This window comes from Petaurus breviceps, unplaced genomic scaffold (assembly GCF_028583685.1).
Source record: "Petaurus breviceps papuanus isolate PSGF00001 unplaced genomic scaffold, PetGlider_PUasm1.0 138, whole genome shotgun sequence".
NCBI classification, from domain to species: Eukaryota; Metazoa; Chordata; class Mammalia; order Diprotodontia; family Petauridae; genus Petaurus; species Petaurus breviceps.
Genome location: NW_027185694.1, coordinates 23,361,468 through 23,433,027, shown reverse-complemented (window position 1 = coordinate 23,433,027; position 71,560 = coordinate 23,361,468). Strand labels below are relative to the sequence as shown.

Below are 71,560 nucleotides of genomic sequence, written 5' to 3'. Positions count from 1 at the left end.
AACAATCTTGGAGGTACCTAGTTATTTACATGTTGTCTTTCACATTCGAATGTAAACTCCTTGAGGATAAAGACTGTTTTTTTTTTCCTTTCTTTATGCACTTAGCACTTAGCACACTGCCTAGCATGGTAGTAGTCACTTAAAAAAAAAAAAAGAAAATGGGAGCGAAGTGGAAAATTGGGAAAGAATTTTTACAACCAGTGTCTTTGATAAAGGCCTCATTTCTAAAATATGCAGAGAATTGAGTCAAATATATAAGAATACAAGTCATTCCTAATTGGTAAATGGTCGAAAGATATGAATAGGCAGTTTTCAGGTGAAAAAACTAAAGATATCTATAATCATATGAAAAAATGCTCTAAATCACTATTGATTAGAGAAATGCAAATCAAAACAAAGGTACCACATCTCACTGGTCACATTGGCTAGCATGACAAAAGGGAAAAGGATACATGCTGGGGAACATGTGGGAAAATTGGAACACTAATGCATTGTTGGTAGAGTTGTGAACTGATCCAACCACTCTGGGAAGCAATTTGGAACTATGCCCAAAGGGCTATAAAAATGTGCATACCCTTCGACCCAGCAATACCACTTCTAGGGCTGTATCCCAAAGAGATCATACAGGTGGGAAAAGGACTCGTATGTACAAAAATATTTATAGCAGCTCTTTTTGTGGTAGCAAAGAATTGGAAATCAAGGAGATGCCCATCAATTGGGGAATGGCTGAACGAGTTGTGGTATATGCATGTAATGGAATACTATTGTGCTATAAGAAATGAGGAGCAGATGGACTTCATAATAACCTGGAAAGACTTATATAAACTGATGCTGAGTGAGGAGAGCAGAACCAGGAGAACATTGTACATAATTACAGACACTTCATATCTGTGATGACTAATCTTGATAGACTGGGCTCCTCTCAGCAATGCAAGGTTATAAGACAACTGCAAAGGATTCATGATAGAAAAGGCTATCCACATAGAAAGATTTCTGGAGTCTGGAGGCAGATTGAAGCAAACTACTTGCTCTCTCTCTTGTTTTATTTCTTTCTTGTTGTTTATTCCATTGGTTATAATCCTTCTTTACAATTTGACTAATGTTTAATGTGAAGATATTTGTAGAACCTATATAGGATTGTATGCTGCCATGGGCGGGTGGAAGGGGGAGGGCGGAGGGGGAGAAAATTAGGAACTCAAAAACTTGTGGAACTGAATGTTGTAAACTAAAAGTACAGTAATTAATTAATTAAATTTTTAAAAATGCTTGTTGAATGACTGCCTGCAGGACTAGGGGTAGCTGGGAAGACTGAGGAGTGGACAAATGATGTTGCTTTTCAAGTTATGGGGGTTAATAAAATACAAAATATAGTAGGAAGAACAATAAGCCTTTCTATCTTTTAGGGGTATGATTGTATAGCCAGTACCAAGTACCAGGGGAATCTGTATCCAGAGTTGATCTAGGGCTGCATTAGTATCTTGGTCCTTCCTCCCAGGTAACATATGGACCTTTTCCATCTGGAGAGAATGTGTTAACCCAAGGAGTAACTGAAATGGCAAGGATTATAGGTATCTTGGCAGGCCAGGAAAGTCTCTGAAATCATACCACATAGCTAACCATTTATTCTGCTTAGGGAAAACCAATCTTGGATAAGAGACAAATACAACTGTCATTTTAATTTTTATTAAATTTTATTTTTTTTATTTATAAACATTTATTTTCTCTTCCTCTCCCCTTTCCCTACCCCCACCACTGGGGGAAAAAGAAAAAAAAAACCCTTGTAACAAATATGCAGTCAGGCAAAACAAATCCCCACGTTGGCTATGTCCACAAATGTGTCTCACTCTGTGTATTTATGTAGTCTATCACCTCTGTGTCAGGAGATGGATAGCATTCTTCCCAAGTGTCATTTCAACTGGTATATTGCTCAGCCCTCTGTCTAGTTTAACCTCCAAGTGATCAGCAGTTCTCTGCCCTGCCCCCATCCCTCCCAGAGCCAAGCCCATCCTTGCCGTCCCCACCTCTAGTTCTAGTGAGAGCACCGTGGGAAGTCCCTTGTTCCAGCACAATCTGATGTGTTCTCTGTCCTCCCCCCTCCACATCCCCGACCTTGGGAATGGGCTCAGTTGGCCTCATTGTGGTCACACGTTACTGGAGAATGAGGTCAGAATGGGCAACGGGTGAGCCAAGGCCCAGGGTGCTGGCAGTTGGCCACCCTGGAATCTGATCCATCTTTCCCACCTCCCCATCCTGGCCCCCAACCCCAAAGATGGGGGAAGTGCTCTCCTTGGCATGGCCCTCCATCCCAAGCATGGTAGAGTTGCAAAAAGAACCACAATTATAGATTTCTCTGAGCCCAGAACCCTTAGGAAAGGGAAGGAGGAGAGCATGTTAGGGGCTCTCAAAGGTCCCCAGGCAGAGTCTTTAAGGGAAAATGTCTAGGAACATTGGGTCAGAGTAGGATCCTGGGGCTTAATCATATATGATCATAGATTTAGAACTAAAGAACACCTTAAAAATTATTTAGTTCTGGGTGGCCAGGTAGCACAGCGAGTAAGAGCACCAGCTCTAGTGTCAGGATGACCTGGGGATCGTGTAACCTTGAGCAAGTTACTTAACCCCAGTTGCTTTAAAAAAAAAAATTATTTAGTTCAACCCTCAGATGGTTCAAATGAGGAAGAATGAGGAATAAAAAGTGAATGTGGGAGATAGCATCTAATAAGATATTCTGTGATGGATTATGACTTAAAGAGAACCTGTACAAATGGCAGACAGAGGAGCAAGAAGGAGGTACCCTTGGGTCCCAAGCATCCTAGGCACTAACTTCTCTTAGAATTGATAGCAGGGTGCAGTGAGTAAGAGCGCCAGCCCAGGCGTTGGGAGACCCAGGATCGGTTCCGGCCTCAGATACTTGGCACCCACACAAAATAACTGGCCATGTAACCTTGAGCAAGTTACTTAACCCCAATTGCTTTTAAAAAAAAAAAAAGAATTGATAGCAGGAGATCTTTATTATCACTAGAAATTTTGGCACCTGGGGCAAATACAGTTTGAGGTGGGTGATGGTCAGATGCAGTCACACTGGGAAAAGGTACAAACCATTCCTCAGAGAGTCCAGCATGAACTCCCAGAGCACAGTCAATGATCTCTAACTGCCAACTAACTCTTGGGATGAAGCAGTATGAAGGAAAAGAAAGGAGGAAGCAGGTCCTAGGAGAGGGGCACTATAGTGATGGAACCCTGAAGCCAGACAAGGGAACAGGGGCAGGCACAGAATAAGACCATAAGATGTCTGTGAGATATGGGAACAGCAGGTTGGAAGATCACCACAGAGGGAAGCATGCCCCCTCTCAGATCCTCAGCACTCTGGGACAAAGTCCTAGTTGCCCTACCCTGGTTACAATTCTGGCCTTGGCCCTTAGACTTGTACCTTTTATTACTGCTTCAATCTGCACTCAACTATTGATTAACTATTAGCCCTTTTTCTGTAGCTATCTATTCTCTTGATTTCTATTCTGAGTACCAATGTTCCCTTCTCCCTTTTGCCTCAGATCTCCACACATTCCAGGCATAGGAAAATGTTTTTCTAGGGTTTAATAACCAGAGAAAATAGAATATGATTATTCAGAAGTAATACAACAGGGTAGGGTAATTACAAATATATGTAAAATAGATCTACCCAGGATCAGACTGAACGGAACTCTATTATTAACTAAAGTTCTCCAGGACCAGCTGAGCCCAGGACCCTCTTCAGACTAGCAGCCTCAGGTCCTTCTGACCCAGAAGATTCCCCAAATCAGTTTCAGGCTTGTCTCTCTGTGGGTTGAATTCATGCATCCTTCTGCAATCCCAAATTTATTATTTAACCACTCAGAAACAAAGGCATCTAGGTGGCCTGGTGGATACAGTGTTGGGCTAGGAGTCAGGAAGACCTGAGTTCATAATCCAATCTCAGACACTTAATAATTGGACGATTAATTTTGCCTTGATTTTCTCAACTGTAAAATGATTATAATATCACCTACTTCTGCAGGGTTGTTGTTAGAATTAAATGAGATGATATTTGTAAAAGTACTCAGTCCAGTGTCTAGAACATAATAGGCACAGTAAAAATGCTCATTCCCTCCCTCCTTCCCTAGGTGACTTGTGATTAGGAAGGTTGGGCTGTGAATAGAGTGCTGGACTTGGAATTGGAAGAGTTGAGTTCAAATCCAGCCTCAGAAACTTCGTAACTGCATGACATTGGGCAAGTCACTTAACCTCCATTTGCCACAGAAGGAAATGGCAAACCACTCCAGTATCTTTGCCAAGAAAACCCCATGGAAGGAGGTCCATGGGGTCACAAAGAATTGGACACAGCTGAAATGACTGAAAAACAACCAAAACATACTTCCCCAGCTCTCCAATAAAGGACAGAATAAGAAACACAAATGAGCAAATCTGGACTTGCCACTTCAGGAATAATGATCATTTAGGCTAATAAGACAGTCACCTCCAAAGGTCACAAAAGTCTACCCCTTTCTTTACAGGGACCTCACTATGCATGGGCAGCTAGGTGGCACAGCATAGAGTTCAGCACCTGGAGTTAGGAAGACTCATGCTCCTGAGTTCAAACCCAGCCTCAGACACTTACTAGCTACGTGGCCCTGGGCATTTCACTTAACTGTGTTTGCCTCAGTTTCCTCATCTATAAACTGGACAAGAAAACGGGAAATCACGCCAGCGTCCTTGCCAAGAAAGCTCCAAATGGGGTCATGATGAGCAGGACAGGATTGAAATGACTGAACACCACCACCAAGAATGCATACCCAGCAGAAAAGGAGCATTGCCTGTTATTCAAAACTGTGGACAAAACTCTACAGACCATTCCTAAGTATTTAGAAAGGAAAGCGACTAGTCTTTTTTTCCTCTTTTTCACAGGGTTTCTATCCTGATCGAGGAAATGTTACAGATATAATATCAGCATTTCAATATAGAGTGTATATATAGTATACCGGCATTTCAGCATAACAATGTGACAGTCTGTCAAGATATACTTATGAACAAGATGGAAAAGAGTGTAGGTTCCTAGAATGATATTAACTAGGAGAGACATTTCTAGTGGAGTACTGGAAAGCGATTTTCTTTTCTATTCTGCTCAATGAAAAACACAGATGACATTCATTTGCAGATGACCCAAATCTAAGAGGGATTTGCTACTTCACCGAATAACAATATGTGAAAAACTCTCAATAGCCTGGAGTGATTGACTGGAAAAGGTAAAACTAGAGGAAACTTACTCTCTGACTGGTAAAAGAATCTGACCTTTGTCACACCTCCAGGAAGTGTAAGAGCCAGAATTTGAATACAGATCTCTTCACTCAGAGCATCCTTTTCATTTTGGCTCTTGGTACAGGAATTATGTTTGAAGCTTCATCCTGGGAACTCTCCCTCCAGCAATACTATGAAATATTCAGAAGTTTGTCCCAACACCTGGCTTTGCTCATGCATACATACATACACACAGTACCTGGCACCTAGTAGGCATTTAGTCAATATTTATTGACTTGTTCACTAGATTTCCCCTGGTAGTTAAAAAAGAATCATTCTATCCCATCCTACCAAGTCACTTCCAATTAAGTCAAGGCGAATTCATTGACCTCTCGGACTGGGTCCTGTGGAGAGCACTAGGAACAGACTTATAGGCTAAAAGAAAGGTAATTCCTGCCCACCAGGAGTTTATAGTCTAATGAGAAAAGACAACACATTATAAAAGGGGGCTGAAAAGTAAGGCAGACTGGGAAGAGATGAAAGGGAGGGAGGGGGCAGTCAAGAATACAGCTTTTGGAGGCATGAGGTTGAGTCTGGCCTGGGCATCCTTCTGAAAATGGCAGTTCTGGATAACTGATCTATGAGAGACTGCAGGGGTGGAGAAAGTGGGCTTCCAGGCAGAAGAGGTTTCAGTGGCCGAGAAAGCCTGGGGTCATGAGTACAGCCTGGAGAGAAATTATTAAAAAAAAATATTCAGTCAAGTACTTGCTATTAGCTCCTTAGTTACTTGGAAAGTGCCTGGTAAGCCAATTTCCACTGGTCTATCAGTGGCTCTTACTTTCATTCAGGTATTTAGATTTTAACATTCAAAAACATAGCCGGGAAATGAGGCCTAGTGCTAGGGTGGAAGGAAGCAGGAGAGGGGAGAAATAAAGTTTAGATCAGAGGCAATCTTTTGCCCTCATAGAGAATGCAGTCTAGTAGAGAGATGGAAAAACATATACAAGTACCTATTAAACAAAATAATACCCAAGTGCCTAAAAGGCACAAATTAGATCAGAGGGAGAAAGGTACTAAGAAGAGAGAAAGGATCATGGCAGAAATGGAATTTGAGTTGGCTTTAAGGGATGAAAGGCAGCCTGTAGTAATGATAGAGAGCTGACCCAGGACTCCAAAAGAGCCAGATTCAAGTTCTCTCTGACACTTATGAGCTCTGTGACCCCAAGAGAAATCACTTAGCCTTTCTGAGCTCTAGGCAATGCTCCCAGATAAGCTGCAGAGATGATATTGGGACTGGGAGTTTTTTCAGGGGTCCCCACACCAACTAAATATCAGGTCCAGATACTCTCCCCAGGGAAAGCAAAGGGGATTAGGATGGGGTTCCAGGTTTAAAGAATATTGTGAACCAAGTCAGAAAGGGACAGCTCTCTAAGTGTTTTGTCACAGTGTTTTAGGAAGTGTAGATAGGAGCAAACTTTTAGTGAAAAAAGTTCACTAAATTCCAGCTTACAATTTTGAAGTTTCCTAGGTAGTTTATAGGGGAAAAGGGTGTGTGTGGTAATGAAGAGTTTTGAATAATCAATCAATAAATAAGCACTAGGGATTCAAAAGAGGCAAAAGACTACTCCGGCCTTCAAGGAGTTTACAATCTAATGGAGATGTGGTTAGAACTCTGAATAATGAACAATTAACATGTGAAAAATGGGATTGGTGGGGAAGACTGGGGGTGGGAAGAGGGAACAATGAAAAGTTTGGAACTTCGAGTACTTGTGCCAGTCAGTGGAGGAATAGTTCCGAATGATAAGGAACTCCTTCGGGCTACTTCTGACCTGCCTAGGTCCCCTCCAAGAATTTGGATGGGTGGTTGGGGTGGAGGGTGATGTGTTGCCAGGATAGTGGGGAAGGGTGAGTCTGAAACAAGGCAGACAGAACTTGTGAACTCCAGGCGCCCTCTAGTGGCCCATGAGAAGAGCACATTGACCCAGGGCTTGGATGGCTGATTCTCACTCCCTCAGAGTAAAACTTGGGCTATGGGACTACCTTTTAAACAGATAACTCTGAACTTGGCTTCCTGCAGAGGTAATGCCGAAGCAGGAAGGTTCTCTTGATATCCACAGGGTCTCAGCCTTGGGATGGAGAATGATGACTGTTGGGAGTATAGTTCTCACTGACATCCCGCCTCCCCCCATCCCAGGACAAAATGAAACTGACCCCAGGGGCCCAAAGTCCAGGTGAGACAAATGCAGAATCACCAGCTTTCAGAAGGACCTCAAGATTCTTCTTGTCCTGGGGCTCTTCCTCTTATTTTGTGTCTCGGATCCCTTTGGCAATCTGGTGAAGCCTATGGATCCCTCCCTTCTCAGAATAATGTTTGTAAATGTATTAGGATAGGCACCTAGCCTGCCTAAGGAAGCCGGTGAGTGGGAACCAAGCAAGATTGGGAAAACAGAGCAGATTAAAGTTTCTGTACCTGATTAGTGTTGAGAATGGGCTGGGAATGCCCATTGTACTTTTGGCCTGGGTTAGATAGGGAGACCCTGTCTCAAAAGAAAAAGTAAAAGAAAGTAGAAAACACTTAGCCTAGAAGGTCTCAGGCTTTTCTGTGTTCTAGACCCTTGGCAGTCAGGAGAAGACTACAACTCATTCTCAGAATAACGTTTTTAAAAGCACAAAATAGAATACATACAATTACAAAAGAAGCGAATCATGGTGAAATAAAGATGTAGGGCTTTTTCTCACCCAAGTTCACGACCCCTTCAAATCCATCTGTGTCTGTGAGTCCCAGGTGCAGAACACCTGACCTAGTCCTCTGCTGCTGACCTTCCAAGAACCATATTATTCTTGGAGATGTGGGTAGATTTCAAGGGCCGATTAAAGAGCGGAAAGGAACTTTAGAGATAACACCCTCTATCTCTTCATTTTAAACACGAGGAAACTAAGTTCTTAAGAGGAGGCTGTCACAGAAGTCATAGGTAGCAGAGGCGTGATTTGAAGATGGGTCTTCTGACTTCAAATCCATGGTTTCTCTCCACTACACAGAAAATCTTGATGTTATCTGGGAACAAGAGAAGGGGAGGGAAGAGGTGTAATGTACAGGTGTGGGTAGGTGTGTCCCTTTAAGGGAGATGAGGGGAGTTTGTCAAAGACCCTTTGTCTTTGGCTGCAACTGGTGGAAGTGAGGGACAGGGATACTAGTGAACTGGGGTGCCTGAGGGCCTAGTCCCCATGGAACTGAGACACCGGTGAATGGAATTATGACTTGCAAGGGAGGCAAAGGTTGGAGCATAAGTCACAGTCACAAAGTCACAGACTTAGAGGTGGAAGGAAACTTCAAGGTCATTTGGTCTAAACCTCTCATTTTAAAAAGTGAGGAAACTGAGGCCCAGAGAAGTAAAGGGACTTAACTGATGTCACAAGTCAAAGATTCAGGGTGGTTAGACCTGGAAGAAGGACCTCACTGAGAGTTAAGTAAGCTAGGGCAAGAGACCAGACACTCTTGATAAAGAAGAGCCTGTACAGTGTTAAAACCTTCTCCCCAACCCCCAAGGTGCCTAAGCCACATTGCTATTCCTAGATCCACAAATCCTTGGGGCCAGAGGGGTATATTCTCTCAAGCTCCAGCAATTCTATCACAAATACTTAATTTCTTTAAGCATGAAAATAGGTTTTACTTCCTCTCTTTTGCTCCAAAGTTTCCTCAACACCCCCTCCTCTGCTTTACCCCAGGAATACTCCCCACCTTTGATCTCCCATTGGCCTTTGTACCATCAACATTTTTAAGGTTATATTAGCTTTAGAAATCATGTATCTATTCCCATCTCTTCTTTGTACAAAGGAGCCCGGGGTTGGGGGCAGAGTTTCAGGAGCCTAGTAACACCGCACACTTAGGTAACACTTTCATACCCATTAGCACATTTGATCCTCACAGAACCTCTTCCAGATAAGCAGGGTCCAGATAGAAAAGCTGCAGTCATAGCAAAGTGGATAGAGCTGGTTGTTGCATTTGTCGTTCATTCTTGAAGAGGACCATGACATCAGGGAAATGATGACATGACTTGCAGTTGACTTGGATTTGAGGGAGGGAGGGATGTGCAAGGTCACCAGCCTCACTTTCTCCTCCAGAGCCATGTGGGTCCAGGGCTCAGATATTCATTAGAACGAATGGGAATGGCCCAGCATGCCCTGGGAGACCCTGGCCCTAGTAGGCTAAGGTCTTTTCAGGTTCTCCCTTTGAGTGAAGTAAAGCCTGTTCAGCGAATAGCCCTCTCTAAGAAGTTAATCAAAGGGGTGGCCCTTTTAATACAGAAAGAAAAAAAAACCAACCTGGGAGGAGAAGACACCCAGGCTTCCTGGCCATAAGAGAAACAATTACAATTTAGTATTTACATTCACTCTGTGCTAGGAGGTCCAGGGATTTATTGGCCAATCCATGATCAAGCCTTAAACCCAATTCACTCTGGATAGCGTTGGATTGGGGTCAGGAACACCTGATTTCAAATCCCACCTCAGATACTTAGGGTGACCCTGGGCAAGTTACTTAATTCTCTGAGCCTCAGTTTCCCCACCTGTATAAAATAAAGTGGTGGGGAGAGGGTAGAGCAGAGAAGGATAGATCCTCAAGGCTCCCTCTGGCTTTTAGTCCTATGATCCTCACTTACTTATACTCTCTGCTTTGCCAAAGTGGACTAATTGCTCTCTGCCATGAACACCCTAAGCCCCTCTGGTTTTACTCATGCTCTCCCTGATGGCTGGAATTTCTTCTTCCTGATTCAGCTTTTCAGTTCCACCCATTCATTACAGTTCACCTCCAATCTAAGATCCTATGATTGCTTTCTCCATTTGGTGATGAGGAAATTGAGGCCTAGCAAGGGGAAACAACTCAGCCTCAAGGTTTCCTAGGCCAGCACTCTTCTCCCCTAACTCCTTCATCAACAGACCCATTATTAGGACACCCTGAAAGACCTTAAAAGCCTCATGTTAGGCCATGTGGGAGGGAGCTGAGCTTGGAGAATCCAGGGGCCAGCCAAGTTCTGTAAAGCCCCATCCCTAACAGCCCTCCTCAGGGCCTGGCCCTAATGGCAGAATTTGAATTTGCAGGTGCTCTCCTCCTCCTCCTCCTCCTCCTCCTCCTCCTCCTCTCCCTTCCCCCCCCTCCTCCTCCTTCGTCAGGCCAGCAAGTGTGGTAGGTTTTTTTCAGAAAGCGCTAATTATTTAGAGCTCAAAATAAACGGAGACGTCAGTGCTGCTGTTACCAAGTTTCCTGCTTCTCCCTCTGGCCCAGAGGGACCACAGGCTCCCCTTGGGTGAGGAGGACCAGGAGGGGCAAGGGCAGGACCAACAGATGGAGCCTGTCCTTGTTTCTCGGCTACTGGATATCCCAGAGAGGTGAGGGGGAGCCCTTTCACTTGATTCGGTTAGGAAAGTCCCTGGGAGGTTCAAGGGGCCCAATGCCTAACCCCCCCCCCTTCCCCACATCCCCTCCCCCAACACACACCTAGACAATCAGGTCTCATTATGGCCAGATATATCCCAGGAGAACCGAGGCGTTGATCCTAGGGTGCAGTGCCAGCATTATGCAAAGTTTTAAGACACATACTGCACTTTCCTCACAACAATACTGTGAGGTTTTATGCAGAGTAACATTATCCACACTTTACAGTTGAGGAAACTGAGGCTGAGAGGGTGACTTGGTCTTGAATATCCAGTATAAGGCAGGATCCAGATCCAAATCCTTGCCTCCTTTCTTTATGTTTTTTTTTGGAGGGGGGAGGGCAGGGCAATTGGGGTTAAGTGACTTGTGTGCCCAAGGTCACATGGTTAGTAAGAGTTAAGTATCTGAGGCTGGATTTGAACTCAGGTCCTCCCAACTCCAGGGCCGGTGCTCTACTCACTGCCACCTAGCGGCCTCTCCTAACTCCCTTCTTAACAACAGAGCAGTATTATTGCTGAGGCTGACCCTCTCCCTTGGTAGCCCGGCTTCCCTTTTTCTCTTACCAGTAGCTGTCATTTCCTTTCCTCCTTTCACCAGTACCCCACCTCTCCAACCCCAGATAATCAGAATCTATGCCGAGTGTCTTCTGTCCACAACAGGGTTAGGCCAAGGACCCTAAAAGTGTCCCAGTCACGAGGCATTGCTGTCTAAGTGGCCCCCCAGGACTGAACTATAGCATGATTGCCTTCAGTCCTATGATATACCTGGAGGTTTATGGGATGCTAGGAGGCCATCGTCCATCTCCCCCTTCCCCCTCCTCTGTCATGTCAGTACCAACCTTCCCCCTTAGACTTCACCATGATTTTGCACATTTATATATTTATAACAAATTATAGTAATCTGTATTTGTGTCTGACCCTCCATAATGAGCTCTATTAAGGCAGAGGGAGACTATGTCTTATCTGAATTTTGCCTGACCCCCCAGCAACTATTCCAGGGCTCTGCACAAAACAGGCCTTTAAGTGTTTATTGAATGAATGGGTATTCCTCCTCCTGTAGGATTCTGAGTCCCTAGGCTTCGGTATAAGGGGGCCAGGGTAGCTATTAGGACATAATAGCCCAAGATGTGTGTTTCTTAGACACTGGAGAGGACTCCTGGGAGAAGCTGGGGGTATCTCCTTCTCCGAGACTCTTCAAAAGCAGACTAAATACACCCTTGTCTGGAAAGCTTAGTCTTGCTGAAAGGCAGGGGGATAGATAAGATGACCTCTTGATGACCTTTTCCCAGCCTGAGCACTTTGATTCTATAAATAAATTACCAGCTTCTGCTCCACACTTGTCATTCTGCCCCAGACACTAACAGAAAGCCCTCCCCCTGGCATAATGTGGGACCAGCAGAGGAGACGTCCCACCCAGCTCACACAACACATAAGAGCGTACAAAACAGGACTAAGGTAGACATGAGGAACAGCTGACTTGGTGGTCAACACAATGAGGGACGGAGTGAAGAACTGAGCACTTTAGAGATCTATAGCTTCATCCAGGTAGGTGCACTGGGGAATACTTTGTATAAATGCACAATTTTAATGGCCCAAATTCCACTTTATTTTTTTTTAAATCATTTTATTTTTTAACATTCATTTTTTTTACATCTTGAGTTCCAAATTCTTCCCTCCCTCCAGCTCTAGTCCCACCCATTGAGAAGGCAAGCAATATGATATTAATTATACCTGTGAAGTCATGCAAAACACATTTCCATATTCATCATGTTGCACAAAAAGCAAGAAATATAAAGAAAATGAAAAAAACATTCTTCAGTCTGTATTCAGAGTTCATTAGTCGTCTCTCTGGAGGTGGAGAATATTTTTCATCATGGGTCCTCCCAAATTCTACTTCCTAAGGTAGGCATGTCTTTATTTTTTGGTATAAAGAACACATGGGAGATGGGGCGGCTAGGTAGTGCAGTGAATAGAGCACCGGCCCTGGAGTCAGGAGGACCCAATTTCAAATACGGCCTCAGACACTTAACACAAAAACTAGCTATGTGACCTTGGGCAAGTCAATTAACCCCAATTGCTCTACAAAAAGCAAACAAACAAACAAAAAATATGCAGAAAGAAATATAAGGCCTGGGCAAATAACATCCCCTCTGGGCCTGTGCCCTCCTTTACAAGATGGAAAGCATGTGACTTACATCAGTGGCATCAAACTCAAATAGAAATGGGGCCACTAACCCATACACAAAGATCCCTGCTGTTGCATAGTGACTTAGAAAACTAAATATTAGCATTATCTATGTTCAATTGCATTTTTATTTATTTTGTTAAATATTTCCCAATTACATTTTAATCTGTTTTGAGTCACACTCAGGAGTGATGGAGGTGCAATGTGGCCACAAGCCTTGTGTTTGATGCCTCTGACTTACATGACCTCTGCAGATCTTTCTAGCACTTACTATCTATGACTCCCAAGTGTTAGAGTGGGCCACTAACACATATGGAGAAAGATTTTCAAACTTCCCGGGGAGGCAGGGAGCAGGGGCCAAGAGTCATTCATATTTTATAATGCTTTCATGTTAACAAAGTCCCTTTTCTCCCAGCAGGATGGTGAGGTGCCGTTAGACCCATTTCATAGAGGGGGCAAAGTGAGACTCCAAGAAAGGAAGTGATTTGCCCATTCTCCCCTGGCCTGCATGTAGCAGAAGGAAGAGCTGAATGTGACCTCATTACACCACAGCCTGTCTTAACTAGCACAAAGCCCATGAGCCATCACTGGCTCTGCCTCTGAGGGACACTGTCTCAGACTGAGCAGAGAATGTACAGAAATCCCAGGCACTTCCTAGGGCTCGGAGGCACCCAGCATGGACTGGTGCTCTCTCCAACCCCTGAGACCTCTCTCCCCTCCACCACCTGGCCCCCTACAGTGGTGAGTGCCAGTCTCCTCCACCTTCCTCCTCCTCCTTTCTATTGCCTGCCTTCCCAGGCAGAGGCAGGATTGGGTGCACATTGAGATGGGACTTTTGATGATTCTTAAACACAATTTAAACATCTGACAATTATTATAAAACATCAAGGGGTTTCCAGATAAACAAATTGCTTTCTTTGCATGAAGCAACAAAACGTGGTACCCTGGGAACCTGCTAGGGGATCCATCCCTCCTCCAGAACCCCATGCCTATTCTTTCAATTCCAAGGGAACTCTGATGTTCTGATCCCAGCATTACCAGCTACTTCCCATATGACTGCTTTCTCTTCTCTGATCTGCCTCTACATTTGTTTCTTGAAAGAAAAGTAAAAATTTGATCTTGTTTTGATTATAGGGAGGAATCACCACAGAAGAACATGGGACATGGAATCATAAGAACTGAAGCATTGGTCCCATCCCTACCATGTACTGCCCTGGGATAATTCATTCCCCCTTTGAGCCTCAGTTTCCTCATTTGCAAAACTAGAATAATTCCAATAATAATAATCCTTACATTCCTTTTTCTACCAAGTTGTAGTGACTAGATCACTTAGAAACTGCAAGGTCTTAGAGAAATGTGATTATTAGAATCTCCTTCTTGGCTAGGAAAGCTGTTTTGCTGATATAGAGCATTGAACTTGGAGTTAGGAGTCCCTGATTCTAGTCTAGATTCTGTTAGATTAACTTGCTGTGTGTCCTTAGGGAAGTTACTTAACCTCTCTGGGCCTCAGTTTTCTATCCTATAAAACTAGGAGGATGGATAGGTCCCTAGTGCTTCTTGTAGTTTTAAACACTCCATGATTCTGTATGCCTCGAATAAAATGCCCCCAGAATATGTTCTCAGCAACTCTGAGGGAGGCCAAGGGAGTGCTGATATGGCCCACACCAGATCCTATAGCCTATACTTTTATAGAGCGTTACTGTTTGCAAAGGGCTTTCCTCACAACAACCTATGGTCTGAATAACACAATTATCGCTCGAGTCTTTATACTGTGTCATTATCCTTACAGATGAGGAGAATGAGATTCAGAGAGGCTGCGACTGACCCTTGAAGTGTCACAAGTCAGGATTCAAACCCGTGTCCTCTAAATCCAAATACTAACTCTCCTACTTCTTGACATCGGGGACAGTGCTCTTTCCATGATGTCAGGCCTCTATCTCTGTCTCTCTCTGTCTCTGTCTCTCTGTCTCTGTCTCTGTCTCTGTCTCTCTCTGTCTCTCTCTCTCTCTCTCTGTCTCTCTCTCAGCCACAGAAAAGTAAAGTTTGTTAAAAGTTTATCATATTGGGTAGACTCTCTTAGAGCTAGCTCCATTAGGGCTTTGTTTAAGACAGATTTTTTTTTGGGGGGGTAGCCTATGAAAAATTAGTATCCCAAAGGATAGAGAAGGCCAGCAAGAAATAACAGCCCAGACGTTGCCATTTAAACAATTGAATACTATCCCTACGTTCTATCCACAGCCTCAATGCCAAATCACACCATGACTCATAGCAGTGAAATGAGGAGAATGAGCAGGTAACAAGATGGGAGAGAAGGAGAAGTCTCCCCTGGCACTATTGTGCCTAGACACAGAACTCCCTAGATTCCAGCCCCTTCCCAAGGGCACTTTCTGACCCCCCCCTTTCTTGTGTGTCTTGTAACCTATTTGCCCACTGAGTTGTCTCAAGGACTCTTATAAATCTGTCCACAGAATGTCTTAGACTGTACAATATCCAAAACATGACCTTGTACAGAAGATGAGCTCGATCATGGTACTCCTTTCAGAGGATGGACCAGATGTGTTTTCACTCACTCTGGATGGCACACAGCTGTGCTAGTAAGATCTGAGATTTCAAGGAACAGAGACAAAACACATCCAGCCGGTCTAGCTATGGGTTTTAGGGAGAGGAAACGAATGGATGTTGTGGATGGACTCGCTCATACAAGAAGGGCACGAGAAGACACAAGCATCTTGCTTGATTCCCATCTGCTGGATCCTTGTCTATATCCGGCTTAGGGGAATAAAACTGCACAGGAACCGCTCCCAGGAAGCTTGGGGAAAGGATGGCCGTGTACAGGAGGAAGAATATTGGATAGGGTGTGCAAGGACTTGGGTATGAATCGCCAGCTCTGCCTGCATGGCCGATGTACCAATTTACCACCTATGAGGCAAATTACTTAATCTCTCTGAGCCTCAGTTTCCTCACTTGAAAAATGAAAGGACTGGGCTAGATGACCTCTAAAGTCACTTTCAGTTGGAAATCCGGGATCCTGGGATCCAGACATCAGCCAGGCTGATAGATGGCTCACAGATGTCAGGCACCGTGGGGTTCATATTGAGGTAGACAAAAGAAGTCAGAGTCTTTCCTGGATGTGCCATCTAGGTGAGCAAAACCCAGGTATTTTTGAATACACTAAACATGAATAGGTAATAATAATGCTAATTAATAGCTAACAATTATACAGCACTTATCATGGGCTTTACAATTATTATCTCATTTGATCCCTACAATAACCTTAGAAGATAGGTGCTATTGTTATTCCTACTTTACAGAGGAGGAAACTGAGGCAACCAGAAGGTAAGTGACCTGCCCAGGGTTACATAACCACTAAATAAGCATCTGAGACTGGATTTGAACTCAGGTTTCCCAGACTCCAGGTCAGGCACGCTCTACCTAGCTGCCCCAGATAGGTTGGATTAAGCTATACTCAGGCGTTGGCAGGATTCCTTTGAGTCAGGGCTGCCTTCAGGGATATCAGTCAGTGACTCTAGCTGTCTCTTACTACATGGTCCCCTTCCTACTCTTCATGACCAGGCATGGCCTCACTAGCATAATATCGCTCATGGGCATTTCATAAATGTTTTTGTGATGATACATGGGGTAACAGAAAGAGTAGAGGCAGGGGTGGCTAGGTGGTGTAGTTAATAGAGCACCAGCCCTGGACTCAAGAGGACCCGAGTTCAAATCTGGTCTCAGACACTTAACACACTTACTAGCTGCGTGACCTTGGACAAGTCACTTAACCCCAATTGTCCTGCCCTCTCCCCTCCAAAAAGCAAAAAAGAAGAAGAAGAAGAGTAGAGGCAGTTAGATGACAAAAAAAGCTGGAGTTGATGTCAGGAAGACCTGAGTTCGATTCCTGTTTCAGACACTTACTAGATGTGGAGCCCTGAGCAAGTCACTTCACCTTGATCTGCCTGAGTTTCTTCATCTGTAAAATGGAGATAAGAAATAGCAAACCTACCACCCAGGTTGTTGTGAGGGTCACATCAGATAACATCTGTACGAAGGAAAGAAGGAAATAAGCATTTATCAAGAGCTTATTATGCGCCAGGCACTGGACCAAAATAAATGTTGCCATGTAAATGTTCTATCACCATTCTATGGAGTCAAGGGACCCAGGTTTCAATTCTGCTTCAGACATTTCCCTTGTGATTTTTTGCAAGCGATGTCACCTCTAGTTCACAGGATTTGTACAAGAAAGAGATCTTACAGGCTACCTAGTTTAGTGCCCTCATTTGTACAGATAAGAAAACTGAGGCATCTTACCCAAAGGGACAAAAAGAATAAATGCCACAGAGATGGGATCAGACCCCAGGTTTTCTGATTCCAAGTACAGTGCATGTCCCACTGTGTTTGGCCCATCTAAGAGCCATTCAAGGTTACTGCAAAGAGTAAGGAAAGACCTGCCAAACCCAAATGGCAGCACTATACTGGGTGAATAGGATAACTGCACTGGAGGGGGCAGTTGAAGGACACCAGGATATGAAGTCAAAAGATCTGGGTTTTAATCCCTACTTTGCTATATACTGCCTGGGTGATACTGGACAAGTTGCCTCATTTTTCTGACCCTCAATTTCCTCTGTAAAATTAAAGGTTTGGACCAGGTGATCTCTAAGGGTCCTTCTAAATCTAAAATGTTGTGATAATGAGGATGCCGATAAAATCACAAAATCTTGAGGGGCCCCACGAACCTTTCACATTCTATTTTAATGCACGTTGGAATTTTCTTTTTTTTAATTCAATTTTCTCTTCTTTTCAGATCTGAATTCTCTCCCTCCCACAACCCCCTCTTTGACCCATTGAGAAGGTAAGAAAAACAAAAACCGATCACAGAGATGTATGCTCAAATGAAACAGATTCCCAAATTAGCCATATCTTTTAAATAAAAAAGCAAAAAATATGCTTCAGTCTGCATTCTGAGTCCATTGGCTTTCTATGTGGAGGAGGGCTAGCATGTTTCGTCATGAGTCCTCTGGAACTGTGGCTGGTTGTATTGGTCATCGTGCCTAAGTTTGACTTTACAATATTGTTGTTATTGTATAAACTGCTCTCTTGTTGCTGCTCCCATCACTGTATGTCAGTTCATACAAGTCTTCCACACAGGAATTTTCAAAGCCCTTCCACATGCTTCGTCTCATTGGATTTTCCTTACAATAGCCCCATGATACAGCTGAGTCTGGACCTGTGATACCATTATTATAAGAAACTCCCAGTGAGACAATTGTCTCTATTGATGTCAATGGGCAACTTTTCCAAAACCTAGAGTCTTAGAAAGTTCCCTGGGACACTTAGAGAATAAGTGACTTTCCTCTAGGGTCCCAGGGCCACTTAGAGAGCAGAAAGTTGGGGAGCCCAGGTGCCTACTCTGAGGTAGAACTCACCGCTCTTGTCCTTGATGGAGTGTTAGGTGGGGTCCTGACATGTGACTTATAATGCCTCTATGCCAATATGGCATAACTAACCAGCTGCTCTGTTCTGGGCTGGGCAGGCCAGTCTCTTGGTAGTTTGTTTGATATTAGAGTGAAATGAGACACTTGGAAATCATTCAACAGTTAGCAAATGGAGATTTGCTTAGCCCCGGCAGGAAAAGGATATTCAGCAAGGACAGACATCATTCAGTTGAGAGAAGCTCCCCTGTTTTTGAGTTGCCTGTTATGGTCTGCCAGCCAAGTGTAGGACAGCGCCAGGAACTTCTCATATCTGTTTTGTCCCCAGGTAACTAAGTGATGTCCATAGCCTAAGTCATTAGTCCCCTTGAGCCAATCAATCTCCAGGATGGTTTCATTATGTTTTGGGGAAAAAAAACAGTCTAACTTGCATGGGGTTGGAGGGTTAACGGACATTGCTCCCATTACACCCTCCATGTTCCAAGTGTCAGAGGAATTTGTACAAAGGTCTCCCTGACCCTGAATCCAATTCTCTTTGTCTTTTTGGGACAAGCCCATTTTGTAAGGAAAGTGAGGTTCAAGGACAACTTGCCCAAGGTTACCTATGGGTCAAAGTATGCAAAGTCAGGATCAGAGGAAAGGACAATGGACTGAAAATCAGAAGACTCAGGTTCTAGTCTGTGTGATCTATAAATAAGTCACTTCACTACTCTGAGACTCAGCTTTCTGATCTGGGAAATGGGAATAATAGTGTTTGTTTGTGAGGAAAGTAATTTGTATGCTGTAAACTACTATAGAAATATATTATCACTATTATTTCTAGACACAGCTCTTTCACAGTTGTGTGACCTTGGGTGAATCACTTTACCTTTTTACTCTGTGGTTTCCTCATTTGTAAAATTAGGGTTCAGATTTTATATTCTCTGAGACCCTTTCCAGCTCTAAAACTGTGACTCTGAACCTTGCCCTCTTGCTTTATACCAAGCAGCCTTATCAACCCATTGCTTTTCATCAGGACCACAATTTAGTTATCTTGACCTGATAGGACTCTCTCTTGATCAGGGCAGTGAGGAGAAAAGGAAAAAAAACTGTTCTGGGAACCTCCAAATTGACCCTATAGCAGGATCAGAGGATGGCAGATGAAGCTGGCCCAGGGCCTTTTCTGGAAGAAGCTCCTAAAGGTCCCTGAAGTAATATTACAGAAAAAGCAGAGCAAAACCACTCCCCTGTGTTTTTGTGTCTTACATCTCCAAAGAATTCCAAGTACTGTACTTCAGACATTACCTCATTTGCTTTCCCCTAACCTTCAGGTTGGGGAAACTGAGAAATCAAGATGTTGGAGGCCTCATACCACCACACAGTCTGTGAGGTCTCCTGACTCCCATCCAGTTAATATTGTCCACAAGACCACACTGCCCTCTGAAAGGAGTCCCCAGAAGCAATTAATGGATGGACTCCAAAGCATTAAACTTTCTTGCAAAACCTTCTCAATAGCTGACCAGGTTGTGAGTGACTTGGAAACAATGCTAAAGATTGAAAAGCTTACCTGAAATATGGGTGTTCTACTTCTTGGGTGGTAGAAAGTTCTATACAAATTTCTCCTTCAGGAAGCACCTTTTCTTCTGAACTCCCCCAACACAGTGTGGCCTTGTCTTGAGACCTGGGCACGGTCTCTGAGTGCTGAGGTAAGGGTCTGAGTAAAAGGCCAAACAGGCCTCATCCTGCAGAGGCTGTAGAAGGCAGGTCCTTCTGATTTGGCAATCTGACCTCATCCTACAACTCCCACCAGACCTCTCATGTCTTGGGTAGCAGAGACCTTATCCTGATGGGGAGAGAAAGAATGAGGAATTCAGAATCTCCTGAGATAAACAGAATCAAGAAATCTCTTCATCCTGAATCTTTGGCTAGGTGGGGAGAAGTGGAAAAGGCAGGATGGGGCAGCTTAGACCATCAGTGAGGAGGAAAGAGTTGGGGAGTAGGGCTATTTCCCCTGGGCAGAAAAACACAGGTCTTCCTCAACCCCTGATGCCTAAACAATGAATATTGATGGAGTTGGCCTGGCCTCGGACTTATAATGCTCCCAGACCCATGTAACATGGCTGCCCAACCCCTCCGAGGAAATGTATCCCTGCCCTGAAGAACTCATGGGAGTACTGGATGGACCTGGCCCCTGAGTGGGGAAGGGAGTGGTGGAGAGGGAAAAGAAAAGCCTGTGCTGAGTCAGCAAATGGGCTCAAGGCTACATTGAGGGAATCCGTTACTCAGTATTTCCTCAGCTGCTCCTCAAGTCTCTTGATTTCTGCTTCCTGTACCTTTCATACCCAATTAAATCCCCTCTCCCCACCCCTCCCTGTTCTGAGTTCAGTGCAGTAGGCCCAAAGGGAAGCAGTCTGGCTGAGACTGATGGGCTAGTCAGATCTGTACCACCAGGACACTCATCCGAGATGTTCCTGTCACCTGAAATGTTTTTCCCCCTTTGACGAGAAATCCAGTCTCCTCTCCACTCCCCTCCCCAAACAGCATCTTCTCCAGTAGCCGAAAATGCAGCTGCCTATTGATCTGCAGCTGAGCTAAAAATAACTACCAGATCTTCAGCCAGAGCCCGGAAAAATATCCCATTGCTAGGAGACCGCTGTTACCCGGAGACAGACATTGCTAGGCGACACAGGTTGCTGTGGTGACAGCTGGGGCCTGAGTCATCTGCAGTGCAGTCTGCCTTTGACAAGGGGGCTAACCAAGGCCCCTCAGCTTCAGGTTGAGCTTAGGACCTGGTTTCTAGGGGTCAGACTAGGGGCTAGAGAAGATCCTACCTTCTTCAGTACAAATGGAGCTTGGGAGGGGTAGGAGGGAAATGGGAAATGAAGAGGAAGAAGAACTCCAGGAGGCATTGAGGCCTAGCTGCCCCATGCTATTCTCTGTCAGAGGCAAAGAAGGCCCTTCCCAGCTGTTAGCTCCTAGTTCTGCCAAATGAGAACTGGTGGTATCTCCCACCCAGGCCAAGGGGAATACTCAAGGACAACCACAAGGAATATGAGAGCAGAAAGAGCACAGGATTTGGGATCTGAGGGCCTAGATTTAAATGCAGCTAGTTTGCCACCATCCCTGTCTGAAGGATCCTTTAGCAGTTCCTTTAGTGGGTATAAGACTCCCCTTCTCAGTAACTCTTTCCCTGTATCCCTCCTAAGCCCTTTTCCCCAAAGTGGTACCTATGGTCTGTGAACAGAAGAGTGGTAGTTTTTATTTTTTATAGTTTCTTCTCTATGTGACTATCTAAGAGAGAAAAGATTAGACTCTATACCAAGCACACTGAATGTCTTTAGGCAAGTCAGTTGTCTTTTCTGACCTTCAGTGAAGTCCCTTCCAGTTCTAAATGTATGATCCTAAGTCAAAGGAGATGGTCTATTTCCCCCAGGTGGGCTTGCAGGGTCTTACCCTGAATGTAAAACTCCTAGCTTGGATGTCCAGATACTCCTGGCCTTCGAAGCTTCAGGTCAGAAAATGCAGAAATTATCTGGAGGATTCAAACAGATGCAGACTGAGGACTGAGACTGGGCTAAGTGTGCAAATACAAAAGATTTTAGGTGCCTATGAGCTCAGAAAACAAGGCAGTGGTTCACAGAGAGGAAGGAGGAGGAGGAGAGAGAGGTTTTGATTTTAAGGAATCTGTCCATTTCTTAAAGATCTCTTGGGATGGCCATTACCTGGGCTAAATGTTATAACATGGCAGTGTCTACCAGTGTTAGACTTTATATTCTTGGGCTCAGAGATCACTTGTAGATGGAGACTACAGCCATGAAATTAAAGGTGCTTGCTCCTTAGCGGGAAAGCAAATCTGGACAGCATACTAAAAACAGAGACATCACCTTGCTGACAAACATCCATGTAGTCAAAACTATGGTTTTTCCAGTAGCACTGTATGGCTGTGAGAGTTGGCTATAAGGAAAGCTGAGCAACATAGAATTGAAACTTTTTTTTTTGGAAGGGGGAAGGTAGGACAATTGGGGGTTAAGTGACTTGCCCAAGGTCACATGGCTAGTTTTGTGTTAAGTGTCTGAGGCTGGATTTGAACTCAGGTCCTCCTGACTCCAGGGCTGGTACTCTATTCACTGTGCCACCTAACCACCCCCAGAATTGACACTTTCAAATTGCAATGCTGAAGAAGATTTTTGAGAGTCTCTTGGACAGCAAGGAGATCAAATCAATCAATACTTAAAGAAATTAATTCAGACTATTCACTGGAAGGTTAAATACTGAAACTGAAACTTAGAATACTTTGGCCACATAATGAGAAGATGGGACTAACTGGAAAAGACCCTAATAGTTGGGAAAGGTTAAAGGAAAAAGGAAAAAGGGGATGGTAGATGATGAGACGGATAGATAGTGTCATGGAAACCACAAACATGAACTTGGACAGACTTTCAAAGTGGAAGACAGAAGGACCTGGCATGGTGTGCTACGGTCCATGGGGTCACAACTGAACGACCGTACAACAGCCACCACCCTGTGTTCTTGAACTCCCTGGCTTGAATCTGAAGGCAACCTTCTCAGACCTCTGGCTGTCCCACTCCCCATTACCCTAGCTAAGTATTTTCTAGCCTGCATAAAGTATAGGACAAGCAGGTTGATTTTCAAGGTAAGAAGTACAGATAATCTTTGCTCTTCAAGTTCCCCTCTCTGGAGGGGTTTTAGCAGTATCTGACCAGAGCCCCACCTGCTTCCCTAGTACCACTGTCAGACGTTAGAGGGCCTTTTGAGTTTAGACATAAATATAGTAGGATACAAAGAAACCCCACACTCAAGAAGAAAATAGCCTGTCCATAATAGTCATATTATGTGATCAGTTCTACTATCATTATTTCCTTAGTCTTCCCCAAGCTAGAAGTTCAAGATGGGATCTGAGAAATTAATGGGCAGAGAAAGCCTCCCTCCTCAGGATACTGCAAACTAGGGAGGCGAGTTACCCTGTCCAGATGACTGACTGACTGGCCACTCTGTCTGGAGGATAGATACCAATGGACAGAGGCCCTTCAGATGGGTTAAGGCTCCTCTTCCGTGTCCTCCATCCCTCTTTCACAGAGTTGGGACTTTCTTCTCAAGCAGAGCAGGGATGCCTTTCTTGCCCTTAGAGTTTCTTTTCTAAGTGATTCTTTATCCAAGAGAGAAAAGAATAAAGTCTCTACCAAGCCCCCCTGAGCATCTCAGGATCAGTGAAGTGCTTAAATCCTATGACTTCTCACTTTTCCTATCTATACTCCTTTAAGAACTCTTTGATCAAGTCATTTTCCTTTCCTTTCAACGCAATTCAATAGACAGTGATTAAGCACTTACTATTATTAATGCATCTGCCAAGGACAGTTACAATAGAATGTGAGTGCTTAGTGAGGAACAATTATTTCATTCCTTGAACTCATACACTTAGACTAAGCACTGTGCCTGGAATACTGTAAGTGCCTAATAAATACTTATTGACTGATTGACATTAATACAAAGATGAAATCAGAAACAGCTCCTACTCTCTAGGACTATGCAGTCTAGCACACCTAAACCAATTATCACATAACATATATGACAAATGCCTGAAACCAACTTCATGCTTTATATCTGACAGTTCTCATATAATAACAACAGCTAGAATTTATATAACACTTTAAGGACAGAAAAGTGCTTTACAAATATTATCTCATTTTTATTATCATAACAACCCTGGGAAATAAGTACTACAATTCCCATTTTACAGAAAAGGAAACTGAGGTAAAGACAGGTTAAATGGTTTGCCCAGGGTCACACAATTAGTAAACATCTGAGGACAGATTTGAACTCGGGATTTCAAGACTCCAAATCCAATGGTCTACCTACAACATACCCTACCTGCCCCCCCTGTTATAAAAAAATAAAATTGATAATAACATCTGTAGATTTAAGTTAAATAATTTTTTTCTACCCTCTTTGGTTCTGTTCTGTAACCTTGGGCAAATCCCTTAAACTTCTCTGGGACTCAATTATCCTCTCTGTAAAGTGAAATGGTTGAACTAGGTGATCTCTGAGGTCCTTTTCAGCTCTAAATATATTGGCTTATGAGCAGAATGCCTTTCTCCTTCCCTCTATCTTGTATTCACCCAGCTTTTTACATTTTGTACTACCCTCCCTTAGAATGTAAACTCCCCTTAGAGGAACAAGGAAGAAGTTGCCTTTAAGATTTATGGATAGTGGGGTGGCTAGGTGGTGCAGTGAGTAAGAGCACTGGCCTTGGAGTCAGGAGGACCCGGGATTGGTTCTGGTCTCAGATACTTAACACCCACATAAAAAAACTGGCTGTGTAACCTTGGGCAAGTTACTTAACCCCAATTGCTTAAAAAAAAAAAAGATTTATGGATAGGGAAATAGTTCATGAGGAAACAAGTCATAGAATTAAAGAAGATAAAACAGACAGTTTAGGTTATATAAAACTTAAAAGTTTTTACAAAAACAAATCTAATGCTGTTAAAATTAGAAGGGAAAGAGGCAATTGGGAAGAATGTTTGCAGCAGATTTCTCTACTAAAGTTCTCATATCCTAAACATATATATTTCCTTATATGGAATATATGTGTGTACACACACACACACATATATGGAATAGATTCAAATTTATAGGTTTAAGAACCATTCCCCAATAGATAAATGGTCAAGGGCCTTAAATAAGCAGTTTTCAAAGGAAGAAATTTAAGCTATCAATAATTATATTTTAGAAATTTTCAAGTCACTAATAATTCAAGGAATAGGAATTAAAGAACTCTGAAGTTCTACCGCTTACCCATCAGATTGGCAAAAAGGCCAAAAGAGGAAATTGGCAGATGTTGAGCAGACTTTGGGAAAACAGGCACACTAATGCACTGTTGATGGAGCTGTAAAATGGTACAGCCACTCTGGAAAGCAATTTGAACTATTAAGAAAAAAAAATTACTCAACTGTGTATAACATTTGACCAGGCTATACCACTACTAGACTCATGTTATGTAGTCATTTCAGTCATGTTCAACTCTTTGTGACCCAATTTGGGGTTTTCTTGGCAAAGATACTCAAGTGGTTTGCTATTTCCTTCTCCAACTCATTTTATAGATGAGGAAACTGAGGCAAGCAGGATTAAGTGACTTGCCCAGGGTCACACAGCTAGGAAGTGTTTGAGGCCAGATTTGAACTCAAGAAGATGAGTCTTTCTGATTCCCACTCCAGTGCTCAATCTGCTGCCCCATCCAGCTGTCCACACCCTACAGAAATAAAATAAAAGGAAACAAACTTCTAGATACAAAAATATTTATGGTAGCTCCTTTCGTAGAAGCCTAGTAGTAAAAACTAAGAGGATGACTTCTTATTGGAAAATGGCTAAACAAATTATAGCATATGATTGTTTTTTGGTGGTTTTTTTTGTAACTAGTATTTTATTTTTTTCTAATTACATGAAAAAATAGTTTTTAACATTCATTTTTATAAGATTTTGAATTCCAAATTTTTATCCTTTCTTCCTTCCTTCCTTGTCCCTCTTCCCAAGATGGCAAACAATTTAATATAGGGTATACATAGTTTATGATTGTAATGGAGTATTATTGTGCCATGGGAAACAATAAAATGGAGAGTTCAGAGGAAGCTGGAAAGATCTCTATGAATAGATACAGAGTGAAGGAAGTAGAAGTAGGGGAAAAAATTATACAATGGCAACATTATAAAAAAAGTTTTGAAAGACTTTAAATCTCTGAACAATTTAATGATACCCTGAATCTAGAGGACTGAAGATGAAACAGGCCTCCACCTTCTGCCATAGAGGTGATAGTTTTAAAATGTAGAAAGAGACATATATTTTTGGACATGGCCAATGTGAGAATTTGTTTTTCTGGACAAAACATTTCTTATGAAAATCTTCTCTTTCTTTTTTTTTAAAGAATGGGGAGGGGGTGCAGCTAGCTGGCACAGTGAGTAAAGCGCCAGCCCCACAGTCAGGAGGACCTGAGTTTGGTTCCGGCCTTAGACACTTAACAACCACACAAAAAAATTAGCCGTGTAACCTTGGGCAAGTTACTTAACCCCAATTGCCCTCCAAAAAGGCAAAAAAAAAAAAAGAATGGGGGGGGCAGTGAGAGGAAAAGATAAAAATGTTTGAATTATATACATGTATATATATGTAATTTTTAAAAATGAAGATCATTGAAGGCAGGGGTCAGAGGGTAGGAAAGAATTTGAAACTAAAATTTTTAATGAATATTCAAAAAATTTACATGTAATTGGGAAATGTTTAATTAAATTAATAAAATATATTTAAAAACAAAAGATCCTTGAGGGCAGGAATTGTAATTTTTTTAACCTTTCTTTGAATCCCTAGTATTTTTAGCACAGTACGTGTTTAATACATATTTGTTGACTTCAGTTACCTTTTCTTCACTTTTATGTTTCCTCACTTGTTCCAAGGTCAGACTGGTCTAGTATTCACCTATTGGGACATGAGAAAAAAATGAGTTACTGAAGACAAATTGGTGCCTGAATAAAAGATCATCAAATACTTTACTATAGATTGTAACACCCTACTCAATTCAAATTTCACTGATGTGGGTTCTTTTACTTACACTGATAATCACATGCTTTATTAAAGGTCTTCATGGGTTGCAGAAGTCAAAAATATTCATTTTTCTGGTGATGAGCCTCTTTGCATTTAGCTAGGTTAGTTCTTGGACCATAGATGAGGTGGTCTAAACTCAAAATATGCCAGTCTATACTCAAAGCCATCACAGCTTAGTTTTTGATGTTGTTCAGTCATGTTCAACTCTTCATGACCCCATTTGGGATTTTCTTGGCAAAGCTATGGAGTGGTTTGCAATTTCCTTCTCCAGCTCATTTTATAAATAAGGAAACTGAGGCAAGTAGGGTTAAGTGACTTATCCAGGGTCACACAACTAGTAACTGTCTGAGGCCAGATTTGAACTCAAGAACATAAGTCTTCCTAACTTCGGGCCAGGCACTCTGCCCTTACAGCTTAGTAAGACCTGTCAAGCCCTAGGCCTCTCTAGCATAGCCATTGAGAAGCCAGAGTCTCCAACATCCTATAATATTAATAGACTGTTGTTGTGTTACACATCCTAGAAGGCCTGACCACCACCACTGACATTCAAACCTATCTGATATTCAAACCCCATGCAAATGCCAGCCCCTCCCTAATTTCCTCAGCTAGAGATGATTTCTCCCTCATTTGATTCTAAGCATTCTATATTTTCCTAAAACACTTAACATTCACTAATTTGTACTGTATTTATTTCTGTATATATCTTATTTTCCCCTACTGGATTGTAAAAAGCCTTAAGGTCAAGGGATTGTGCCTTATTCATCCTTGGCTTTCTCCCTAAGTGCAGAACACAGAATTTTATAAAGAAAATAATATATGCTTAATAAATGTTTTTTGAATTGGATATAAATGCATTATACACACACATACACAATGTTTATTTAATCATCTTTAAGCCTTATTTTCAGAGTCTTTAGAATTCTGATTAAGTTAATGACCAGCCAGAGGACTTAAAGAATGCTACTTGGGGGGTGGGCACAGTGAGCAAAGTGCCAGCCCCAGAGTTGGGAGGACCTGAGTTCGGTTCCAGCCTCAGACACTTAACACAAAAAAACTAGCCATGTAACCTTGGGCAAGTTACTTAACCCCAATTGCCCTCCAAAAGGCCAAAAAAAAAAAAAGAATGCTACTTGGGGCAGCTAGTAGGCACAGTGAATAGAACACCAGTCCTGGACTCAGGAAGACCTGAGTTCAAATCTGGCCTCAGACATAACACAAAAACTAGCTTTGTGACCTTGGGCAAGTCACTTAACCCCAACTGCCCTCCAAAAAAAAAAAAAAAAGAATGCTACTCACCTCCTGGGGAAAAAGTGATAGATTCGATATGTAAAATGAGGCATGTACTTTTTGACATGGCCAAGATGGGAATTTGTTTTGCTTAACTATGAATATTTTATACAAGGGCTTTGTTTTTTTTTTTCCTTCTCAATCGGAAGGACATAGGTGGGAGGACAAGAAAATAAACAATTAAAAAATAAAATTTAATTATAAAAAACAAAAATTACCTTCAGGTCCAAAAGAGATTATGTACAATTGATCACCTTTTCGTTGTATCCTACAGAGTACTAGTCACTTAATGGTTATTTGTCCAACAACCAAAAAAGATACAAGAAATGATCAAGAATCTGCAGGCTTGTCTTTGGCCAATAATCATTGTCCTACTGCAGAACATTGACATTTGTCAGTCACTCTTCCAATTTTAAGAAGATAATTATAAGGTTGAAACCGACATTTATTTATAGAGAGCTTTAAAGTTTGCAAAGCATTCTATGAGCATTATTACATTTGAGCCTTAGGAGGTATGAATTATTATCTCCTTTTCACAGATGAGGAAACATGTTCAGAAAAGAGAAGGATTTGCTCATGGTCATTTAGCTAGTAAGTACAGGAGGCATGATTTGCATCCAGACCTTCCTAACCCCAAGTTTGGCACCCAATCCATTATACCACACTGCTTTCCAGTGTTACTATAGTCCAAGTACCATAGAATTATAAAGCTGGAAAGGATTTCCAGAGGGAGATCTTATAATCCATCCTCCCCCCCCCTGCCTTCAATTAAACTACTCCAGACAGACAAGCACTTAGCTTGGACTGAAAGATCTCTGAAACTCCCTCTGGTAACTCATTGAAATTTCTTCCTTATGTTTAATCTAAATCCTTTCTGCTACAATTTAAGCCTATTTCCTCTCCTTCTGTACTCAGAGGAATGTAGTCACGACTGTGATTTTTATTATTTCTGTTATGTCTAAAGAGGTTTTATTTACCTCCATCTCAGGATAGATTTTACCCCTTGAGAAGGCACCCCCTTCCCCTGATGCACACAGTGAAAGATGAATTTCCTGCCACAGCCAATGCACTAAGAGACTGACTCTATCATGCACATACACCCCCCACTGGCTCCATAGCCCAGGGGGGCCATACTTCTCAAGGCCACTCTCAGTCGCTCTTAATGCTGGCTGGTTCAATTTCTATTAAGAACATCTCATGGGACACAGTCTTCTGTTTCCTCACTCCTGATTCCCTTCTTCTATACTGATCATATTCCTCTTCTCATTGCCCTCCTGACCTATCCTTTTTCCCCCCTCCCTTCTCTTCCTTTCTCCTCCATTATTGGTGACCCTGGTCAACCTGTGTCCTAAAACAACAGATCTTAGCCTCTGTTGGGCATGGTTCTGCAAAGCTTTCTTAATCTGGAAACTATGGCATTTATCCAGTGCCTTGAAGGGAAGCCAGGCCAGGACCAGGAGTAGAGGCTACTCATGCATCTGCCTCTGTACAGAGCCCAACAAATGATTTTGCATTCTCTGAATCTTGGTACATCCCAATACTACCAACAAAACATCCTTGTACCAGCACTGAGAATCAGCCTGCAATAGCCTAGGCCTCCTTCTACCCTCTCAGCTCTAACACTCTTGAGGGAAAATCTGCCCAGAGCTACAGATTTTGGTTCTGAGGTCTGGGAGGGATGGAGGACACAGATCTGGGAAGGATAAAGAAATCTCTCTTATTGCAGTGAGAAATGGGATGCACTTGTCCCCAGGGCTCAGCAAAGGATAGGATTAGGGAAAGGGAACCTATCAGTCTCTGTAATATGGGCTTCCATCTGAAAGGTGACTCTTTCCCACAATTATGACTTGAAGGGGGCAAGAGGAATCAAGATGATTAATTTAAGGCAAAGCATCAGATTCACATAGGTTCACAATATGTTGGAGCTGGAAAGGATCTCTGACATCATCAGGTCTAATTCCCTCATTTTACAGATGGGGGAAACTGAGGTCCAAGAGAAGTAAAGGCCATTTGTCCAAGGTTACAAAGCCAGTAAAGAACAGTCAGGATTGGAACCCAGGTCTCATGACTCCAGATCTCTTGCTTCTAGCCCACAATATACTTTTACTTGTGACATGGCTTCCCAGGCAGGCAGGGCCTGGGGCTTTTCACAGCCACTTCTACCTCTGTCTCCTCACAGACTGCTGTGATACAGGGCCCTTTGTTCCCAAAGCTCCTGCTTCAGCCCATCATCTCAATGAAAGGTATTAAAGAGAAAAAACGAGGGCTCTTCCTGATTCTGGAGGCCTAAAGACACAGAGCTGCCAGACACCAAGCCCTGCCCCACTGTGACACACTCTGGTCCAATGGGTGAGGAGGAGTCAGTGCAGCAGCCAGGGTTCAGCCAGACCCTGGTCTAAGAGCTCATCCTGTTCCCGCTGCCCTTACTGATCACACACACCACCCTCCCTCCTCCCTTCCCCGAGCCAGGTGCCTGTTTAAAGTACTGCCTGGCACTGGGTGAAATGCAACAAGCATTTAAGTTCTGACCATGTGCCAGGCACTGTGACTGCACCAGGGATCCAAAGACCAAACCGAAAAAGTTCCTGCCTCAAGTAGCTTATATTTACTCTACTGGGGGGAAAGTGCCGAGGCTGCAAATAAGCAAATTCAAAATAAAAAACAACTGATCCCAAGAGAGCAGGGGGCATTCAGTTGAGATGGCTTTTGACCTCGGGAAAGCAGTCGATTCCAGGCGGCAGGTTAGGGAGAGCTTTCCATGTTGGGGAGGGAGGCACAGCCTGTGCCTGGGAACAGATGTAGAAGAATGGAGATGGGACGGCCGGTGTGGGGAGCAGCAAATAGGCCTGAAATCCTTCTGGAAAGATAGGCTGGAGCCATATTGCGAAGGGCCTTAAATGCCTGACACAAAAGCATCGGGAGCCAAGGAAACTTCTTGAGCAGACCAGCTCAAACTTGCACCTTAGGAATAACATTCGGCTTCTGGGTGGAGGAGGATGGGCTGGGAGCGTTAACTAGCTGTGAGACCCTGGGCAAGTCACCTCTCCCATCCCATCTCTCCAGGTTCCTCAGCACTCAAGTGATGGGGGTTGGACAAGATGAAGTTATTTATAGGTCCTCTCCAGCTGTAAGACCCTCTCCTCCTACGGTCGCCGCCGTGGCCCCCACTCTGGCTCAGTCCCCTCTAACTGGCTTGGGGAGCGCCTTCGTGGGGAGGCGCGCGCGGAGGAGGCCGAGCGCGGGGGCAGCAGCGCAGGAGAGCAGGAACAGACCGGGGGAGGAGCGGCCGTGGGGGTTGGGAGGTGGGGAGAGGCTCCTTGGGATGAGTCGCGCGCGCACGTGCGTGTGCGAGGGCCCGCTGCCCACGGGCTGCGCGAGGTCCGGGGCCCAGCCAGAAGAAGGCAAGGTTGCTATTTCGAGCCCGCAGTCCTGGTCCTCCCCCGCCTCCAGTCCCCCCACGGTGCGCACTATCCAGGAGAAGAACCTGACCAGCCTGCTAAATTCGAGGGGGCGGGGACCGGGAGGGGCCTGAATGGGGCGTGGGGGCGGAGTAGGGGGCTGGGGGGCGCAGCCGCGGTTGCGGTGACCTCAGAGCCCGCCCCTCTCTGTCCCCTCCTCTTCCCTCCTCTCCCCTCCTCTTCTCCCTCCCCTAGGAGCTCTGGGGACGTTAGGCCGTAGTGGCACCTGGTGCCCCCCGACCCAGAGTTCAGAAGCCTCGCTCCCCTTCCTCTCTTACCAAACTGGACTCCAGTAAGGTGGGGAGGCCGGTCCCGGAGGGGCGTGGGTCCCCCAAACCCACAAAACAGATCGAGAGAGGACGCAAACCCTTTGAGTCCTAAAACCCAATCCAGACCCCGTCTTGGACCCAGGGACGAGAACTGTCAGAATCCAGGAGAGGCGCCACACCCCCGCCCCAAATAGTGAAACCTTTCACCCACCCAAACCCTTGGGCTCCCGGCTCATCAGTCAACCCCAATTCATCAGGGGCAAGCCCCACCCCTTCCCAACAGAAACACCCACATCCTACGAGGGGCCCGGCCCCTCCTCTCCTGCTAAGTGCATGTGTGTTTGTTATTGTTATGGCCTTTATACATGTCCCATTCGGTGCTAAGTTTTTTGCATATACATACATGTGTATCGTATATATTGAAGCAAGTATGCACATCTCCGCTCACATCCGAGCTGTTAGAGTGTGAACACGTAGGTGTAAATAAATTTCACGCTGGTCTGTGTGCTGCGCCCAAGCGCAAGAATATGCCCTCGAGAACCCATGTACATGTTTACAAACATGCATGTGTGTGTTCATATGTGTGTACAAGTACAGCCAACCCCTGACTTCTGGCTGTAGACAGCTGAGAAGTTTCAGCACCCCTATTGTCTGTCCCAGAGAGAGGCCACTCCTGTGGAGACTCCCGGCTAGGGGACCCAAGCCAGCTCTCGTGGCCTCATGCATTATTGATAATAATGGCTGTGTCTCTTTAACTGGGATTGGTTTACGACACCATGTGTGCGTGTGTGAGTGTGTGTGTGAGTGTGTGTGTGTGCGTGCGAGGGAGCGAGTGAGTGAGTGAGTGTGTGTGTGTATGTGTGTGTGTGTATGTGTGTGTGTGGTTGGGGGGGGGGGAATAGAGACAGCTTGCATCTCTCATCCTGTGCTCTCTGGATCCCAGCTTGCTGTTTGCTGGGGAGGAGAGGGAGGAAACACATTTTGCTCCCTGCAAAACGGCTTTATTTATTTTTGGGACGAACCTCCAGCCTTTCCCCCAGGGTGGGGAGAGCTCAAAACAGCGAATTCTGATCCGAACCAGGGAGCTCAGCTGCTGCCTCAGAAGCGAGAGAGGAGGGGAAATCGGCCTTCCTCGGACTAGGATTGACCCCAGGACTGCCAGAGACAAGGGGGGGTCGTCTGACTATATCCCTCTCCTCCTCCTTCCCCCTTCCCCCCACCACGATATTTTTCTCCTTCTCGCTTTCATGCTTATCTCCACATGAAGGGAAGACTCCCTGCGGACAGCATGGCATGAGCCCGGAGCCGGCGCGTGAGGTAAGGGCTGCTTCTCGCCAGATCCTTCGCGGCACAAAGCCCCCGGTGCCAGGTTGCATGGATGTCTAGAGGAGACATCCCACCCAGAGGGGCTGTGTGCGGTTACAATGAGAAGGAGGGAGGAGGCACGGTGCTTAATTACAGCCCTCTCTGAGTACCGGGGCAGCAACGAGATGGGCTTATGTAATGGCAAACACTCCTTCCTTGCCCCACTCATTTCCAGTCTGCCCATGCAGACAGGCTCTGGCAATGAGACCAGAGACTACCAGATGCTACCAGGCAGGTATCCCTCCCTTCTTTGGTCCTGCTTTAAGGAGTTGGTGATCTTTGGCCCCTCGTTCCGCATAAAGGGGGAAACCATCAACCTAGTTAAGGCTTGTTTATTTCTTGACGTCTTACTCCTCCCTGCCCACCCCACCCCCTAAGCTATCTCGAATCTTGATTTAGATTCCTCCCTTCTCTAATCTGTGGAGAGTCACTTCCAGGAACACTGTGGGGGCTACTAGCCCAGGATATGTAGTTGCTAGCCAGACCCACTACAGTCAATTGGTAGGAAATGTAGTGGGCCAGGATGGAGGTTCAGAATTGCAAATGCCCAGCTCTCTTCCCCCTCCTACCCTTCCCTCTTACAGTGGGCGAAGGCACTCCAGGCTGCATTTCCCTACCCCATTCCTCCCCTCCCCCCCTCCCAAATGGCACGATGAGCTGTCAATCTATCTTCTGGAGTGTACTAATGTGGTAGTTGGTGGATACAATTAAACTCAGAGATGATGAAAAGTGGATTTCATGTTTTAGGGCAATTGATTACTTCTATTCCCTCAGAAAATTGGAGTCTGCTGGTTTGAGGTATGGGTGGGGAACAGTTCTCTAATTCAGAAAGAACAAGAGTATAGAGTTTGAAAGGGACAATCACTTGGGGTGACAGGCAATGGGGGCTGTATTGGAAAATGATGAGAGGGTGAGAGGGTTAGGGAGAACTGAGTCTGACATCCCTGAGGCCTGCTCAGAGGGGCCTAAGGCCTGGTGTGAGTGCTTAACTGGAGGACAGAGATCAAGGCACTGGACAGAGCTTTCATGCTTTGAGAAATCTGTGCTATGTACTCTTCAGGTTTGAGGATTGACAGACAAGATAACCCTCAATCTACCACCTAGAGCTCCCACCCCTTGTCCCAGTTGCTGTCTTCTCCTTAACTTCCCCCACCCTATTCCTTGCATGCCCCTTTGCCAGTTTTGTTCCCTGTTAGCCAGGGAAGATGGAGGCTTGCTTGTGCAGAGACAACCTATAACTCTCATCACAAACAACTCCAGCAGAGAAAGAAAGAGCTCACTCCTTCACTAGCCTCTCTTTTGCACCTCTCCCTTTCCTGTCTTCCCTGGGCCCTGCTATAGAAGGCCTGCCCTCCACACTCCTATTGCCCCACATAAATGAACAGGGTCATCTAAGGCCATTCAATTTCTTCCTCCCTACATATAAATCATCCCAAGTTTCCTGATTATGCAGCCTTGTCATCTGGTCTTGCTCTTTCCCATAACCTGCCTGATGACGTGAGGTTGCCATAGGTGCTCTCTGAGAGTACATACAACTCCAGTCATAGGTTCAGTAAGAGAAGGTCAGCAGGACACTGAAAAGGGGTTGTATGATACATACCTAGGACCAGAGGAAAGTTGAGAACCTCACAGCTCTAGAAAGACAAAAGTTCTGGATGGGAAACCAGGGTTCTAGGAGGAATAGGAAGGGGGGGACCAGATAGAGTTATGAAAGGGCAAGAGAAATGGGTACTCCCTTCTTAAAGCCTGGGTGTTTGTACTTTCCTGGGGTAAATGGTTGCTCAGGCAATGCCAGCCTAGCATGAGGAAGAAAAAAGGAAGGGCTAGAAGAAACAGGAATCAATTTTTGTATTTTTTGCAGGATTTTGACCCAGGTTGATCAAAGACTCACATTAAACCTTTTCCTATAATGCTCTTCCTGTTGTCTTTGCCTCCTAGAATGCCTATAGCTTGAAAGAAAGCATTCCTTAACAGCTGCCTGGCCCTGGATAGGCATTATACCCCTGTTGAATTCCTTCCCATCTTTTAAAGCCCAATTTAGGAAGAAAGGAAACAGGCATTTTATGAAGCAGTTAACTTTGAGCCAGGCCCTGTGCTAAGCACATTTGATCCTCCCAACAATCCTGGCAGGTAGGAGCTATTATTATCCTCATTTTACATTTGAGGAAACTGAGGCAGATAAGTAATTGGTGCATGGTCACACAGCTAGTAAATATCTGAAGCTGGATTTTAACTCAGATCTTCCTGACTCCCTGCAAGTCCGGCACTCTCTACCCACTGATCCACTTAGCTAACTCTGCCCACTGAGTTACCTACCTTTTCCAGGAAGCCTTACTAGACAGTGTGATGTAGTGGATAAAGGGCTAGAATCAGAGGCAGGAAGACCTGCATTCAGATCATATATTTGACATTTATAAGCTATATGACTATGGACAAATTACCACATCTCTCTGAGCCTCAGTTTCCTCGTTTGTAAAATTATAGGGTCGGACTACATAGTTTCTAGGTCTTTTCCAACCCAAAGTCTGTGGTCTGCTTCCTTGGTTCCTCCTTTTGTGCCCCATAAATAACACTACTTTCCTCCTTAGATCTTACTTGTTTTGTACCTCTCTCATGCACTTAGGATGTAGTATCACCTATTATAACTAACTGGGTATGTGACAAATCTCCCTGGAAGTTCCATGATGATTGGGATCATATCTTATCTAAACTTTGTAACTACCATAAACCTAGAACAGTATGATGCACATAGTAGGTATTCAATAGATTTTAATTGAATTGAATTGAAATGGATCCCATTATAGACTTAGTTCCAATAAGCACTGGAACCTATTTCCCTACTTCAGCAGGGGCCCACTGCCCTTGGCTTGGGAAGGGGAATTTTCATGCCAAGATTCACATGTCAAAATGCCATAGTTAACGTGATCTTTACCCAAATTTCTCTTATACTCAAATCATCCATTCCATTCCTGATTCCTCATAGTGATACAAAGGGGTTATGGGAAAAGCCTAACCATTAACCCCAAGTCCTACTGATCAATCCATCAACAAGCATTTATTAAATGTCTTCTATGTGCCAGACACTGTGTTAGGTTCTGAGAATGAAAATGTAAAAGCAAGAAAGTCCCCACCTTCAACAAGCTTGCAGCCAGTATGGAGGATGAGATATAAGAAAAGAAGTATTTTATAAGCGTTATGAGCAGAAACTTGAGGGGACCACTAGGCTAGAGCCTTGAAATCTCTGGTTCATTAGAATTCCTGGGTTCAGTACAACCCTCAGAAAAGGGAGGGAGGAGACGGGGGGGTGGGGGGAATTCATCATTAGCCAAGGGAGAAAGGTCAGTAATTGCTCAGGACAGCCCTAACCTATGCCATCCAAAAAATCTTTTCTGTGTTAGACAGAGTGTTCTACCCTTTTAGTGAGGAGGAGAAATGGTAGTCTAGGGTGAGAGTTAAGCTTTAAGGAGGCCTTTAAAAGGGAGCTTTAGAGAGAAAGGGTTTCAGAGTAGAAGGAATTGGGAAGATGGCTCTGTGAAAGAGAACTAAAGAACTCTGTCCTCCTTTTCTTACTACACCCTAAGAAGTGTTAGGTCAGGGCACTTTGTTTCAGTCATGATCCAATGGCCTTCATTCCTGTTGTATTGTCTTTGGCAAAGGCCAAGGCCCCCATCTTCTATCTATCTCCCAAGCCATGGCATTAGAAGCTATCAAACAAACCCAGGTATTCAGACAGACTCCCCATTGTTGTGTAAGTAACATCCTTAGGAACTATCTGGGGCTGGAATACCCTGATGGGATAATAGAGAAGCCAGTTCCCCACCCACCTCACCTCAACCCTGGAACCAGAGCCTGACTTCAGTTTCTTCCCATTTTCTAAATAGGCACATGGTAGCGACTCTTTTTCCTTGTTGACACATATGACTTATTCTTTGGTCTGGAGCATTAATGTAGGGTCTCAAGCAATACTCAAGACCTTGTGATGGAGCTTACTCTTTCCCAAGAGTCCCTGGCATGCAGGTGGGGAGACTATAGCCCCCTGAGAACATTTCTGAACTGGGGGTGGGAAGAGAGCTCTGCTGTTATGACATCTGTAAAATGGAAGGAATTTTAATGTGCTTTAGTCATGGATTTTGTCAGTGAAAGTTTCTCAGCTGAGGAGGAAGTTGCCCCCACAATTTTCCTCTCAGCATCCTGGGTGCCCCTTCTTTTCATCCCCTGCCATCTTATTCCCACCATGTGGGAGTTGAAGATTGATGTAAGCTCCCCTAGTCACCTACACCCTCTCAACCCTACCCTATGGAGGCAAGGTTCTGCCCAAGCTGCAGGGCCCTGCAGAGAGAAAAAAGATTTGTTGAAAGTAACCTCATCAAAGAAACTTTGGAGGAGAGTTGGAAATGAGAGTGGGCTGAAAAAGAAGTCAGCAAGGAGAGAGGGAACTAACTGATAGAGGTTTGTCCCATCTTTATGAGCACTCCTCTGAAGGCATGCAAAGCACTTTACATACTTGGGCTCATTCAGGCAAACCTTCAGAGACAGGGGAAAAGATGAAAAAGTCAGAAAGGAGAGGAAGGGATCAAGAGAACTGGAAGGAGGATTAGTAAGAAGGTTAGGGGAAGAAGCTAGGAAGGAAGAAGGTTAGAGAAAAAGCTTATAGGTATTCAATGAAACATGTCCTTCCATAGAGAGCCCAATAGCTTGCTAGTATGTGGGACAAAATAAGGAAATCCCAGGGAAATGAGAGGGGAGTTGTGAAAGTAGGGTCAGAGCCCAGAGAAATCACTAACTTATAGAACAGCAACCCAGTACCTAGTACTTACAAGACTGGATTTGCAGTCTAAAGAGTTCACGTAGGAAAGGAATAGTACAAAAGAGAATATGGCAAGAGGGAGATATACATGTCCTGACTGAATACGTTCTGTGTCCCAACAGAATGGATATGAATGATGTCAATGCAGAAGGAAAGACAATGGCCAGAATTTAGCATTTGCCTTTTAGGAGATTGTCTATCTGGGAGAAAGTGTCTGGGTTCCAGGGCCTGCAGGCTTCAGAGACATACCTAAGACTCAATCCTTACTTTTTCTACCTGTGGGCCTTGTCTGGGGCTCCTTAATGAGGCCAACCCTGACAACCCTTATAGGTTCAGGTCCCTGGGAGAAGGGGCCAGAGAAACGCAAGCATGTAGCTAGTTGGCGGTCAAGGCCCACCTTGAGAAATGGTAGTGGTGGAGTTAGTCGGCATCGCATTTCCCAAGGGGGAATTTCTTAGCAGAAAAAAAAGGCAAGTAACATCATCATTCCCTGAGCATCCTGGCAATTTCTAGTCCCACCTAGTCCCAGAAACAGGGACACTCCTAGACCAACTGCTGCAGACCTTTGACTGTAATTTCTCACCCAAACATATTGCCCCTCTAAGAGTTCATTGTACTCTCCCTCACTTAGCTATACCAACCTTCACACTATCATCTCATTAACGTCTGTAATGATCTCTTGACCACTGTACTATCACTCTAACTTCTATAACTTCCTTTTCATTGTTGGACCATCCATCTAAAGTAACTCAAGTAGTAGAGTACTCCCTTAGCATGCATTTTCTAGTGGGCTTTTTTTTAGCCAGGTGGGTGGTATAGTGGGTAGGGTACTGGACTTGAAGTCAGAAAGATCTGAATTCAAATCCTACTTTAGACACTTAACTAGCTAGGGGGCCCAGGTAAGTCATTTAACCTCTGTTTGTTTCAGTTTCACACCTGCCTCCTGAGATTATTGTGAGGCTCGCATGAGACAATAATTGTAAAGCACTTAGCACAGAGCCTGGCACATTGTACATGCTATGTAATTGTTAGCTAGCATTGTTATTTTTTTTTTATTAAAGAGCTTTGCACACTCTGAAGCACTATGTAAATGCTAGCTCTCGTTATCTGTAATATCTTTCTCACAATTATACTGTCCCTCTAAGAGCTCTAATATCCATCTCCTACACATGGCAGCTGTTTAACATGTGATATGTAATGTGCCTTCCTTTGGCATACCATCTCTCTAACATCTGCAATGTCCTTACCACCTTGGTGCCACCCCACTAACATTTGTAACATCCCTCTAACAGCTACTGCATCCCTTACCTGAACTTGCTGTTCCTCAAATAGCTACAGCTTTCACAGCATCCTTCCACTGCCCCAGATTAGTTCTGTCATAAGGAAGGGTCCCCCAAATGGAGGCCTTTTTTGTTGGATAAGCCACCTTTCTGAATTTCCCTTTAGAGTCCTCTCCAATCAACCCAATAGACCAGAAAAATCCCAGTTCATCAATGTTCCCTTTGTCAATGGGGAGAGCAACAGAAATATGTAGGTGTTCTGAGATTCTCAGAGGTTAAAAGGTTGGGAGCAGCTTCAGGCAGCATTATAAATGTTTTTGGAACTATCTCTTGGGCATCTGGGTGAGATACATCCATTGCCACTCTAGGAAGGATTGTAAGAGCTAAGTCTCTTCTTCCAACACACTTTACCCTCAGGTCCTGAGAAACCTGATGTTGGGAAATCATAACCAAAAGGTAGCCTCTGCCAATGCAGAGGTGAGCATGACTCCTTCAAGAGTCCATGAGTGAACTGGGAGATAGGATATATAGATAATAGATATAATATGTATACGTACACATATCTACACACATACACATATATAGTGTATATATTCACACATACATGCACACATGCATGCATACATACATACACATACAGAACAAGGGTCTGAGGAATGCAGCTCTTCTTTCTTTCCAGGCACTCATGTAGAGAGCAGAAACTTATTGCACTTTGGACATTACTCCCATCAATGCCCAGTCTTAGGATACAGAGAGAACATAAGTTGCCAGTATTCCTCCCCTCATGGTTTGTGAGAAAAGCAGTGACAGGAAGTTAAGTGAATATCCTCACACTCATCTGTAACTTGTCCCTGTACCACTCTTAGACTCCTCCCTATAGTGTACAAAGAATTATCATTTGCATGTTACCACTGGGAAACAGAGGCACAGCAGACTGAGAAATGGACCAAGAAATTGCCCAGGGTCTGACTGTCTCCACATGCTGTGGATCTCAAGCCAACATGCCTAAAAGGCACAGAACCCTAAGAACTGGGGTTTGCTCCTCATGGTGGTTTGACAGTGCTTCTGTCCATGTCATGCTGTTTGAACATTGAATTTAGAATCAGGTGACTTAGGTTTGAGTCCTAGTTTGGCTACTTACTAGTTGGGTGATTTAAACAAGTCACTTTTTTTTCAGCCTCAATTTCTTCATCTGTCAAATGCTGATTTTGTACAACCTGCCTCTCAAAGTTTTTGTAAGAAAAAAAATTCAGTAAACTTTAAAGCGTTATGTAAATGTAAAGGATGAAGGATGGGTTTTTTTTTTTTTTTTGAGGAGGAATTAGCTGACACTTTGGGTTTGCTCTCAGTTTATGATCCTTCCTGGTGGTGCAATGGATAGAGAGCTGGAGTTGGAGTTAGGAAGAACAGAGTTAAAATCCTACCTCAGATGCATTTTAGTTGTGTGACCCTGGGCAGATCACCTAACCTCTTAGGTTCAGCTTCCTCTACAGGATTGTTGTGAGGATCAAATACAATAATAATTTTAAAGGCTTAAAACCCTCTACAAATGCTGGTCATTTTTTGTTGATGTTATCATCATCATCCTTCTGCCTCTGAATACAGGAGTCAAGAAAAATAAGTTAGAGAAAAAAAAGAAATCAGAATGTGATAGCTATATCTTCCTTACCAGATTTAGTTAGTCCTTTATGGCAACACCTAATTCAGTGCCAGGAATAGTTAAATTATTGACTATGATGATCATAATGTTAGATGATGACCCATTATACCACCCAGCTACCTCGTCTTAGGGTCAGCATGTGCTTACTAAGACACTGACTCACTGTGTGACCTTGGGCAAGTCACTTCCCCTCCTCTAGACCTCTGTATAATAAGGGAGTTGGGCTCCATAGTCTACTGCTGTCATTCTAGAATGGTTCTATTCTAAGCCCTCAAATAGCAACTATATCTTCCCTCTGCCCCTAGATATTTATTTCTAAAGGACTCTTTTTTTTTTCTAAGGACTCTTCTTCCTAAAAGTTCATTTCATTCTAATAAATATGAAGGGGGAAGGGATTGAAAAGTAGCAAATAGGCCAACTTAAACAAAGGAAGGACAGTCACTTGTCTAGGGTCTGACAGTAGAGCAGTTGCATAACCAGGAAGTATTAAATACCTGCACCCCCCCCTACACATAGACACATAGGCACAAACAACCACATCCCAAACTTTCCCCACTCACTGTACTACACCTCAGAGTTGCTCTGCAATCTCAGGAACTGTTCCTTTCTTTCTCCCAATGTCTGATACAGTTGGTTGAAAATCCATGGGCCTATGCCATTTAAAGAGCTGATAGCATGTGGAGTAGCCAGACCGAGGCTGGCAGAATGAAATCAAGATGGGAAAACAGCACGGGGCAACTTGATGCTGAGGACAGGAGGGCTCTCCACTATCATAGGCTCGGGAAGGAGGTTTGACACCCAGAGCAGGGGGTTAGAATGTCTCCTGGAAGAGACAGCAAATGTGGGGCAGCTTGAACCCCAGGACACTGGCAAGAGGTGGCTCTGTATTCTTCCACAGTCAGCCTTAGCCAATGTCCTTCTCCAGGTTTTGGAATTTTCGTCGTTGTTGTTTTTCCACAAGATGAAACCGTTTGTCTAGCTAGATAAGCAGATTGAGCGTGTGTGTGAGTGTATGTGTGTGTGTATATAAATGTATGTTCACATGACATTTTGTGGTTTGTTATAAGCATAAGAGAGCTATGCACCCAAACTAGTACATATGTAGAACTACATACATGATGAAGCCAAAAGAGTCTGTGACCTTGGGCAAGTAATTTCAGTTCTCTGAGACTGAATTTTCTCATATGTAAATCAGAGTGATTGGGCAATCTCTAGGGTCTCCTCTAGCTCTTAAAAAAAAAAAGCTTACATTTATCTAGCAACTTCTCGAAAGCAACCCATGCTAGTGTCATTATCCCCCATTTTGAAGATAAGGAAATAGAAACAGAGAAATGAAGCAATTTGCCCATGGTCACCCAGATAATAAATGTGAAAGCCAGGACCTGAACCAAGTCATCTCTGATTCCAAGTTCAGTGCCCCTGCCACAGCACTACATTGTCCCTGATACCGTGTGTGAGTGTAAAAGTGCCTCTATCTACATTGTTCAGAGTATTTAAACTCTTCGAAATCTTCAGACCTCCAGGATTATTTTCTTTAGGTTCTCTACTGGGCTGTTATTACCTTCACCTCCCAAGTTCCAACTGAACTGCTTTACCTCTACTCCTAGAGTCCTTTCCCTGCTGAGATTGAATTTCAAATTGTTTTGGTCTTGTGGCTCCCGCTGCCCCTCTCTGGGATGCTCTCCAAGGTGCTGGCCCCAGGCCCTGTGGCCTCCATGCGCCACTGTCCCTGGGTTGCTGTCCATGGTGCTATAAACATGCTGGCTCTCAGGCATGGTGAACAGGCTTGGCAGTGGACATTTGGGAACCCAGAGAAGTCCAAGGGTAGAGGAAAGTAATAGTAGATTGGGAAGACATAGCAAGATCTATGAATATGAAAGACTAAGGACAGTATTTTTAGTAAAGAGGACTGATATAGGGGTTTGAGAAGGGTGATGAAAAATTTAATAGGGCACACAGTTGTAGAGGAGGAGTCAGAGATTCTGGCAAATATACCTGCTCACTTGTAGACACACAAGCCCTTCCCATATTTAGGAAATTCTTCTATAAGACTATTGTCTTGAGATGCTATTATATCTGGACATTTGACTAATACCAACCCTGAGGTCATAGGATCATAAAGTTACTATTATGAAGTCCTTTAGATGCAATCTAGTCTAAAGTCCTCTCTTCAAAGATGAGAAAACTAAGACCCGAAGAGGCTGTCATTTGCCCAAGATCATACAGGTAGTAAGTGAAGGAACCAGTATTTGAACATGGGACCTGTTGTCTCCAAATCCAGCACTGATTCTACTGTAACATATTGCCTGTCTTCACTTTCTCTATGATAAGAAATGGCCAATTTGGGAAAGATAAAACAGTATATAAATATTCCAAGAAAAAAAAGTCTGAATCTATGGCTTTCTAGATATTGCTGAAAGAATCTCAATTTGGCCTCTGGGAGATAGCCCTGGGGCATCATTTCACTTCTTTCCCTAATAACAATTTGGAAATAATCCTAATAATATTTGCAAATATTATTATTTCACTTCTTTCCCTAATAATAATTTGCAGGTAATTCTAATAATATTTGCAAATATGATTATCCCTATTTTACAGTTAGAGATGAGATTCAGAGAGGGTAAGTAACTTTCTCTTGGTCACAGAGCTAGTAAGCTTTAGAGCTAGAATTTGAATACTGACTCTAAATCTAGTGCTCTTTTTAGCGTGCTACACTTCTGAGAACTGAAATCCCGATTGCACACGTGTTTACTGACTGCATGTTTACTACTATCTTCATCTAATCAGACATTGGTGGAACTGTTAAATGAACTTATAAAGATATTAAAAAGTAATTCATAAAATCATAGAATATTAGATTTGGAAGGGAATCTAGAGGTAATTCAATTTACTCCCTTCATTTTATAGATGAAAGAGCTGAGTTCATCTGACTCACAAGTGACAAAGCCTAATTTGAACCCAAGTCTTCAATTTAGTGCTCTATCTAGTAGATTGTTATTAGGCATCATTAAATAATACATCAACATGTCAAAACCCAATAATTTTGTTCTAGTGTGGGAACTCCCTCCATAAATTTTCAGGTTGAAATCCACCTATAATGTGTAATCCTGGTTTCCTGAGACTTAGAGAGCATGAGTGGGCCCATGGTGACATAGTACCTGTGCTCAAGACAGGATTTTAACTCAGATTGTACCAACTTTTTATATTCTTTTTTTTTTTGCTTTTTGGAGGGGGGAGGGTAGGGCAATTGGGGTTAAGTGACTTGCCCAAGGTCACACGACTAGTTTTTTTGTGTGTGTTTGTGTGTGTCAGGTGTCTGAGGCCAGATCCAAACCCAGGTCCTCCTGACTTCAGGTCTGGTGCTCTACTCACTGCACCACCTAGCCGCCCCTTGTATCAACTTTTAAGTTCAGCACTCCCTCTATCATGTCATTATGCCTTTCTCAAATAATAGTGATAATGTTAACTCACATATCTATATTACTTTATGGTTTACTAAATGTTTTTCTCATAACAACCCTTTGTTGTCCATATCAGTCAATCACCAAGCATTTATTAAGTGCCTGCTATATGCCAGCAAAATGCTTCATGCTGGGTTACAAAGACAAAAGTAAAATACTGCCTGCCCTTAATTTCATATATATGTATACACTTATGCATATATGTATACACACATACATATATATGTGTACATATGTATACTTATATAGACAATTTTATATATACACACATATATCAGTATGAGATGCAATATATACATGCATGAATATATGCAAAATAGATTAAAATTTATTGAGGGCATTAGTAGCTGGGTTGATCAGGAAATATCTCCTGTAGAGGGTGCCAATTAAGCTGAATATTGAAAGATGCTAGGGATTTTTAAGAGGCAGAAGTGAGGAGAGGGCAGCTAGGTAGCACAGTGAATAGAGCACTGACCCTGGAGTCAGAAGGACCTGAATTCAAATCTGGCCTCAGACACTTAACAATTACTAGCTGTGTAACCTTGGACAAGTCACTTAACCCCAATTTCCCTGCCCTCCCCCCTCCATACAGCAAAAAAAAAGTGAAAAGAGAATGTTCCAGGCATGGGAGACAGCCAATACAAAGGTGTGGAGATGGGAGATGGAGTGTCATGTGAAGAAGAGTAAAAAAGCCAATTTGACCTTTTGAGACCAGAAAAAACTTAGTGTTTAATAGGACCAGAAAATATATTTTGGGGCCAGTTTGTGAAGGATTTTAAGTAACAAAAGAGTAGTTTATGTTTGATTATAGAGGTAATATAAAGCCACTGGAGTTTGAGTAGGGGAGTGATATGTTCAGATCTTAACCTTAGAAAAATCACTCTTAGCTAAGTGGACGTGGAAATTGTAGCAAGACATGAAGAATGGAGATCCGTTAGAGATTAGTGTGTTCCACTGTCCAGGAGAGAGGTGATAAGAGCCTGAACTAGAGTAGTAGCCATATGGTGGGATGCTAGCATTGCTAGAAAAGTTGTGGGGGTATGAAGGTAGAAACAGCAAGAGTTAGCTACAGATTGCATATGCGCAGATGAAGAAGTATGAGGAGCTAAAGACGACAATGATTTTTCAAAGCTGGGTGACCGGAAGGACAATTGCATCTTTGATAGAAATGGGGATGTTCAGAGGAGGGTTGGTTTGGGAGGAAACAGAATGAGCTATGTTTTAGACATGTTGATCTTGACATGTCTGCAGGATATATGGTTCAAAACATCCAGGAATTTGGTTATTGTGTGGGAACTTCCTCCACAGATTTGGCTACATGGGGTAAGTGAGAATGAGGAATTGAGAATGACACTATATATTTTGAATCTGTGGTGAATAGAAGGATGGTGACATATTTGACAGAAATATAGAAGTTCAGAGGAGGGATGGGTTTTGGGGAAAAAATAATAAGTTCTGTTATGGATATGTTAAGTTTGAGAAGCCTATAGGATATACAGTTCAAAATGTCTAATAGGCATCTGATGGTGTAGGAATAGAGCTTAGGAGAGAAACTAGGGCTGAATATATAGGTCTAGGATTCACATGGAGTTGATCTGTGGGACCTAATGAAGTCACTGAGGAGGGGCCTAGAACAGAGCTTTGGAATACATTAACATTTAGGGACAAGACACAAATAAGGATGATCCAGCAAATGAAACTAGGAAGTAGTGGTCAAATGAGTAGAGAGAGAACTGCTCAAGAGAATAGCACATAAAAACTCAGAAGAGAGGATTCAGGAGAAAAGGGTGGTCAATAGTGTTAAATTCTGGAGGAGTCCATAATGCAAGTATTATTCCCCTACAATTTTACAGATGAGGAAACTGAGGCCCTAAAGGGAGAAGTAGTTTACCCTAAGTTGTAAGGTTAATGAGTGGCAGAGCCAAGACTGAAACCCAGTTCTGGCTGCTAGTCCTAGACTCTCTTCCCTGTAACAGATCACCTCTTTTAATGAGCTTCATGCAAGTAGGAAGGAAACATTCAAAGTGGCCAAAAGTATGGTAGTACCTACTTTTTTTTCTTCAAAAAACCCATTACAGGTGATTCACTGGTCACAAAGAACCCAGAGGTTGTCATTTGGGAAAAGGGTTAAGAGAGCAAGGATCTCACCCTTTGTATAGTCCTGGACTATGTCCAACTCCTTTGAGACATAAGGAAAGAGGGGAGAAGGAAGGAAACAGCTATGGCATTCCTATAAAGAGTCTTCCTAGTACTGAAGTGCAAAGCTGAAATTTTTAGCCAGTTTCACATTCCTAGATGTGGCAGGGTTTCTAGTTACCTCCAAGTTATTGAAAAAAAAAAGATTTGGGATGGCAGGTGGTAGGTGGTTGTAGAGGAAGAGAAAGTCCAGGCTTCGAGTTTTAAATTTTCTGTGCTCTCTAGCATGAGCTTCTTTCCTGTCCATAATCTTCTATTCCTGCTATATGTGTCCTCCCATTTACTTCCCAAACAGTTTGTAAAGATTTATAAAGTGCTTACAGATGCTCAGATCTCAACTGCTACCTGTTGACACAGTATATACCAAAAAAGTGGAACTATGCCCACAGCTAAGTGGGTGAGGGGTGGGACTCAGGGAAACACTGTAGCAATTTAATGATTACAACCAGGATATGGATATCCTTTTAATTCTATATTCTGTACATACCTATCACTCTTGCGTCTTTAGAATTAATAGAATGACCAAGGAGGAAGGGATTTGAAAGGTCATTTAGTCCATACTCCTCATTTTGCAGATGAAGAGAGCGAGGCCCAAACTGAGGAAATGATTGAGTTAAGACCACACAGTCAGTCTGTGAAAAAATAACCTTGAACCCAGGTCTTTAGACTTTTAGGTTTATTCTATTTAGTATTTCTTGCTGCTGGAGGAGAGAAGGGAAACTAGAAAATACCAGCCCCCTTCCCTCAGAGAAGCCAGGAACTGACAGCCTATTTAGGGAAACTAGCCTCACCCACACATAAAAAAACTATTAGAGAATAATAGCAGTTTACAATCAAGTGTCAAACAGGCTCATATGTGTTGAGGTCAGAGAAGGGAGGGACCAGTGTGCTCTGCTGGGAAGATTTCCTGGAGGGGAGAGGCTTTGAGCTGGATTTTCAGGCTCCTGAAAGAGCCTCTGACCCAAGAACAGAGTTTCTATGCCCATGTCTCTGTGGATGGGTCCAAAATCATTCTAAATTGTAGATATAACTGGCTGTTTAAGGAGCCCAAGGAAAAGTTTCTTATTCTCAAGAAAGTCAGCAGGAGGCCAGAATCTTGGTTACTGAGGCCATTCTCATCACCAGCTCTTTATTTCCCATTGAAAGGCTAACTCTGCAAAGATGGCACCAGAGGTTGCTGGGAAAATGATTATGTGGCCTCAAAAGGGGTATTGGGCTTCTGGTCAAGGTTAAGCAATAGGAGTGAGTCACTGGCAGATTAGAGCTCTCCATCCCTAGGCAAATACTTCTCAGGCAGAGAATCAAAGGCCAGAATGAGAGGCGGGAGCCAGGAGAGCCCTTCTCTGCAGAGTAGGAGTCAGAGAGGAATTTGCTATGGGACCACAGCAGGCATGGCAGTAATCATGCCAGCTAATTATCCAGCCCCTTTCATCCTCAGCTCACCAAGTGCCTAATCCCCACTACCCCCTCTGAGTTCAATAGCCAGGGAGGATTTATGGAGGAAGAAACAGAAGCATAGAAGAGCTAAATAAGTTACAAACTGGGCTTCAGCATTCTCAGTTTGGGAAGGAACAGAAATGAAAAAAGGTTCAGAGTTCTGTCTTTCAATCCCACCAAACCTGCTCTTTGGCCAAAACTTTGCCCATCATCTTAGCTAATATCCATGTACGGAAGAGAAGACTTGTTTTTGATCATAGTTCCTCTCTTGGTTTACTCTTTTTTACCTCATTTTGGGCTTCAGGCTACCTAATTACCAAAAGGGAACAAGAACCTCCATACCTCTCCAAGAAATTGTGAGAGTGAAGAGAATGTTTCGATCAGTTGGCCTCCATTTAGTAAGTACCCTTATGTACAGGGCCCAGCGCTAAGTGCCATGGAAGGCTATCGGAAAGGAAAAGACAATCCCTGTCCTCATGGAATGTCTAGTCTAGCTAGGGAGATAAGCACAACACACACAGTAAGCCCTTAATAAAAGTTTGTTGAATTGAATAAAACACAAATAGCTGCAATACAAGGTAGAATATAATGCATGTTCTAAGAGAGATAAAATAAAATGCTATGAAAATTAAGAAGACAGAGAGATTACTCCCACTTGGAGGGACCAGAAAAGGCTTCTGGGAAAAGAAAATGTTTGGGCTGGGCCTTGAGATATTGGTAGAATTTGGGCAGACAGAGACTGATAGGTCCTTAGGGCACTCCACGTAGAGATAATAGCACAAGCGAAAGCTTGAAGACAGTAGAGTATGGAAAGTGCTTAGAGAACAAAAAGCAGACTAGTTTAGTTAAGACACAGCATTGCACGAAGGAGCAGCAACATAAGGAAAAAGTGGGGCGGGGCTTTGTGGGGGGCTTTGAATGCTAACTGGCTTTCATTTGATGGGCAAAGGGGAACCACTAAAGAGTGATGTCTACGAAGGCAGGGAGGCAAATTAGTAGCAAAACTCAAAGGAATGTAATAGAGTTATTTTTTTAAATTATATTTAGAATGGTCAAAATTATTCTTAATCCATGGTGCTCACATAGTTTTACTCATAGTTTCAAAGCTGTGACTAGCCCAGGGAGGGGGACGGGGGTGATGCTCTCTGAGACAATGAGAAGGTATAAAGGAAACAGGGATTTGCACTCAGGAGAGATTCTCTCCCTATTGCTGCTGCTGTCTCACATCTCTGTTTGAGTCAGAGATCAGGGGCTGCTAACTAAGCTTGGATTGGCTTTGGTGCCCAAGAGCTTGAGGATGAAGTTGAAGGTGGGGGCGAGATCAGCTGTGGCAAAAGAAGGAGGTGGTTACCCGAGTCTGGCTCTAGTCTGACTCATCGTCCATCATCTCCCCCACCCCCAGGCAGGGAAATGGAGGCTCAAACCAAGAGGATGGGTTTCTACCAAGAGCGCTTTAGTCTATTTAACCAGACTGAGATGGCCTCCAGGTGGTCTCTGGCGCCTGACAGATTTCCTACCATATCAAACTAATCTCCAGGGACTTCTGTCACTACCCTCCTTGGAAAAGTACAGGAAAGAAACATTCCTTTCTGGCCTGTTGCCCTCTCCTAGTCTGACTTTCTTTCGGCTCATTATCTCAGAGTAGGATTTGGTTACCGTTTCTTGAAGCTTGATTCAGGGACTAGGAGCAGGATGGGTTGTTACCCCGGGGGATTTGTCTTAGGGAAGAGAAGAGGGGGCATTTTGCCCTAGGAAGTAGTCACAGAATGCCTGTGCACGTGAGTTTGGCATCCTTACCTTACCAGCCCAGGTTAGGACATTTAGCTGGGTCTGAGTTGAGACACTATCCTCTGTGGGGATAGTCTCAGATTCCTGGAAACCAGCTCTGGCATAGGGCTGGGCTAGGCTGAAGGAGCCATGTGATAAGAAATCAATGATAACAAAGGGAATCTGGAGCTCTGGTCACCCAGCTTATAGTCATTGAATTTTAGAGCATGGGCCTGGACTTGGCCACAGGATTCCTGTCTCTCAATCTTGAGCTCATATTTAGAATCTGAGTGAGACTTCTGGCAGAGGTAAAACTGGCTGGGGTGGGGCAGGGGGTGGGGAGGCAGGAAAGGGAATAGACGAAGGGACAGATGGGAAGAACCCTCTCTCAGTTTTCCTGTATCCAGTTTCAGAGTCTCCAGGGATCAGGACTCTTCCCATACCACATCAGGCTTGGGATAGCCCACCTGTCACCAGGACTAAGTGGGGGTGGAATACCTTGGGGAGCAGGAGACATAGGACTAAAGCAAAGTTCCTCTTGGAGGGGGGAGGGAACAGCATATGTAAAGCATCTCTCTTGGCAGGAGAGGCTCTCACTTTGAAATGAAGCCTTCTCCCAGCCCGTATCCCAGGCTCAGCTCAGGTTATTGTATACCTTCCTTCTGGGCCTCACCCCAGCCATCCACCTCCTCCATGCCAAGGAAAACTCAGGTGGGGTGGGGAATATGGCTCATTTGAAACCTCCATTGGTCATCTTCATGGCAAGTACAGAACTGATCTGGATGGAACTGGGACAGGGATTTCTCTGGAATACTTTATGGAAAGCTATCTGCCCTCCCCCAGGTGGCCCCTTACAGCATGTACCTGCAACACTTCTGATTCATGAATTTAGTCTGGATGGTCCTAGCTGGGGGTCCCAGATGGTTGGCCCCAAGGCTTCTTTCCCCTCTAGTCATCATTGCTTATTCATTTTTGGAAGGGTTCCCTATTCTGGGGAGACCTGCAAAGGATCTGTTCTGTACAGTTCTGGTCCCACCGTTCAGAGTCCATTAGTCACAGAACCCGAAGCACTTTCTGTCTCCTTGTAGATTAGCCTGCCCTTGGGTGCTTTCCAGAGACTTGGAGATTTTAATTTAGTCCTTTCTGGATAATCACTACCCAACTTTTCTCTAAACTCTGTAATCCTTGTTACTTTAATCTTTCCTCGAAATGGGGTGAAAATAGAGGTATTCCCAATGTGTCGAATAGCTCATGTTAGGCCCAGGTTACCTCACTTAGATCTGACAGATGTTGAGTATCCCCAACTCTCTCTGGCCTACAACGAAGCTCGTCTCCCCCTCCCTTCCTTCATCAGACTCCTGCCTCTCCCTATTTCCTGTTCTATCTGCAGAGTGAGTATAGAAGATGTCGAACCAGAGCGACGGTAACACCAAGCCCCCATGCTTGCCCCGGAATGGCTTGGTAAAGCTTGCCAGCCAGCCCAACGGCCTCAGCTCTGCCAGCATCACCAAAGGGACCCCAGCTGTGAAGAACCGACTCTGCCAGCTGCCCCCTGTGCCTGCCCTCACCAGCCCAGCCTTCCCAGTGCCCAGCCTGGCGTCCCCCCTTTCCTTAGCTGCCTTGGCAGGGGGGCCATGCCCCTCCTCCGAGCCCTTTCCAGCTGGACTGTCCTCTGGTGAAAACCCGGGCCAGGCTCCTGCATCTCCCACAGAAAGGCAGCCCCTGGCTGTGGATGAGAAGATCCTCAATGGCCTCTTCTGCTACTTCTCAGCCTGTGAGAAGTGTGTGCTGGCCCAGGTGTGCAAAGCCTGGAGGAGGGTGCTCTACCAGCCCAAGTTCTGGGTGGGCCTCACCCCAGTCCTGCATGCCAAGGAGCTATACAATGTGCTTCCTGGTGGGGAGAAGGAATTTGTGAACTTGCAGGGTTTTGCCACTCGTGGCTTTGATGGCTTCTGCCTTGTTGGTGTCTCGGACCTTGACATTTGTGAATTCATTGACAACTATTCCCTGTCAAAGAAAGGTGTCAAGTCCATGAGTCTCAAGCGTTCTACTATCACTGATGCTGGACTGGAGGTAAGGACTATGGGTGTATGGGTGAGGCAGGTTTCACACCGTGCCTTCTGATGGGTTGGAATAGAGCCTATGAGAGGAAGAGGGGAGCAGAGGACAGTAGGAGGGACCGAGAATCAGGCATCAGAAAGAGAAGCCTGGAGAAGGGCAGAGAAAGAAACTGGATGAACAGAGTACCCTTCTTGCTCCCCACATACACTGCCAGGATTGAGAATGGACAGAGCTGTGGGATTTTGGATCTAGGGAATCACTACAGATGGATGAACATGTGAACTCAGAGAAGAAGCAGATAGTGGAAAGGGAGAGGTGTGGGATACCAAATGATCCACATAGGAAGTGATAGACACTAGACTAGGGAAGTTCATAGAATCAAAAATTTAGAGCTGTGACCTGAAGGATCATCTAGTCCAAATCCTTTTTTAAAAAATTAGATCTATGATTTCATTGGTAATAGACCCTATTACTAACTATAGGGGGCTCCCAGTGAGGTAACTTCTGCTACTATTCTGAAATTTCTCATTTTAGAGAGTTACCTAGGGAACTGAGAAGTTAGGTGACTTGAACACATGTCACCGTCAGAGGGGGGACCAGGTCTTTCTGACTCCAGTCAGGGCTAGTTTTCTGCTCATTATGCCATCCTGTCTAATGCAGTCCTCATTTTGCAGATGACAAAACTGAGGTTTGGAATGAAATAGAAAAATTCTTTTCTCTGAGACCTTACAGCTACAGACCTGATTTGCTGGAGAAAGGGAAAAGAAGAAGGGGAAGGAAAGCAAAGGGGAGGAAGAAGGGTATAGGCAAGAGGAGAAAAGTAGAGGAGAGAGAGGAAGGAAGGAAAGGTCAGCAGAGAAGAGAGGAAAGAAGTGAAGATATAGGGGTAGGAGCAAAAAGTGAGAAGATGAAAATCTTGATGCCGTTAGATGGAAAAAGATGTATCATCAGAAAAGTTAAGTGGTCCCATCAGCAGATCACAGTATTCATTTATCCAACAATGATCTTCACTGAGCACCTAACAGATTCTTGGTACAATGCTGGGGCAAGGCAGAGCTAGTCAAAGGGGTTGATACAAAGAAGTATGAAACAAGGTCCCTACCCTTGGAGAATCTAAGTGGGGAGGTAAGGCATATGCACATAGTAAGTTGAATAATAACGCCAAACACTATAGGTCATCAGTGAGGGTTTCAGTGAGATGTTTAGAATGATCACCTGGAGAGATTTGGAAGGGCTTCCCTGAGGAAGCAAAACTCAAGCTGGTCTTTGAAGAAGGGGAAGAAAAGTGAGAGCTAGGGAGGGCATTCCATCCAGTGTGTATGGCTTGAGCAAATGACTAGAGCAAAAATCGAGGTGTTTCCAGGAACAATGACAAGAACCTGGCCAAAGCAGAGAGAATTTATACAAACTTTGGATTTAGAGATCCTAGCCATCTTTCACCAAGATATAACATAGTCTAGGGACTCTAGTCTGCACAAAATGGCTTAAACGACTAAGCTGGTTACGGTTCTATTGGCATTAAGTCTTTTGAAGAAAGGTGTCAAAAGGGTTTCGGGGGCCCAAAGGAAGTTGGCATGGTAGGCAAGACTAGGGAACTTCCTAACACTGTGCTTCCTGCCATGCCCCCTCACAGGTAATGCTAGAGCAAATGCAAGGGGTAGTTCGTCTGGAGCTGTCTGGTTGCAACGACTTCACAGAGGCAGGATTGTGGTCTAGCCTGAATGCCCGAATCACATCGTTGAGTGTCAGCGACTGCATCAATGTGGCGGATGATGCCATTGCTGCAATTTCCCAGTTGCTACCCAACCTGACTGAGCTGAGCCTACAAGCATACCACGTCACGGACACAGCCCTGGCCTACTTCACGGCCAAGCAGGGATACACCACCCACACTCTTCGATTGCACTCCTGCTGGGAGATCACCAACCATGGCGTGGTCAACATGGTGCACAGCCTGCCCAACCTGACTTCCCTCAGTCTCTCTGGCTGTTCGAAAGTCACGGATGATGGGGTAGAGCTTGTGGCTGAGAACCTACGAAAGCTCCGCAGCCTTGACCTGTCCTGGTGCCCCCGGATTACTGACATGGCCCTGGAGTATATTGCTTGTGACCTGCACAAACTCGAGGAGCTGGTGCTTGACAGGTATGCCCAGGAGGTGTGGGTGTAAGCCAAAAGAAAAGGTTAGAATAGCACAGATATATGAGCACGGGTAGGCATGGGACAGCAAGAGATTCCAAAGTGTCCACCCCTTCTGAGTTTCAATGCCTCCGTTATCCCAGACTGAACATTCCAACCTCTCTGATCATTCCAGGAGTAAGAGGAAACCCTGGAGGGTGGCAATAAGACCCTGAAAACTTCTGACAGTCTTTGAAGGGAAAGATAAGCAATAGATTCAGTAATGAGGAATCTATGCACTGAATAAAGAATGGGAATAATTTCTTTTTAAATATACATTTCCATGTCCTTTTAAGTTTATAAAGTATGTTTCTATCAATAGCCCCTGTGAAGTATGTAGTACAAGTATTATCACCATTTTATAGATGAGGAAACTGAGGCTAACTGCAAATAAGTGACTCATCCAGGAATACGTAGCTAATGAAGGACAGAGCCAAGAATTGTGGCTCCTGACTTCCACATACACTGTATCACACTGGGAATGATAACAAACCTCCCTGGGAGTCCTCTGTCAACATAGAGACAGAAGACCCTGGAATAGGGTTCCTCTGCATTTTGGTGACTGTCACTCTGAAGACATATCCAAACACTTCCTTGCTAGAGCACTGCCTCCTAGGGAAAAAAAAATGTAATATTTCCATGGTGTTCATCAAAACTCATTGAGAAATATGTAGTTCAAGTGATAGGATCCCCATCTACAAAGATGAGCTTGGGGAAGGTAGGCTGAAGAAAGAGGGGCCGTCTATGTTAACCGTGATCCCAGGCAGACACCCCTTTGGTCTGGTCCCACAGGTGTGTCCGAATCACAGACACTGGGCTCAGCTACCTGTCCACCATGTCTTCACTCCGAAGCCTCTACCTACGATGGTGCTGTCAGGTAGGGGCGCCCCTTCCCCCATACCACCATATACAATGGTACAGAGCAAGAGAGACCTGGATAGGTCCCCTTGGAGGTCCTTGCCTACCTCCAAACTTGACTATCCAGAGTCAAAGGTCTTTTAAAGAAACAAATTTCATAGGAGGCATTGGGGTAGCCTCCTTGGAGCAAATCTTTCCCAGGATTTTTTTGTAGTCTCCTATCCCTATCCCCCAACCTATGCTATTGCTAGACAGGAGCTTTTCCCCTGGGGTCCTCAGATCCCAAGAAGTTCATGGATAGATTTCATGAACTCAGATAGGGAAAAAAATACATTTTAATTTCAAAACAATTGGTCTCCGTAATCCTAAATAACTTACTTTATACATTTAAAAACAGTATTCTGAGGAGGGTCATAGGTTTCAGGGGTCTGGCAAAGGGGTCCAGGACACAAAAATGGTTAAGAACTTCTGCTTTAGAAAGCTCTTCCCCCACCTCCCCGACCTCTCCAGATCACCCAAATGCATAAAATCTGAGTTGGAAAGGACCTCAGTGGTCACAGAGTCCAACCTGTACCTGCACCAGAATCCTTACTATCACATTCCCAGAAAGTAATCCTTCAACCCTCTTCTTGAAGACGTCCAGTACTTACCGAGACTACTCATTTCCACTTTTGGAGAACTCCTCTTGCTACTGTGGTTATTTATGATATCACACTGAAGTCAGCTTCCTGATGTCTCCACCCATTGCTCCCAGCTCTGCCCTCTGCCAGGTTGGCCGAGATCAGTGGCAGGTGGGATAAGCCTAAGCTGGTCACGGTTAGGTTAACCCACTTCCACATGTATAGTCTTTTAAGTACTTGAAAACAACCGGCATGCCCTGGCTGAGGCTAGCTAGGCTAACTATGCCCCTTTCTTCCAATAATGCTCCTGCAGCGTGGTATCCAGGCCCCTCTCCCTCTCCTGAAAATGTTTTCATTTGTCAGCATCTTTCCTAGCTAAGGAGGTCTTACCCAGGCAGAATACAAAGGAAGATCACCTGTTTTGCTCCAAACCCTTTGCATATACTTCACATATATAATGGAGTCTAAATTCTCACTGTTTTTTGATTTCCTGGTCACATTGTTTACTCACTGAGCTTGGAGTTCACCAAGAATTCCTTCTGCTTCTTTTTGACATAAAGTATTACCTAGCCTCACGTCTGCCACATAATACTTAAATATTTGATTTCCCTTTGTTTTTTAAAATCAAGTTTTTATTGAGATCTTTATTTTTTACAGTACTAACATTTTCCCCTATATCACTCCATTTCGCCTTCCCAACAATCCATCCTTTGTAACACGGGAGAACAAAAGAGGGAGAAGAGAAAAAAGTTCCACGAAACTGAGCAATACATTGAACGGCAGTTTGTTTTAACCCAAGTATAGAACTTTCTAGAAGGAGGTGTTGGGAAGGTATTATCAGTGGTTGGGTTCTCCTCTCTTTCTAAATACAGGGAGGGAAGGGAGATATGAGAAGGAAAATATTAATCAAGGCCCATTGGCTCCACAGGTGCAGGACTTTGGGCTGAAACACCTCCTGGCCATGAGGAGTTTGCGCCTCCTCTCTCTCGCAGGTGAGATCCTTCCCCTCTACTTTTTACCCCATCTCTCTGCCCCCTGCCCATACTTCCTGGTGTGTGGCTTCCTCTAGAGAAGGGGGACAGAGCTGCAACCCTGTGGGAGCAGCTTGGTGGGAAGGGGGAACAGGTGGCATGCTCCCTCACACCCCCTGCCAAGACAAGGAAGTCACCCCTACCCTACGTCCCCAGAGATGGGTCTGGGCCTCTCGCTCTTCTACTCCAGAACTTTAGGTGTCCCAAGGGATTGGTCAGCCCTTGGGATGCACACCCTATGGGTCAGGCTTAGAGAGCTCCCAAGCAGGAGTCTTGAACTCCTAGATTTCCCCAGGCTCTGGGTTAGGGTGGGGGAACTGAAGAGGGTACTTGTTGCCCCATGCCTCTCATCTGCCCCTCCTCGTGCTTCCAGGCTGTCCCCTGCTGACCACCACGGGGCTCTCTGGCCTGGTGCAGTTGCAGGAAATGGAAGAGCTGGAACTGACCAACTGCCCTGGAGCCACCCCCGAGCTCTTCAAGTATTTCTCCCAGCACCTACCCCGATGCCTGGTCATAGAGTAGGGGCCGGGCCAGGCTTGGCCCCATCCATCTTGGGACTTGACCCCTCTTGCCCCACTCGGCTTCCTCCCTTCTCCATTCAGTTTCATTGTCACAGGGACCCGGGTCATACTCCATGCAGGACCTAGGAGTCCTATGGACCCATCCTAGCTCTTCCCCCCCTCCACTATTGCTCTGCCCTCACCATCCTCTGCGTCAGTTTGCCAACTAACTCAAGCCAGGAATAGCTAAGGGGGAAAAGAGGAGGGCAGATGGCTACCTGTTCCAGGCCAGCAGAAGGAGCCATAGGGGGAGGTCTGGACATTGATCCCTCCTCTTGACTAGGCTAAGAAGGCTGGGCAGCCACACACGCTGGGGCCCTGCTTCCCACATGCACACACTGCTACTCAGATGCTCAGGAGCAGCTTGGCCATCCTAGTACTGCTTTCCTGCTCCTAATGCTCTCAGCTAATTCTGTCCCTACATTCCTGGAGTAGGACAGAGGCAGCTTTGGGACACTACCCTATGTGGCAGTACGTGGCAGTACAGCATCTATCCTTGGTGGTCCTAGAGAATTACAGGATCACAACTTTAGAGCAGGAAGAAGATTCCTGCTTTTGAACCACACATATGTTTGCATGTGTACACACACACACACACACACACACACACACACAAAATCTAGGCTCCGAGTCATCAATTTTCTCTAGACCTAAGTTTTGACAGCAGCCTTGAGGCTCATATCCAGGGCCTCTTTCAACTGTTCTCCCACTTGAAACCATCCACTAAAACACACACCACACACACACACACACACACACACACACACACACATACATACACACACACACCATACACCCTGAATCCTCAGGCCTTCCAGCTAAACCAGCGGGTGCTGGGCATGGTACCATTTGTCATGGAGGGCTGCTGGACAGAGCCTATCCCCAGGACCCCTCAGGGGTTGATAAATGGCAGAAATTGGGGATAGATTAGGACAGAGGCTCTGAGTTCCTCAAGCAGGGAAGGCATAATACCCTGGGAGAAGTGGGGTAAGAGAAATGACCACCCACTTTCTCTATCCTCTATCCAGAATGCTGTTTCCCAAGTGGTAGGCTCATCCTGTCCTTCAGAGAGAAGGAACCCCTCCCCTTCCTCAACTATGAGCACATACACATACATGGGTACATATGTGCATGCCCCTCTGTGCCCTGCTCTGCACGCCTGCCCACAATCATGTTCACCCATGCACAAATCCTGTCCCACCCACCCTAGCTCAGGCAGCTCTATCCCATTTTCCCCTAGACCTCTGGCCAGAGCAACTCCTTTGGATCCCAGTCCTGGGTGGAGCTCAAGTGGAAATAGACCCTTAATGAAGGCTAGCTTTGTTTCAAAAGGTACTGAAGAGAATCCTTTATCTAGGTCTCTGTTCCCCAGGGCAAGAGTAATGCCCAGAGAGTTCAAAGCAAAGCCTACACCTCTTATTTCTTCCCATTTTTTCCCCTCTAGCTTCCTGCCTCCTTTCATTCCTCTGCTTCTTCCTTGTTCTCAGATTTAGCTGTTTCCTCTAGCTCCCTTGTCCCCCACTAGGCCCATTTCCAGATCAAGGCCTAGGACTTGGCATGTCCAGCATGTGTGGCTGGGGGCAGGGAAGGGACTCATCTAGGTTTTGCTTTAGAACAGAGGCATTTAATTTTTCTGTTCCCATACCCGAGGACCTTCCCTAAATCTTCAGTGTGGGGGAGAAGTGTTGGTTCCCCCTCATGGGAAAACTGAGGCATAGTACCACCAGGCAATCTGAATGACCCTGCATTAAGTGTAGAATGAAGCTAAGGGTCTCACTTTGACTCCCACCCCAGATGGTTCTGCTGTCCCATAACCACTGTGAGGTTTGGGGTAAGCCGAGGACGTGGTAGGGGGGGATGTTCAGGGTCTTCTCTTCAGACCCTGATTGCTCATCCTCCTTATTTCAGGGAGTCCCTATTGACTCAGGCCAAATTCCCTTTCCCTCACCCTGGGTACAGCATGTAGAGCCATGACTTGAGGCAGGACTGCAAGACCACAGATAAACATTGACATTCTCTGCCACTGGAATCTTCTTCCTTGTGGTAGAGAGAAATGGGAAGAATGTTGGAGGAGAAAGACTCCTGCAAATCTAAGGATCACCTCTGGGTTTTGCTAGAAGAGGCCTGGAAGTAGAAGATGTCGGTAGGGATGGTTCTGAATAGATGCCTATTCCTGGGATTGGGTACAGTAGCCCCAGATGGGTTCAGATATTTGTCCAGCTAAGGCTCTCTCTTCCTGGTCTCAATGCACTTCACTGTTGATCTGGCTCCTTCCCTGCCCCTTACCTGGATCTCTCATCCACATAGATGAGACAGACGTGCTGAGCATTGTCTCCCCCTTTCTTCACTCCCTGCCCCCGGGACAGGAGCCACCAAACTGGGGACTGGTCACTGGGGCTTAGAGCTATGCCTCTCTCCTCCACGTGCTCCCCTCCCCTCCTAGGAAGAGGCTTCCATTGGGTTCCCCGGATATAGCTATGGGTGCTGGAATAAGCTCTCTCTGTCCACCAAGCTTCCAAAGCCCTCTCTACCCTGAGGGCCAATGGGACAGGCATGGGTTCTTTTCAGCACTGCAACCCAATCTTTAATGTCTTCATGCTTTGGGGTTTGGTAATCATTTAAACCCTACCCTGCCCAGGCTGGGACCCTGACCCCACAAGCCCCCAAGGACAACTCCAACCAGCAACTCTGATCTTCCACAGCATCATGGTGGGGAAAAGGGCTTCTTTATTGGCCACCCCTGACCCAACTTCTTCCCCCCCACCCCCACTCCACCCACCCCAGATGGTCTCTGATGATGGCCGCATAAGATCCTAAACCATTTGGAAGTCCTGGATTCTGGAATCGAAAGCTGGCACCAGCCTAGCAAGAGAACTGAGGAGGGGAAATTGGGTCCCCTCCTATTCCAAACAGGATATCCCCAGGAGACACCGCTCCCCCTCACCTCATCCTGGGACAGACACCATCCTGGGAGTGAAGAGATTATTTCTGATTGGAAGAGACAAACCTATCCCTAAAGCTTTACTCCCCCCCCCTCCTTACCCCACAGAGAGAAAAAGAGAGAAAGAGAGAGAGAGAAAGAGAGAGAGAGAGAGAGAGACTGTTGAAGTGAAACAGAGAAATGATTTGACAGCCCAAAGATTTTTCCTGTACCCTCGGAGCCAGACCATCTGGCCTGGGGCTCCGGGCTGACTTGGTTCTAAGCCAGTTTTCTCAACCCCCCTCCTCTGCTTTGTGCCCCCTGGGGTCAGGGAGGGGAATGGGAGAGGTGTTCATTGGTCCAAAGTATTAAAGTAACTGAAGCTGTGATATTTCCAACTACTGTAGGAGGAAAATAAAAGGGAGATAGGAAAAAAAATCAACCCTGAAAACCATTTTCTTACTGTACATAACAACCTCATTCTCCTGTATATGCGGAAGATATAACCTTATATTTGGTAAGTGTTTCTTGTGCTATTTTATCACGTGACCTGTTTATAAAAATATATATTAAAAAAAAAGTTGCAAAAACACTTGTGTTTAGTGTGTTTCTTGATCTTGATAACATGTGATGGAATGGTGTTGAGGACTCAGCCCCTGAGAAGGGAACAACCCACTCTCCCCCTCCTCCTCCTCATCCAAATGTTATAAATCTTGTGTAGCACTTTTTACTCCTTATAATATTCCTAGGAGATGGGGAAGCTATTATCCTCATTTTACAAATGAAGAAATTGAGGGGGGTGGCTAGGTGGCACAGTGAATAGAGCACTGGCCTTGGAGTCAGGAGGACCTGAGTTCAAATCTAGCCTCAGACACTTAACACACACACACACACACACACACACACCTAGCCATGTGACCTTGGGCAAGTCACTTAACCCCAATTGCCCTCCAAAAAAAGCAAAAAAAAAGAAATTGAAGTAAAGTGTTTTGTAAAATTATAATTACTCAGTTATGTATACATAATATGCATATATGTATATACATACATACATGCATACATATATATTAGTCATATAGCCTAGTCTCTTCTACTACCACCCTGGTTGTTAGAATGAAAAGAGGAACGGGTTATGGATTAGAAGACCTAGGGTCAAGTCTTGTCTTCATTCCTGACTCACTGTATGATTTTGGCCTAACTCACTTCCCCACTTTGGGCTTCAGTTTCTTTGTATGTAAAATAAGACTTTTGGACTAGATCCTCTCCAAGGTCCTTTCTAGCTCTCATATTCTTCAGATTTGTATTGTGTTTAGTTTTGGGTACCATATTTGAGGGAGAACATCGACCAGTTGGAGTATTTCCAAAAGAGGGTGACTAAGGTGGAGACAATGGAAACTACACCATCTGAGGACTGGTTGTAGGATCATTAATTGCTTTTGCTGGTCTTTTCATAAACAATTTAGCTATTTAAACCTCTGGTCCTTCCTAAGGTATATAATATTGATTTTGCATCCAAAGGCCTTCCCCTTTACCTTTGAGTGTTTCTGTTCCTTTACCCCTTAGGACCTTTAGCTTTTGCTAAAGGATCTAGGGTCAGCCTATCACTCCACCATGTTGTCTCAAGAATTTACTCTCGGGGCGGCCAGGTAGCACAGCGAGTAAGAGCACCGGCCCCACAGTCCGGATGACCTGGGATCGAATCTGGGCTCAGACACTTAGCACCCACCCAGAAACACCTGGCCATGTAACCTTGAGCAAGTTAACCCCAATTGCTTTAAAAAAAAAAAAGAATTTACACTCTACCTTCTGTGGTAGGTTTCCCATGTGGAATCCTTCACCCACACCATTGATGCTGCTCTCTCTGTGATCCACAGGCCAAGAGACAGGGGAGTTTCCTTTGGGGGAAGGGGTTGCCCCAGCATTTCTCAAAGGATGACCAGTAGAGTAGTGGGAAAATAACTGGAATGGACAGGAGGTTCCCTACAGGAAAATGAGTAGCTAGCTGCCCATGGAGTTCACAGAAGAGCTAAGGAAGAAGCAGACTCAGGACCAGGGAGGGAGAAAGAAATAAAACCATTGAACTAGGAATCAAGACCTATGTCTAGCCCAGGATCTCCCACTAACTGATGGGACCTTGTTGAAGTAATTTTCCATGATTTGGCTGTGGTTCTCTCACTTTGTAAAATGAGATTGGACTAGATTATTTCAGAGATCCCTTCCAACTCGTAAGTCTAGAGTTAAGACAGAGTTAAGCAGATAGCTACAGACAGGGAGAGGTATGGACAGAGAAGCATTAAGAAAAACTGAGGTAAAGTCACAGGGTAAGGGAGTGATACAAAGGAAATACAAAGACAGGTCAAAAGGGAGAGGATGATGGAAGATAGAATGAATGGAAGGAAAGATAAAGGGACCAGCACAAAGAAGAGCCAAGGGCAAGAATGGTGAGGGAGGAACAGGTGAAGAATGAGGAACAGTAAAGGAGAAAATCAGCTTGGGAAAGAAAGGAACCAGTCAGGGCCTTCACAAGAATAACTCTGCACCCTTGTCACATCCCGAGGAGGGCCACAAGAGCAGGAACTGGTAATGATAAAAGACAGAATCATAAAATCATCAAATTAGAAGGGACTTTAGAGTTCATCCAGTCCAACTTTAAATGAACAAATGTTTTCTTGACATCATCTCTGGGAAGTGGTCATAAAATTGTCATTGGAAGACCATCTCTCAAGGCAACCCATTCTATTTGGAGATAGCTTTGATTATTAGGAAAGTCCTTCTGCAATTGAACTAAAATCTTTCTCTGGGTATGGGGAAACAGTCACTGTAGGCATTGTTGATGGAACTCTGTATCATGTGGAGTTGGACTTAACTGGTCCAGCCATTCCAGAAAGCAATTCAGAACTATCTGGAGTCCCAGAAATACTAAACTGTACATAGGTTTTGAACCACTGATACCATTACTAGGCCTGTATCCCAAAGAAAGAGGAAAATGACTCAGATGTACAAAAATACTTGTAACAGTTCTCTGACAAAGCAAAGAAACTGAAGCTAATGGGGTGTTCACCAAATGGGGATTAGCTGAACAAATTAGGGTATATAAATGTAGTGGAACACTAATGTGTTATTGAGAAATGATGAAAGTGACCATTTCAGAGAAATTTCAGAAGACTTTGTGAACTGGTACAGAAGGGAGAGAGAAGACGCAGAAGAGCTGCATTATATAGTAATAACCTTGTATAGACAAACAACTTTGAAAAACTCAAGAACTCTGATCTATGTAATAACCGATAATAATTTCAGGGCACTGATGATGAAGCCACCTTCACGCAACTATGAGCTCCTCGAGGTCAGGGACTGTCTTTCACCTTTCTTTGTATCCCCAGCATTTAGCATGGTTATAGCCCATAACTGCTTAATGAATGTTTACTGATAAACATCCTGAGAGAGCTGTGACAGACTCAAGTTGCAAAATGAAACATATGTTTTGTAGCACAACTAATATGAGAATTTATTTTTTGCTTGATGATACCAATTTGTAACAGCTTTTTTTTTTTCTTTTTTCCTCAGTTGGGGGGGACAGAGTGAGGAAGAAGAAAGGAGCTGGGGTAGAGTTGCCAAAAAAAAAAAGAAAAAAGAAAGGAGGTCATTGAAACATATTTTCCAAATGTGTAGAGAACAGAAGGAAAGTCAGAAAGAATCACAAATAGGACAGCTTTGAAAGTAACATGTTACAGGGTCCCTAGGTGGCTCAGTGAATAGAGCACTAGCCCTGGAGTCATGAGGACTTGAGTTCAAATTTGACCTCAGACACTTACTAGCTGGGTGACCTCAGGCAAGTCACTTAACCCCAAGTACCCTATCTTCCCCCCTCCAAAAAGCAAAAAAGAAAAGTGACATGTTGAACTTATAACACACTTAAAGGGATAAGCTACCTATATGTAGTGGAGATTCACAGTTTCATGTACACCCCTCTTTTTATGCTCATTTTAGTTGATATTTCAGTTCAGAATTGAAAAAAAAAATTAAAAGTCTGTCTCCCATAAATTCTTCCTATTCTCTCTAGTTCCATCCTCTTAGGGAAAGTGGAGCAAGTTTAAGGGACAGCCTTTCAAATACTTGAAGAGAATTATTATGTCACCTCTAAGTCTTCTCTTTTCCAGGCTAAATATCTGTGCTTCCTTCAGTCAATCTTCACGTAGCAATCTTAGTCACTCTCCTCTGGCCACATTCTAGCTTGTTGATGTCTCAGATTAAAATATGTGATATTCAGAAATGCACAAATTACTAGAGATGAAAGCAACATGCTTTCTAGAATCATAGGATCTAGAACTGGAAGGGTCCTGAGAGGTTCATCTAATTTGGTCCCCTCATTTTACACATTAGGACACTGAGGTCAAGAGATAGAAAGTGATTTGCCCATGGTCAAACATATAGCAAAGCTAGGGTTGCAATGCAAACCTTCTAATTCCAAATCTAGCCCTCTTGCCACTATAGAGTAACCCAAGACCCACAGCCCATTGGTATGTGACTCTCTCCTCATTGGTGAAGATCAGTATCCTGGGCCTGTGTGAGGGGCAGGGCAGTGTCAGGGAGAGAGGGAGAGAGGAGAGGCCTGTTGAGAGTCCCTTCAGCTATCTCTGGGCTTCCAGCTTAAATAGACAAGATGAACAAGACCAACCTCACTTCTCGTTGCTGGCAGAAAAAACAAAAAACTTTAGGAAGAAGCTGACACGAGAGGAACCGAAGAGTCTCCATTGTGTCTCTATCTCCAGCTTGCTACACTAAAGACTTGGGGTCACTTTCCCTCAGACGAGACCTAGGATACCCTTTCTTAGTTGAACTGTTATCTCACTCCCAATGGGAGAGCTCCATCACTCGGTATTATCATGTGTATGTGTGTATATATAGATATAGATATACATATACATATACATATACATATATACACACACACATATAAAATACAATTATATATACATTGTATTATATATTATATATACATAAATTGTGTTTTTATTTATATATATACTTTCTCTTTCTCTGACTTCTGTTGGCTATAGAATTGGATAAACAGGGTTTCTGTGCTAATCGCTAAGTTTGTTCGGTGTGGACCTGGTATGTGGTGGGAAAGAGTTCAAGCCCTGAACACAAAGCTTGGGGTCCTGCTGCCGCCCCCAACTAAAACAAAAGCAATTAGAAGATCACTGGAACCTGAGACTAACAATATTTAAGGGAACAGACAGATACAGTTCTAGCCCGGTACAGCCTCTCCCTGAGGAGGGCAGCGCGGCCGCGGAGCTGGCCTCCATCTCCGGTGTCTCCTCCTGCCAGGAATTAGTCTCGCTCGGAGAAGGGGTGGGGGTGGGGAGAGGCTAGGACGTCTATTCCGCCTCGGCTTTTCAGCCACTGCCTTCGCCTGTGGGCCCTTCCTTTATCCTGCTTCTAGGCTAGGCTCCCACGGCTGCCATGCCACACTGCGCACTCACGCCAAGCTTTCGGGTCACTAAGCTCTCCACGTCCTTTCATATTAGTCTTTTTCTGGGGCGGCTGAGCTTTATCCTAGCCTTTGTGAATCGGCGTGCACCTCCCCCCCCACCCCCCAACATGGCTCTGACCACCGCACAGAGCCCTGAGGGCACAGGATCGGGTTAGAGCTGGAGGGACCCTAAGGCAGAACTGGGAAGAGCCTGAGAACATACTGCCTACACCGGCAGAGCCGGAAGTGACCCTTAGAACGCAAAACACCGGATGTCAGAGATGGGAAGGACCTAAGGGACCAGGCCTTTGTACAGAGGGGAAACTGAGGCTCGGGGAGTGGCAGGGAAAAGGAAAGGGAAAGCTTTCAGACCGGCTCCAAAGGCCCGTCTGAATGGGGCGGGACTTGGGGTGTGCCTGGACCGTGGGCCCCTCCTCCCGGCCCTTCCCCGCGGTATCCCCGCCTCCCGCCTCCCAGCGCCGCCCCAGGCCGGAACGCTTGTCTCCGGCCCGCGGTGGCGGCGACGGCTCCTCCTTGGAGCGGGACCACTTCCGTTGCCTGGGCTCTCGCCGAGGCTACGTCATTTCCGCTGTGGCGCGCCTGGCGGGCGGAGCCGGTTGGGTGAGTGAGGGGTTCAGGGACTGAGGGCTGGGGCGGGGCAGGGGTCTGCGACGCCGCCCGCCCCTCCCCCTCTCGCCCTGGGCTCTTCGCGTCTCCAGGTCGCCTCGTGGGCGTCTCTCTCACTGTCCCCGTGTGAGGCTCTCTCTGCTCTGGGTGCCTCCGGTCTCTGCCCCCCACTTCTCTCCATCAGCCTCAGGCCCGGCCCCCGTTCTCTCTCTTCCCGTCTCTTTCAGAGGCCTCCGTGCCTCGGAGCCAGCCCCAGCCGCCTCGCGTGTTGAGTTCCCGGCTTTTCCCCCTGTGTGCCCCAGCACGAGGTTATGAACGTCCGCCCCGGTGAGGAGGTCTGGCCTCCTCCGCCTAGCCCTCCCTCCCCATGACTCCGGGGGCTTCCTGGCAGCCCGGCCCCAGGACGTGTCCGACCAAGGCCGAGAGCTCATGTCCGCGGAGCTCGTTTGAAGCCCACCCCTGACCCAGCAGGGTCGTGCCTTGAGCTTTAGGGGCGGGGAGCCCGTGAGGAATCGGAGCACACATGGAGAAAATGGCCCGGGTCACCACAGCCCTGGGGGGCAACACCCTCACGGGCCGGACCATGTACTGCCACCTGGACGCCCCGGCCAATGCCATCAGCGTGTGTCGGGACGCCGCCCAGGTGGTGGTGGCTGGCCGGAACATCTTCAAGATCTACGCCATCGAGGAGGAGCAGTTTGTGGAGAAGCTGAACCTGCGTGTGGGCCGCAAACCCTCGCTGAACTTCAGCTGTGCAGACGTGGTGTGGCACCAGATGGACGAGAACCTGCTGGCCACGGCAGCCACCAACGGCGTGGTGGTGACCTGGAACCTGGGCAAGCCGTCCCGGAACAAGCAGGACCAGCTGTTCACCGAGCACAAGCGCACGGTCAACAAGGTGTGCTTCCACCCCACCGAGGCCTACATGCTGCTCAGTGGCTCCCAGGATGGCTACATGAAGTGCTTTGACCTCCGCAAGAAGGACTCGGTCAGCACTTTCTCTGGTGAGAGTGGTGTAGGGCTGGAGCCCGGCGCACTCGGGGCCTCTGCACTCTCCCTTTTATCAGCCTGGAAGCTCTCCCACCTGGGGTATGGGCAACCTCTTTTCACATACCTCATTCCCCAGTTCTCATGTGATTAATCTTGGGCAAGCTCTCAGAACGTTCTTCTGTACAATGGGGTGCTCTTATTGCTGGTTATTAAGATCAGAAGTTCTGTGATCAGTCAACTAACCAGTGATTTTCCCTTCCTTTCTTTCTCTCTCTTACAGTCATTTATCCAGGGCTTAACTCTACCGAAGTCTGCTAGGCACTAGAAGTGTAAAAATGGATAGTCCCTACTTTCGGGAATTTTATGATCTAAGTAACAGGGAGATTAAAATGTACTCTGATACATGAGATTCAAATTATGATGCAATAAATGCAAAATTTCCCCACTAAAATTCTACTCTAGTATAATAAAAACCTTATGTTTGTACTTTAATTTTTACCAAGCCCTTTCCTCACAGTTATCCCCTGAGATAGTATAAATATTATGTTTGAAGTAGTGTTTGATAGATGACTGAGGCACAGAGGCCATATGACTTACCCCAGGTTACACAACCAGTTATTGTCTCACCAGCCTGCCCTCTGTACACCTCAGTTCAGTGCTCTTTCATTTAGACCAGGTTACCCTCTCAGCTCTGGCTTCTTATAGGTTCTGCCAGCTCTTCTGGCGGGTCTTGGCAAACTAGAGTTATGAGTACAGTTCCGACAATGTACTCTATTAACTAAAGTCCAGCTTAATGCAAAAGAGACCCATCACCGGAGAGTTTGGGGGTTTTACCTCAGCATTTTTTTGAAGGACTAAAGAAGTATATAAATGCTATGAGACAAAAAGAGAGAACAGTCACTTCTAAATTAGTGAAACAGGGAAGACTTCTCAGAAGATAGCATCTGAAGACCAGACAGGATGTAAACAGTTAAGCAGTAAGAGAAGGGTGAAAGAAGGCATGAGAAGAAGCCCATAGATTGAAGAATTTACTTACAGTTGTTAACTAAGTTCCTTTTTGTCTGTTTAACTGAATCTGCCTTTTAAAACTTAGCCTCAAGTCCTGACCACCTCAGCCCACAGTAATCTACTCACTAAGCCCCTGAGGCTTGTTGTAATTCTCTTTTCCATATATTATAAATCTTGTATCTCCCGTCAGACTGTAATGTTCTTGAGGGAAGGGACTGTGACTATATTGTGTTTTTTCCTACCTCATCCAAAAGGGAGGTGGTGTAGATAGAGTGCTAGATGTAGAATTAGAGAGACCTGTGTTCAGATCCTGCCTCTGATACTTTGAAGCTCTGTGTACATGGGTAAGTCACTTAGTCTTTCTGAGCTTCCCTTCCTTATCTATAAAACAGGGATAACAATACTTGTCCTACTTGCTTACAGGCTTGTTTAGGGGACCAAGCATTATAATGTATGTGGAGGACTTTTTAAACTTTAAAGTACTAGTTAAATGCAGTTGTTGTTAATAATAAAGCTTATATTTATATGGTACTTTTCCATTTATTAAGGGCATTTGCATACACTTGCATTTGATCCTAACCTACCTGTTCAGGTATGTGGTTTTACTGATAGCAATAATAATAATAATAACTCACATTTATATATGACTTTACAGTTTATAAAATGCTTTTCTCACAACAATCTTATAAGATGATATTATCATCATTTCATAGATGAGACTCCTGAAGCCCAGAAGACAGTGATTTGCTCGAGATCTCACTGCTGGTCAGTGGCAGATTTGAGACTTTGAGACTCTAGACTCTCAGGTCTATTGAGGTAGCTTCATAACTACACTGTAAGAGACAGCAGAAGAGGTGATCCCTGTTCTGGGGAAGTACACATTGAAATTTAAGGGCCATGCCCATTGGATTCCCAAATGAGGTACAGGTGGGTCCAGAATAAAAATAGCCTTACTCTGGAACCTCCTCTCTGTGGTGCTATTCTTGGTATGTGTCCCTCAGCTGTGATAATGTCATATAGCAAGGGCCTTCATACTTCAGTATTAGTGAAGAACTGGAATAAGTGGTGGTGGGGCCAATGAATGCTACATATAGAACTTCTCTGTGAAAAGCAATGCTTGAAATGTTTGTGCCAGGATAAGGATTCTGAGAAGGCAGCATAGAAACCACCCTGTGACTCTTCAGGTGCCAAGATGGTAAAAATTCTTGGGCCTATCATGGCAGCAGACAATTCATTCTCCATTCCACCTGGAGGGGAGAGTTTAAATGCTCAGCCAATAGCTGAATATTTGGAGACAAGGCTACTCTCTAGCTCCATATCTGGTCTGACATTTGTTTGGAACCTATTTGTCACCCTTCTTACTCCCCACTCCCTTCTGTAGGGTGGGAATAAGAACCCTCCTCCTTTCCTCCTGTCTCAGAAAGCACTTCAAGATCATAAGTGGGTCATGCTTGAAGTGCTTCTTCAGAAAAAAAAATAGATGCTTCTTCAAAAGGGCTCTGTGGGTATTTGAAGGTTATTGGAGTAACTGTTACTTAGCTCTGGGGTCGTGGTTTGAGTTTTTAACTAAAGAGAAAGCAAGTAGGAGGTCTTGGGGATGAGGGGAAAAACTAGTGTCCAGATAGGGCTGCCTCACCTCAGTGGAAGGAAGTGTCCCTTTTTTAATGTAACTTTTTTTTTTAAATTAACAAGCATTTATTTTCTCTCCTCTGCCTCTCCCTCCCCCGCCCAGGGGAAATCCTTATAACAAATATGCTTAAACAAATTTCTACATTGGCCGTGTCCAAAAATGTTTGTCTCATTCTGCATCATGAGTCCATCACCTGTCAGGTGGGTAGAATGTTTCATCATCATTCCTCTGAAATTATGGTTGGTCATTGCATCATTGAACAGACTTCTTAAGTCCTCCAAAGTTCTTTGTCTTTTCATTGTTGTTAGTATATAAACTTTTCCTGGTTCTTCCCACTTCACTCTGCATTAATTGAGACAGTTCTTACCAGGTTTCCCTGAAACCATCCTTTTCATCATTTTGTATGGCAAGATACTATTCCATTATATTAATTTAGTATAATTTATTTTTTCCCCAATTGATGCATACCCCCTTAGTTTGTAGTTCCTTGCTATTGCAAAAAAGGTGCTATAAATATTTTCCTACCTACAGGTCTTTTCTTTGAACTCTCTGAGTTTTAATCTTACCATGTATCCCTGGATGAAAGAGCATGTGGAATTTACTGACCTTTTGGGCGTAACTCCAAATTGCTTTCCAGAATGCCTGGTCACAGGCATCACAGCTCTACCAGTAACGAGTTAATGTTCCTGTTTTCATGTAACCAATCCACATTGGTTATTTTCACTTTTCTGTCATCTTTTCCATCTGATGGAGGAGAGGTAGAACTTCAGAGTTACTTTATTTTACATTTCTATAATGAGTGATTTGGAGCATTTTTTATATGACTGTTGATAGCTTGGATTAAGAAGGGGCCCTTTGGAAGAGTCTTTGATTTATATAGATTCTATGGTCTCCCTTCTCCTGACCTCATAGCTTCTTTTGGAGTAATGAAGAGAAGATGAAGCTGCTCTGGAAGGTCACCCTGAGGCTTTGGTCCTTTCACTTCCTTCCTGTCCTGTCCAAGGCCATTTTCCCAGAGGGGCCACCAATGTATCTAGCCTCTCCAGGTGGCCCTGCCCCAGCTTCTCTGGCTCCTATAAATCTGCTCTGTGGGCCTAAAGAAGATTCAGCACTAGTCTGACCCTGACCTCCCATATTACACAGCCTTCCCTATCTTCCACCACTGAGACTGAGTGAAAAACTACACTCTCTATCTTTTGGGTGTTGAGAAGTAAGGAAATGAAGGTCATGGGAGAGAAAAACCAGCTCTGAATGGTAAGGTTAGGGAATTGCCTGGGTCAGATTAGTGCTTGAGTTGGTTTTACTAGTGCTGTCTCTTTCTTCCCTTCTTACCTCCTGCCAGGTCAGTCAGAGAGTGTACGTGATGTCCAGTTCAGCATCCGTGACTACTTTACTTTTGCTGCCACCTTTGAGAATGGCAATGTGCAGCTCTGGGACATCCGGAGGCCAGATCGATACGAAAGGATGTTCACTGCTCACAATGGCCCTGTCTTCTGCTGTGACTGGCACCCTGAAGATAGGTATGGAATAAAGGGCAGACAAAGATGTCCTGGGGGTTTCTCAGGGCAGAGGGCAGAATAACCAAACCCTTAAAAAAAAGAAAAAAAAAGATCACAGTATTGAACAGCAGAAGGAGTTTGAGAGGTATATGTAGTTCAGCCCTTTATTTTGCAAAAGAGGAAACCAACCAGGAAAGGTGAAGGAATCTATTCAACATGATGCTTTATGTGGTACCGTAGG

The 71,560-nt window shown here is 44.6% G+C and overlaps 2 protein-coding genes and 1 long non-coding RNA gene across 4 annotated transcripts in view; 2 read left to right on the top strand and 1 right to left on the bottom strand.

The window, feature by feature from the left end:
- Nucleotides 1-13,936: 13,936 nt before the first annotated feature.
- Nucleotides 13,937-32,109, bottom strand: LOC138143741 (uncharacterized). Of its 2 annotated transcripts, none has more exons than XR_011163789.1 (5): nt 31,904-32,109; nt 26,696-26,754; nt 21,727-21,805; nt 19,841-20,116; nt 13,937-18,089 (listed from the first exon to the last, which is right to left on the bottom strand). It is a non-coding gene; the product is annotated as an uncharacterized lncRNA (long non-coding RNA). The 2 variants fall into 2 exon arrangements; XR_011163787.1 differs by having other exon boundaries at nt 13,937-16,904.
- A 534-nt stretch (nt 32,110-32,643) lies between these two features.
- Nucleotides 32,644-60,680, top strand: FBXL16 (F-box and leucine rich repeat protein 16). Its single transcript, XM_069108209.1, has 6 exons — nt 32,644-33,211; nt 51,258-51,940; nt 53,562-54,070; nt 54,896-54,980; nt 56,510-56,573; nt 56,986-60,680. Exons 2-6 carry the CDS (start codon nt 51,272-51,274, stop codon nt 57,132-57,134), a joined length of 1,476 nt encoding a protein of 491 aa, XP_068964310.1. The 5' UTR covers nt 32,644-33,211; nt 51,258-51,271; the 3' UTR covers nt 57,135-60,680.
- A 5,429-nt stretch (nt 60,681-66,109) lies between these two features.
- The window catches only part of WDR24 (WD repeat domain 24), a 14,131-nt gene continuing 8,680 nt past the window's right edge, over nt 66,110-71,560 (top strand). The window contains exons 1-2 of the mRNA XM_069108112.1: nt 66,110-67,196; nt 71,163-71,340. Of these exons, the coding sequence (XP_068964213.1) occupies nt 66,716-67,196; nt 71,163-71,340 (659 nt within the window). The 5' untranslated portion in view covers nt 66,110-66,715. The remainder of the gene's footprint in view (nt 67,197-71,162; nt 71,341-71,560) is intronic.

Coding starts and splice junctions, on each gene's coding strand:
- FBXL16 (XM_069108209.1), top strand. CDS start 51,272: ATGTCGAACCAGAGCGACGGTAACACCAAGCCCCCATGCTTGCCCCGG. Junction 54,071..54,895: donor GAGGAGCTGGTGCTTGACAG/GTATGCCCAGGA, acceptor CTGGTCCCACAG/GTGTGTCCGAATCACAGACA. Junction 56,574..56,985: donor GCGCCTCCTCTCTCTCGCAG/GTGAGATCCTTC, acceptor TCGTGCTTCCAG/GCTGTCCCCTGCTGACCACC.